Source organism: Molossus molossus, unplaced genomic scaffold, assembly GCF_014108415.1.
Source record: "Molossus molossus isolate mMolMol1 unplaced genomic scaffold, mMolMol1.p scaffold_m16_p_12, whole genome shotgun sequence".
NCBI lineage: Eukaryota > Metazoa > Chordata > Mammalia > Chiroptera > Molossidae > Molossus > Molossus molossus.
This window is the reverse complement of record NW_023425347.1, coordinates 66,599,907-66,671,995: the sequence shown is the minus strand read 5'-3', so window position 1 is coordinate 66,671,995 and position 72,089 is coordinate 66,599,907. Positions and strand designations below refer to the sequence as shown.

The 72,089-nt window shown below is 37.4% G+C and overlaps 1 protein-coding gene and 1 pseudogene across 1 annotated transcript; one reads left to right on the top strand and one right to left on the bottom strand.

Moving 5' to 3' along the window:
* The window catches only part of LOC118626776, a 12,373-nt pseudogene extending 9,596 nt beyond the window's left edge, over nt 1–2,777 (bottom strand).
* An 11,992-nt stretch (nt 2,778–14,769) lies between these two features.
* Nucleotides 14,770–54,193, top strand: CUNH1orf185 (chromosome unknown C1orf185 homolog; the record flags this gene model as incomplete). The annotated part of the gene is given in 7 exon segments (XM_036256798.1): nt 14,770–14,773; nt 15,890–15,995; nt 32,190–32,313; nt 52,350–52,386; nt 53,857–54,133; nt 54,135–54,156; nt 54,158–54,193. Coding segments are annotated over 7 exon segments (606 nt in total), but the record flags the coding sequence as incomplete, so codon positions are not given.
* Between the last annotated feature and the right edge of the window lie 17,896 nt (nt 54,194–72,089).

Genomic DNA, 72,089 nt, shown 5'->3' with positions numbered 1-72,089 from the left:
AAATAAATAAGAATTTGATCCACACCTTGTACCTTATGCAAAAATTAATTCAAAATGAATCATAAATTAAATGTAAACATAAAACTATAAATCTTTTATAAGAAAACATAGTAGAAAATCTTCATGACCTGGGCTAGGTAAAGAGTTCTCAAATGGAATCCTATAGCATACTCTATAGAAGAAAAAAGTTGATAAATTGGACATCAACACATAAAGTTTTGCTCTGTGAAAGGCACTGTTAAGAGAATTGGAAAGCCAAGCCACAGACTGGGAGGAAAAAATATATATATATATATATATTTTTATATATATATATATATATATATTTTTATCCTCACCTGAGGACATTGTCCCATTTTTATTCAGATAGAGTGGGAAGGAGAGAGAGAGAGAGAGAGAGAGAAACATCAACGTGAAAGGGACATATCAAGTGGCTGCCACCTGCATGACCCAACCAGGGCCGGAGACAAACTGCCCTTAGTGGGTACATGCCCTTAGTGGGAACCAAACCCGGATCCCTCTGGACCACAGGCCGACGCTCTAACTGCTGAACTAAACCAGCCAGGGCAGAAAATATTTCTTTTTCTTTTTTTATTTTATTATTTTTTAAAATTATATCTTTATTGTTGAATGTATTACAGATGTTCCTCATTTTTCCCCCATTGGCCCCCTCCTCTCCACTCCCGCCCCCCTCCTGCCTTTTCCCACACTGTTGTCTGTGTCCACTGGTTATGCATATATGCATATAAGTTTTTTGGTTTATTTCTTCCCATCCCCTAACCTCCCTGCCCTTTGAGGTTTGTCAGTCTAGCAACCAATTTGTACTTTTTAATCCCTTCACCTATTTCACTCATTCCCCCACCTCCCCTCCCATCTGGCAACCAACAAAATCTATGAGATTTTGAGAATGTCTCCCTCTATATCTATGAGAATGTTTCTGTTCTGCTTGTTCATTTTGTTTGTAGATTCAATTATTGATAGCTATGTATCCATTGCCATTTTGTTTGTTAATATTTTTATCTTTTTCTTCAAGAAGACCCTTCAACATTTCATATAATAATGGCTTGGTGGTGATGAACTCCTTTAGCTTTTCCTTGTCTAGGAAACTATATGGCCATCGATTCTAAATGACAGCTTTGCAGGATAGAGTAATCTTGGTTGTAGGTTCTTGCTTTTCATCACTCTAAATATTTCTTGCCACTCCCTTCTGGCTTGCAAAGTTTTTTTGTTTTCTTTTTTTGAGAAATCAGCTGACAGTCTAATGGGAACTACCTTGTAGGTAACTAACTGCTTTTCTCTTGCTGCTTTTAAGATTCTCTCTTTGTCTTGAACCTTTTGCATTTTGATGATGATGTGTCCTGGTGTGGGCCTCTTGGGGTTTGTCTTATTTGGGACGCTCTGTGATTCCTGGACATGTATGTCTGTTTCCTTCTCCAAGTTAGGGAATTTTTCTGCCATTATTGTTTCAAACAGGTTTTCAATTTTTTGCTCTCTCTCTTCTCCTTCTGGCACCCCCAAAATGTGAATGTTGGCACGCTTGAAGTTGTCACAGAGGCTCCTTACACTATCCTCATTTGGGGGGATTCTTTTTTCTTTTTGCTGTTCTGATTGGGTGTTTTTTGCTTCCTTATATTCCAAATTGATGGTTTGCTTCTTGGCTTTACCTACTCTACTATTGAATCTGTGTAAATTATTCTTTATTTCAGTTAGTGCTTCTTTCATTTCTGACTGTGCATCCTTCATTTCTGAATGGTCCTTTTTTATGCTCTTGAGGACTTTACTAAGTTCACTGAGGTTTTCACTAAGTTCATTGAGCATCCATATAAGCAGTATTTTGAACTCAGCATCTGTTAGGTTGCTTATCTCCATTTCGCTTAGTTCTTTTCCTGGAGATTTTTTCTGTTCTTTCATTTGGGACCTGTTTCTTTGTCTCCACATTTGGGCTGCCTCCCTGTTCTTGTTTCTATGTATTACTTAACAAGAGGTATGGGGCTATCTGAGACCAGATGCTGCTTGTTTGAAAGAATTTCGGAAAACCTGAAGCAGGATCCAAGACAGGCCAATCCTATGGTTAAGCAACTGGCAACAGCTTGGGTGGGCCTGAAAGTTGGGTGGGGCGGGGCCTCAGGGAGTCACCAGGGCGGGGCAACCAGTGTGAGCCAGGTTGCTGGAGTCCCAGATATGGCGACTGTCTGCCACCCCAGGGAAGGGCTCTCAAAAAGAACAAAGGCCTCTGACAGCACGTCTGTCCCGGAGAAAGCCCCCTCTCCAACCCTTGCTCCAATGCCACACAGCTCAGCTCTTCCCTGTATGTCTCTGGCACCCCTCGAGCTGCCTCCCCTCCAAGCTTAGAGGGAGTGAGTCCAATAAGTCTGTGCGCGGGCCCTTTAAGGAGCTGCCTGGGGCTCCAGCCACCTCATCTTCCGTGAGCCTTAGTTCCCGCTGGTTTTTCCAGCCAGAAGTTATGGGGACTTCTCTTCCTGGCACCGGAACTCTGAGCGGGGTGCCTGGTGTGGGACAGGGACCCCTCAGTTCTCAGAGAGGACCTTCCCTGCCAAGGTGTCCTGCTGATTTTTATCCGCTGCACGTGGGTGTGAGACCAGCCCTTCCAGCCTCTGCCCTCCCACCAGTCTCGATGTGGCTGCTTCTTTAATTCCGTAGTTGTAGGACTTTTATTCAGCTTGATTTCAGGCAGTTTTGAATTATGGTTCTGTAGTTTAGTTGTAACTTTGATGTAGTTGTTGGAGGACGCGACACGGCCTTTACCTACCGGCCATCTTGATTGGAAGTCCTGGGAGAAAATATTTCCAAATCACATGTCTGACCAAAGACTTGTACTCAGAATACATGAAGAATTCTAAAAAATTAGCAAAGATTAAAACACGTTCTTCACTGAAGAAGCTATATGGATGGCAAATCAGCACATGACAAGATGTTCAACATCATTATTCACTAAGGAAATGAAAACTAAAACCACAATGAAATGCCCCAACACGTGTTAGAATGGCTGAAATAAAATGGACACTATGAAGTGGTGACAATGATGCAGAGCAACTGGATCTATTGTGTACAGCCACTTTGGAAAAGTTTGGCAGTTTCTCATAAACTTAAATACAGACTTGCTACCTGACACTACTGAAATAAAAACTTATATTTCAACAAATACCTGTGCAAGTGTATAGCAACTCTGGAAACAATCCAATGTCTCTCAGCTGGGGAATAACCAAACTGTGGTACATCTATAGAATGCAATGTTACTTAGCAATAAAATGATACAACTATTGATACATGCCATAACATGGATGAATCTCAACTGCATCATGCTAAGTGAAAAATGCCAGACTCAGAAGGCCACATATTGTATGATATCATTTATATGAAATTCTGGAAAGGCAAAAGTGTAAAATTGGAGAATATGGATGGAAAATAATCAGTGGTTGCCAGCAGGTAGTGCTTGATCCCTTACAGGCAGTGTGAGGAAATTTTGCAGGGGTGGTGGAAGTGATCTGTAAGTTCATTGTAGAAGTGATTAAATGCTCTTTGTATTTGTCAAAACTTATAAAACTGCAAACACATGCACAAAAGTGAATTTTACTATATGTAAATTTAAATTTTTTAAAATTCAAATATTAGGTTGTATCTCTGATCATTGCTTCTCTGCTACTTTTCTTTTAGAATTCTTATTAGCTTTATGTTACATACTCTTAATATTTTCCAAGTATTGTAACTTATCATATTTTTATTTTTTTATGTAATTAGACAAAATTTCTCAGTATTATCTTTTATTCCATTAGCTGTGAAGAGTTACTCCTTACTAACATTTAAAAATTTTTATTTCCAAGATTCCTCCTTTAGTCCACTTTTGGTCTTTTATTGGTGGCTCAGGAATCCCTTCCCTAGACAATTTTAATATCATCATCATTCATTGTACCAGAGGGTGGTTTGGTCTAGGTCTTACCTCAATGATTTTCTTGGATTCTTCCAGCTAATTCTTGCTTCCACATCTCACTCAATACCAAGCATGGCTGTGGTTTTAGCCCCTACTTATTTCTCTGTTGCTTTTATTCTTTTGTCCATAGAGATCCTTATCTTCTTATATTTGAGTACAATTATATCTTTAAAATTTTTTAAACATGGGTTTTATCTATTTTGCTTTTATCATTTAATACTATCTGACATTTTATACCACTATGTCAGTGATTCTCAATTGGAGGCACTTTTGCCTACCCCTCAGAATTCATTTGTTAATGTCTGGAGACATCTTTGGTACAATGCACAGAATAGTCCCTACAACGAATTATCTGGTTCAAAAGATCAATAGTATTGAGTTGAGAAACCCTGCACTAAATAATTAAAGAACACTATATTTTTCTTTTATAATACCATCATAAGTCATTTAATTCCTAATGTGGACATTTAAAGGGGTTTTTTAAATTATGAGTATCACTTTGAGAAATAGCCTTATATAACTTTCTTGGTACCATTAATTCCCAAATGTAGATGAGAAAAGTAAGGTTTGAGAGGCTGAAAATTAAGAAAAAAACTAAGATTCTTAGAAGCCTGAAATTACGTAGGAAACAATTAAATTATGGGAACAAAATCTTTATTATGTCATATCCCTACTGAAACTTATATGTTTACACATAAACATCTTCTGTTAGTTTTATACTTAAAAATTTTTTTATTTCCAAATAATACACTCCTAGGTTAAGGCCCTTCAAGTTCCATACAGCTTTCTGTGAAAGTTTTCTACAACTCGCTTTTTGCTTAAGTAGCAGATTTTAGATTCTTTTTAAAAAAATTAATTTATTTATGTCATGTCGATGTTTCTCTCTCTCTCTTCCTCCCTCTCCCTCCTGCTCTATCTGAAAATAAATGCCAAAAAAAAAAAAAAAAAAAAATGTCCTCAGGTGACGATAAAAAAAAAAAAGAAACATTTGAAGAAATAATCACCAAGGTCTTTCCAAAATTGATAAAAGATAGCAATACAGATTCAAAAGTTTTAGGATAACTATGCCCAGATACAATATAGCAAGATAGCTAAAAATTAAAGAAAAAATACTAAAAGCCTAAAAGCACCCAGAAGAAAAGAAAGCATTCCATTTGTGTGTGTGTGTGTGTGTGTGTGTTGGCTGTTGTCATTTAAATTTTTTTTAATTAATTAATTTATTTTTGTTACAGATGTTTCTCCTTATCCCCTCACTGATTCCCCGCTCCTCCTCCCTCCCCACCCTGTCCCCAGTTTTGTTGTCCATGTCCATTGTTCATGAATACATGCATATAAGTTCTGTGGTTTATCTATTCCCCCCTCACCTCCTTTTCTGGTGATTGTCAGTCTGTACCCCACTTCCATGTCTCTGGGACTAACCCATTTCTCAGATGGTTATGTTCATTATATTCCACAAATAAGTGACATCATATGATACTTGTCTTTCTCTGTTTGGCTTGTTTCGCTTAGGATAATACTTTCCAGGTCCCTCCATGTCGTCTCAAAGGATAAGAGATCTTTCTTTCTTATAGCTGCATAGTACTCCATTGTGTATATGTACCACAGCTTTTTTATCCATTCGTCCACTGATAGACATTTGAGCTGTTTCCAGATCTTAGCTATTGTAAATAGTGCTGCTACGAACATGGGGTACATATATTCTTTCTGATTGGTGTTTCAAGCTTCTTGGGGTATATTCCTAGAAGTGGAATCACTGAGTCAAATGGAAGTTCAATTTTTAATTTTTTGAGGTAACATCATATTGTTTTCCATAGTGGCTGCACCAGTCTGCATTCCCACCAGCAGTGTACTAGAGTCCCCTTTTCTCCACACCCCTGCCAACACTTGCTGTTTGATGATTTGTTGATGGCGGCCATTCTGACAGGTATGAGGTGATACCTCATTGTTGTTTTAATTTGCATCTCTGATGATTAGTGATGTTGAGCATTTCTTCATATGTCTCTTGGCCATTTGTATGTCCTGTTTGGAGAGGTGTCTATTTAGTTCCTCTGCCCATTTTTTAATTGGGTTCTTTGTCTTCCTTTTGTTGAGTTGTATGAGTACTCTATATATTTTGGAAATTAACCCCTTATCTGATATATCATTGGCAATTATGCTCTCCCATAGAGTGGGTTGCCTTTCCATTTTGGTGGTTGTTTCTTTTGCTATGCAAAAGCTTCTTAGTTTGATGTAGTCCCATGTGTTCATTTTCTCTTTTATTTCTGTTGCCTTAGGTGATGTATCAGTGAAAATTCTGTTGTGTATGATGTCTGAAATTTTGTGGCCTACATTTTCTTCTAGGATTTTTATAGATTTATGAGTCACATTTAAGTATTTTATCCATTTTGAGTTTATTCTTGTGTATGGTGTAAGTTGATGGTCTAGTTTCATTTTTTTTTTTTTTTTGGCCTGTAGCTGTCCAATTTCCCCAACACCATATATTAAAGAGGCTGTCTTTACGCCACTGTATACCCTTGCCACCTTTGTCATATATTAATTGAGCATATTGTCTTGGTTTATTTCTGGGTTCTCTATTATGTTCCATTGATCTATTTACCTCTTCTTGTGCCAGTACCAGAATACAGTGGCTTTGAAGTATAACCTGAAATCTGGTAATGTGATCCCTCCAACTTTGTTCTTCTTTTTCAAGATTGCTGTGGCTATTCAGGGTCTTTTTTGGTTCCATATGAACTTTTGAAGTATTTGTTCTACTTCTGTGAAGTATGTCATTGGGATTTTGATGGGGATTGCATTGAATCTATAGATTGTTTTGGGCAATATGATGTTAACTTCCAATCCATGAACAAGATAAGTGCTTCCACTTATTTATGTCTTCCTCTATTTCTTTTTTCAATGACCTGTATTTTTCTGCGAATAGGTCCTTTATTTCTTTGGTTAAGTTTATTCCTAGGTATCTTAATTTTTTTGCTGCGATGGTAAATGGGATTGTTTTTTTAGTTTCTCTTTATGTGACTTCATCATTGGTGTATAAGAATGCCATTGGTGACACATCAGATAAGGGGTTAATTTCCAAAATATATAGAGTACTCATACAACTCAACAAAAGGAAGACAAAGAACCCAATTAAAAAATGGGCAGAGGAACTAAATAGACACCTCTCCAAACAGGACATACAAATGGCCAAGAGACATATGAAGAAATGCTCAACATCACTAATCATCAGAGATGCAAATTAAAACAACAATGAGGTATCACCTCATACCTGTCAGAATGGCCGCCATCAACAAATCATCAAACAGCAAGTGTTGGCAAGGGTGTGGAGAAAAGGGGACTCTAGTACACTGCTGGTGGGAATGCAGACTGGTGCAGCCACTATGGAAAACAATATGATGTTACCTCAAAAAATTAAAAATTGAACTTCCATTTGACCCAGTGGTCCTGCTTCTAGGAATATACACTAAGAAGCCTGAAACACCAATCAGAAAGAATATATGTACCTCCATGTTCGTAGCAGCACTATTTACAATAGCTAAGATCTGGAAACAGCCCAAGTGTCCATCAGTAGACGAATGGATAAAAAAGCTGTGGTACATATACACAATGTAGTACTATGCAGCTGTAAGAAAGAAAGATCTCTTATCCTTTGAGATGACATAGAGGGACCTGGAAAGTATTATCCTAAGTGAAACAAGCCAAGCAGAAAAAGACAAATACCACATGATTTCACTTATATATGGAATATAATGAATATAACAGTCTGAGGAATAGGGTAGACCCAGAAACACGGAAGTAGGGTATAGACTGACAAGCCTCAGAAGAGAGGGTAGTGCCTTGGGAAGAGATAAACCATAGAACTTATATGCATGTATGCATAACCAATGGACATGGACAACAAAGCTGGGGACGAGGCAGGGCGATGGGGAGGAGGGTGTCAATGTGATAAAAAAGGAGAAACATCTGTAACAGAAATGAAAAAATAATAATAATAATAATAAAGAATGCCATTGATTTCTTTGCGTTAATTTTGTATCCTGCTACTTTCCACATTTATTTATTATGTCTAGTAGATTTGTGATGGAGTCTTTAGGGTTTTCTACGTATAATATCATGTCATCTGTGAATAATGACAGTTTCACTTCCTCCTTTCCAATTTGGATCCCTTGTATTTATTTTCCCTGTCTGATTGCTGTGGTTATGACCTCCAGTACTATGTTAAATAAGAGAGGCAAAAGTGGGTATCCCTGTCTTGTTCCTGTTCTTAAGGGAAATGCTTTTAGTTTCTGCCCATTGAGTATGATGTTGGCTGTAGGTCTTTCATATATGGCCTTTATTATGTCGAGATATGATCCCTCTATTCCCACATTGCTCAGTATTTTTATCAGAAATGGGTGCTGGATTTTGTCGAATTCTTTTTCAGCATCTTGATATGATCACATAATTTTTATCTTTCATTTTGTTTATGTGGTGTATCACATTTATTGATTTGCGAATATTGTACCAGCCTTGCATTCCTAGGATGATTCCCACATGGTCATGGTGAATAATTTTTTTGATGTATTGTGGGATTCGATTTGCTAGTATTTTGTTCAGGATTTTGGCGTCTATGTTTCTTTGTAGTGCCTTTTTCTGGTTTTGGAATTAGAATTATTCTGGCCTCATAAAATGAGTTTGGAAGTCTTCCTTCTTCTTGAATATTTAAAATAGTTTGAGGAGAATGGTAAACATCCACTGAATGTTTGGTAAAATACCCCATGAAACTGTTAGGGCCTGGGCTTTTGTTTGCTGGGAGAATCTTGATTACCTCTTCAATTTCTTTTGTTCTTATTGGTCTGTTTAAGTTTTCTATGTCTTCCCGGTTCAGTTTTGGGAGACTATGTGTTTCTAGAAATTTGTCCATTTCGCGTAGATTGTCTAATTTGTTGCCATATAATTGTTCATAATATTTGTTAACAATCCTTTGTATTTCTGTGGTGTCAGTTATTATTTCTCCTCTTTCATTTCTGATTTTGTGCATTTGGGTTCTCTCTCTTTGTTTCTTGGTGAGTCTAGCTAAGGGTCCATCAATCTTGTTTATCTTTTCAAAGAACCAGCTCTTTGTTTTATTGATCATTTAAATTGTTTTTGTTTGTTTGTTTGTTTGTTTGTTCTCCATGTCATTTACTTCTGCTCTGATCTCACTATTTCCTTCCTTCTACTTGCTATGGAATTTTCTTTTTGTTTGCTTTCTAGCTCTTTAAGTTGTGAGGTTAGATAGTCTATTAGAAATTTTTCTAGTTTCTTGAGGTAGGCCTGTAGTGCTATGAACTTCCCTTTCAGAACTGCTTTTGCTGCATCCCATAGATTTTGTGTTGTTCTGTCTTCATTTTCATTGGTTTCCAGGAAGTTTTTAATTTCTTCCTTGATCTCCATGGTAACCCATTTGTTCAATAACATGCTATTTAGTCTCCATGTTTTCAAATGTTTTTGCATATTCTTGTTGCAATTGATTTCTAGTTTTATGCCATTGTGATCTGAGAAGGTGCTTTATATGATTTCAATCTTCTTGAACTTGTAGAGACTTAGTTTGTGCCCTAACATGTGGTCTATCTTTGAGAATGTCCCATGTGCACTTGAGAACAATGTAAATTCTGCAGTTTTGCGATGTAATTCTCTGTAGATATCTATTAAATCCATTTGATGTAACGCTTCATTTAAAGTCTGTGTTTTCTTGTTAATTTTTTGTCTAGAGGACCTATCCAGTGATGTCAGCGGGGTGAAGTTCCTGCTATGATTGCATTGCTATTGATTTCTCCTTTGAAGTCCTCTAGAAGACTTTCAATATATGTTGGTGCTCCTATATTGGGTACATATATGTTTACTAAGGTTATATCTTCCTGTTGGATAGATCCTTTTAATATTATGTAGTGGCCTTCTTTGTCTCTAGTTATGACCTTCATTTTGAAATCTACTTTATCAGATTTGAGTATTGCTACCTCAGCTTTCTTTTGCTTTCCGTTTGCTTGAAAGATTTTTTTCCATCCCTTCACTTTCAAACTATGTGAGTCATTTGTTGTGAGGTGGTTCTCTTGTAAGCAAGATATATGTGAGTCATACTTTCTTATCCAGTTCCCTACTCTGTGTCTTTTTATCAGAGCATTCAATCCATTTACATTTAAGGTGATAATTGATATGTACTTATTTATTGCCATTTTTGTTTAGTGTGGTTATATTTTTCTTCCTATTTCTTCTACTAATTACAGCAGTCCATTTAGCACATCTTGCAGTGCTAGTTTGGTGTTAATATATTCCCTTAGCCTTTTTTTTTTTTTGTCTGGGAAGCTCTTTATTTGACCTTCTGTTTTGAATGGTAGCCTTGCTATACAGAGTAGTCTTGGATTCAGAGCCTTGTTTTTCATGACCTTGATTATTTCATGCCACTCCCTTCTGGCCTATAGTGTTTCTGTTGAGAAGTCAGCTGAGAGCCTTATGGGGTTTCCTTTGTAGGTAACCTGTTGCTTATCTCTTGCTGCCTTTAGGATTCTCTCTTTGTCTTTAATTTTTGGCATTTTAATTACTATGTGTTTTGGTGTGGGCCTGTTTGAGTTCTTCTTACTTAGGCCTCTCTATGCTTCTTGAACTTGAATGCCCTCTTCCTTCCCCAAATTAAGGAAGTTTTCTGTCACTATTTCTTCAAATATATTCTTTAACACTTACTCATTTTCTTTTTCTTCGGGGACTTCTATGATTCAAATGTTATTACGTTTCCAGTTGTCCCACAGTTCTCTTAAGCTATCTTCCTGTTTTTTAATTGTTTTTTCATTTTGGTTTTCTGATTGGTTGATTTTTTTCTACCCTGTCTTCTAATTCACTGATCTGGTCCTCAGCTTCCTCTACTCTGCTGTTTAGTCCTTCCAATGTGTTCATTATTTCTGATATGTCATTCTTCATTTCTACTTGGTTTGTTTTCAATGTTTCTATATCTTTACTCATGGTGCTGATGTCCTTACTCATGCTGTTGAGCTTCCTCAAGATCATGGCTCTGAAACTCTGCCTCTGATAATTTGCTTAACTGCATTTCATTGATCTCATCTTCGATTGAGTTCTCTTGTTTTTTCATTTGGGATTTGTTTCTTTGTTTTACCGTTTTGGCTATCTCAGTGGGTTTTGGAGCCTGCCAAATTGTCCCTGTGGGTGTTGGTATTCTGCTGTTTGTGGCTTCCTCTACTGAGTTTGGATGAGCCTGGGTGGCCCATGTTAAACACCTCTGTCAATTCTTACTTTCCTGGGTAGATTTGCAAGCCCAGGAAAGGTTCAGTTACCCTCTAGTTTTTTCCTGGAGGCTAGTAGTCTCAGTTACTCGGTGCCTTGGAATGTAGCCCTGGTGTTCTGCACAAGAGGTTTTCCAGAGGGTGGGATAGATGCTGGTTGTTAATGAGCCCCAATTTGTGTTTCTTTGCCTCACCTGGGAAAGGCTCACTCTCCTGGGGTGGGAGGCTACTGCTTTTCCCCACAGCTCTGGGAATGAGCACACTGGCCACTGTCCTTTGTGTCTGCAACTCAGCAAAAACTCTGAGTGCCCTCCAAATCCTGGGTGTTTCCACAGAGTTCCAGCCCAATTTGCCTTGCCTCTGCCGCAGCCCCCAGGTGAGTAGCTGTGGCTATGTTAGTGCTCTGTCCTGGCTCTCTACGCTGTGGAGCGGGCTTGGTCTTTATTCTCCAAGGCTGCTGTTCAGAGCTAAGACTGCTGCTGTCTATGGGCTCCCAGCCCACCATCCTCTCATGCCTCTGCAGGTCCTACCAGTGTCCCTGGTTATATGGTCCTGTCCTGCTGCTTTTCTGTTGCTTTTTTCTGAGGATTTGTCTTTATTTTAGTTGTAATTCCCATTTGGTCCTGGGAGATTGTCTGTGTAGCTTCCTTTCACTCTGCCTCCATTTTCTCATCCTCTATGCCTATCTTGTGCACAGCTGGGTTTCACAGGCCTCTTTGGTGCCCCGGCACCCTGCAGGTCCTGCGGGTAACTGGATTTCACAGTCCCTTTGGGTACCTGGCTCTACGCCTATCTTATGGGCTGCTGGGTCACATAGACCTCTGTGGTGCTTCAGCACCCCGCAGGTCCCGCAGGTTACTAGATCACAAAGTCCCTCCTGGGTCACACAGGCCTCTCTTGTGCTTCAGCATTCCACAGGTCCCACGGGTAACTGGATTGCACAGTCCCTGCTGGATCCCACAGGCCTCTCTGGTGCCCCCACACCCTGAAGGTCCTGTGGGAAGGCAGCTGGATTGCACCAGTCCCTCTCAGGCTCTGGCTTCCCACCGCTCTTGTGAGCTGCTGGACCGTCCAGGCCTCTGTGAAGCCCCAAGTCCTGCCGCTGGAGGCTGGGATGGATGTCTGCTCCCCAGCCTCTGTTGCTGGATGTATAACTCGACTCTGATTAGGCTGCTATTGTGGGGGATGGTGCTGGGCTCCCAGATGTCAATGGCTTCCATGACTGGCACCTTGGGAGCTCCACTACTGTGCACTGGTCGGTGTTGACACAAAGTGTCCACTGGTCTGATGGTGACAGTTGCACTGGTGGGCTCAGGTTACTAGGCCCTAGTCACTCCCACTACCTCCTCCCAGGGAAGACCTGGGATCTTCCAAAGTGGTGGGAACTCCCTGTAGCGCTGGGAGAAGTGCCCTGAAGAGCCACTTACCATGATAGCTGGCTGTTCCCGTCCACAGCACAGGAACCTTCTGCTCTGCATCTCTGCACTGCAGGAGTTTGATCCTCCACCTTCACGTCCATTCACACTCTCTCACACACTAGCTCACTCTCTCACACACTCACCCTCGCTCCGGTCCGGCCTGCCGCCATCTTCTCTCTAGCCAGATTTTAGATTCTTAATGACTACTTGATTAATCTGACTAATTACCTTTCTTTATTCCTATTTATTTTAAATACATACCAGCATTAAGATTGTTGAACTTCCGGTCAAGATGGCGGCATAGGTAAATGCGGTATTGCATCCTCCTACAACCACATCAAAGTTACAACTAAACTACAGAACACCCATCATTCAAAACCACCTAAAATCGAGCTGCATGGAAGTCCTACAACTATGAAATTAAAGAAGCAGCCACATCGAGACTGGTAGGAGGGGCAGAGGAGGAAGGGCTAGTCTCACACCCACGTGCGACGGATAAAAATCAGCAGGACACCTTGGCAGGGAAGGTCCTCTCTGAGGACTGAGGGGTCCCTGTCCCACACCAGGCACCCTGCTCAGAGTTCTGGTGCCAGGAAGAAAAGTCCCCATAACTTCTGGCTGGAAAAACCAGCGGGAACTAAGGCTCACGGAAGATGAGATGGCTGGAGCCCCAGGCAGCTCCTTAAAGGGCCCGCGCACAGACTTATTGGACTCACTCCCTCTAAGCTTGGAGGGGAGGCAGCTCGAGGGGTGCCAGAGACATACAGGGAAGAGCTGAGCTGTGTGGCATTGGAGCAAGGGTTGGAGAGGGGGCTTTCTCCGGGACAGATGTGCTGTCAGAGGCCTTTGTTCCTTTTGTGAGCCCTTCCCTGGGGTGGCAGACAGTCGCCATATCTGGGACTCCAGCAACCTGGCTGACACTGGTTGCCCTGCCCTGGTGATTCCCTGAGGCCCCGCCCCACCCAACTTTCAGGCCCACCTAAGCTGTTGCCAGTAGCTTAACCATAGGATTGGTCTGTCTTGGATCCTGCTTCAGGTTTTCCGAAATTCTTTCAAACAAGCAGCATCTGGTCTCAGATAGCCCCATACCTCTTGTTAAGTAATACATAGAAACAAGAACAGGGAGGCAGCCCAAATGTGGAGACAAAGAAACAGGTCCCAAATGAAAGAACAGAAAAAATCTCCAGGAAAAGAACTAAGCGAAATGGAGATAAGCAACCTAACAGATGCTGAGTTCAAAATACTGCTTATATGGATGCTCAATGAACTCAGTGAGAACCTCAGTGAACTGAGGGCCTCAAGAGCATAAAAAAGGACCAAATGAAGGAGGCACTAACTGAAATAAAGAATAATTTACACAGATTCAATAGTAGAGTAGGTAAAGCCAAGAAGCAAACCATTGATTTGGAATATAAGGAAGCAAAAAACACCCAATCAGAACAGCAAAAAGAAAAAAAAATCCAAAAAGATGAGAATAGTGTAAGGAGCCTCTGGGACAACTTCAAGCATGCCAACATTCACATCTTGGGGGTGCCAGAAGGAGAAAAGAGAGAACAAGAAATAGAAAACCTATTTGGAACAATAATAGCAGAAAACTTCCCTAACTTGGTGAAGGAAACAGACATACACATCCAGGAAGCACAGAAAGTCCCAAACAAGATGAACCCCAAGAGGCCCACACCAGGACACATCATCATCAAAATGCAAAAGGTTCAAGACAAAGAGAGAATCTTAAAAGCAGCAAGAGAAAGCAGTTAGTTACCTACAAGGGAGTTCCCATAAGACTGTCAGCAGATTTCTCAAAAGAAACTTTACAGGCCAGAAGAGAGTGGCAAGAAATATTCAGAGTGATGAAAAGCAAGAACTAACAACCAAGATTACTCTATCCTGCAAAGCTGTCATTTAGAATTGATGGTCATATAAAGAGTTTCCCAGACAAGAAAAAGTTAAAGGAGTTCATCACTAACAAACCATTATTATATGAAATGATGAAGGGTCTTTTGAAGTAAAAGATAAAATATATGAACAAACAAAATGGCAATGAATACATATCTATCGACAGTGGAATCTATAATCAAAATGAACAGGCAGAACAGAAACATTCTCATAGATACAGAGAACATTTTGTGTTGCCAGATAGGACGGGTTTGGGGGAATGGGTGAAAAAGGTGAAAGGATTAAGAAGAACAAATTTGCTAGACTGACAAACCTCAAAGAGAAGGGGTGGGGGGAATAAACCAAAGAACTTACATGCATAACCAGTGGACACAGACAACAGTGTGGGAAAAGGCAGGAGGAGGGGCAGGAGTGGGGAGGAGGGGTCAATGGGGGGAAAAATGAGGAACATCTGTAATACAGTCAACAATAAAGATTTTTTTAAAAGATTGTTGATATTAAGATAATAGAAAAAAATTAGAGGACTGGCTTTAATTTCTTTTATTTAGGTTTGACTATGATCTTTTACTCTCTTTGAGATAAAGTGTATATATATATTTTTTCTTTTTTTGTGTGTGCAAATGTTGAAATGTTTGAAGTTGTCCCAGAGGCTTCTTCCTACACTATCTTCTTCTTCTTCTGTTTTGTTTTTTTTAAATCCTCACCAAAGGATATTTTTCCATTTATCTTTAGATAAAATGGGAGGGAGAAAGAGAGAGAGAAACATCAAAGTAAGCGGGGCACATCAACTGGTTGCCTCCTGCAGGGTCGGGGACAACCTGAAACTGAGGTACATGCCCTTGACCACAATCGAACTCGTGACTCATTTGTCTGCGGGTCGATGCTCTAACCGCTGAACCAAACTGGCCAGGGCTTGAGATGAAGTATAGATAAAACGTTAAAAAATTCCTAAGATCTTTATAAATTCCTTATCATTGTTCTTTATTTCCCTCATCTAATTTTTTGTAGTGGTTGGTAATCAAAATCTTGAAGTATCTTGTTTTGGAAGACTGCAAAGAATGATGCTAGAAAAATAACAATTCATAGCTGAACTGGGAAGGGAGAAAACTAGATAAGAAAACAGGCGGTGACAGCTGTACAAAAACAAACAAAATCAAGGTCTCAAATCTGGCAGGGTCAGAGACAAGCACTCTGGGCCCTGATCAGCATGATTAGGATCTTGAAATCTATGAGAATGGCAAAGGAGTAGAATTCAGGTCTCCCAACTAATTAATGTCTTAACACTATACTATATAGTATCATTTGAAATATATAATTTAATTTTATCTAAAGATTGAAGATACATGCATGAAATATTCTTTTATAATTTATTTGTATAGGTTTTTCTAATCACTTAACCTATTTTCTGGCTGCTGGTGCTGTTGCTTTTGGAATTGGTTTCTTTGCTTTTGGGTCAGCTTTGTGGTTCCTGATTTGCAAACGAAGGTAAGGTTTATCAAAATATTTTACTTCTGTTTCTTTTATAAACCCAGTGAAAGACTTTTTTAAATGTTATTAAACTTAAATAACTAAAACAGTATTGATTCTGTAATTTGAGATTTGGTTATAGACCCATTGATTGGGAGGGAAAGCTTTACATGTTTTAAGTAGCCTGAAAAGAGAATTTATAGTAGAATAATTGTCCAACTGGTAAAATAACAGTCTTTTTTTTTTTTTTTTTTAAATTACTCCTTTATTTATTTATTTATTTTTAATCCTCATCCGAGGACATTTTTCCATTTTTTGTACAGACAGAGTGGGAGGGAGAGAGAGGAAGAGAGAGAGAGGGAAACATCGATGTGAAAGGGACACATCGAGTGGCTGCCACCCGCACGACCAACCAGGGCCGGGGACAAACTGCAACCGAGGTACATGCCCTTAGCGGGAACCGAACCCGGATCTCTCCGGACCGCAGGCGGACGCTCTAACCGCTGAGCCAAACCGGCCAGGGCAAAATAACAGTCTTTATGCATTAAAATTTTAAGAAATAATGAGATCTTCTGTATTCTCTAGAAGTCACATATTTGAATTATAAGGCTAAAAATTTAAAAAAAATTTTTTTTACCACTAATAGAGGTTAAAAACATAACTGACAGGAAGACTCCCTTTCTTCAGAAGATACTTAAGAAAAGAATTGTAGTTCTTTGCTAGACACACACACACACACACACACACATAGAAACTTGACACCTAAGTTCCTTTCAACACAAAAATTAGGTGTTTTTCTTTTATTAAATTTATTGAGGTGACATTGGTTAATAAAATTATATAGGTTTCAGGTGTACAATTCTATAATACATCATCTTCATATTGTATACTGTATTCAGCACCACAAGTCAAGTCCCCTTCCATCACTATTTATGCCCCTTTACACTCTTCTACCTCCCCTCAACCCCTGTCCCTCTGATAATCACCATACTGGTGTCTGAGTTTATGAGTTGTTTTTGTTTTGTTTTGTTTGCTTAATCCCTTCATATTTTTCACCCAGCCCCTCTACTGCCCTCCCCTCTGACAGTTGTCAGTCTGTTCTCTGTATCTATGAGTCTATTTCTATTTTGTTAGTTAGTTTATTTTGTTCATGAGATTCCACATGTACATGAGATCATATGGTATTTGCCTATCTCTGACTGGCTTATTTCACTTAGCATACTACTCTCCAGGTCCACCCATGCTGTCCCAAAGGATAAGATTTCCTTCTTTTTTATGACTGAGTAGTATTCTAATGTGTGAATATACCACACCTTTTTATCCACTCATCTACTGATGAGCACTTGTGTTGTTTCCAAATCTTGGCTATTGTAAATAATGCTGCAATGAGCATAGCGATATATATATTCTTTTGAATTAATGTTTTAGGTTTCTTTGGGTATATTTCCAGTAGTGGAATTGCTGGGATATAAGACAGTTCCATGTTTAATTTTTTTGAGGTAACTATACTTCCGCAGTGGCTGCACCAATCTGCACCAACAGTGCACGAGAGTTCCCTTTTCTCCCCATCTTTGCCTCCACTTGTCATTTCTGTATTTATTGGAGATAGCCATTCTGACAGGTGTGAGGTGATACTTCATTGTAGTTTTTTTTAATTTTTAATTTTATTTATGTTTTTTTTTTTCCATTTTTTTGTTCAGATAGAGTGGGAGGGAGAGAGAGTGAGAGAGAGAGAGAAACATCGATGTAAAAGGGACACATTGAGTGGCTGCCACCCACACAACCAACCAAGGCCGGGGACACACTGCAACCGAGGTACACGCCCTTAGCGAGAACTGAACCTGGGTCTCTCTGGACCACAGGCCAACGCTCTAACCGCTGAGCAGCCAACCCAGCCAGGGCTTCATTGTAGTTTTAATTTGTATCCCTCTAATGATTAGTGATATTGAGGTTTTTTTAATATTTATGTTTCTTGGCCATCTGTATGTCTTCCTTGGAGAATTGTCTATTCAGGTCCTTTACCCGTTTTTTTCTTTTAATCCTCACCCAAGGGTACTTTTCCATTTATTTTCAGACAGAGAGGGAGGGAGAGAGAGAGAGAGAGAGAAACATCAATTGGTTGCCTACCGCATGACCCCAACCAGGGCCAGGGACCAAACCGCAACTGAAGTATATGCCCTTGACTGGAATGAAACCCATGACTCTTGGGTCCATGGGCCAATGCTCTAACTGCTAAACCAAATCGGCCAGGGCTCCCATTTTTTAATTGGATGGATTATTGTTTTGGGGATGTTGAGTTGTATAAGTTTTTTATAAATTTTGGAGATTATGCCCTTATCAGATGTATTGGCAAATATGTTCTCTCATTCAGTGGGTTATTATTTTTTATTTTGTTGGGGTTTCTTTTACTATGCAAAATCTTTTTAGTTTGCTGTAGTCCCTCTTTATTTTTTTCTTTTGTTTCCCTTGCCCTAGAGATATATCAGAAAAAAAATATTGCTATGAGAAATGTCTGAGATTTTACTGCCTGTATTTTTTTCTAGGATTTTTATGGTTTTGAGTCTAACATTTAAGTCTTTAATCAATTTTGAGTTTATTCTAGTGTATGGTGTAAGAAAGTGATCTAGTTTTATTTTTATTTTTTGCATGTATCTGACCGATTTTTTCAGCACCATTTATTGAATAGACTGTCTTTACCCAATTGTATGTTCTTGCCTCCTTTGTCAAATATTAATTGACCATATAAGCATGGGTTTATTTCTGGGCTCTCTACTGTGTTCCATTAATCTATATGTCTGTTTTTATGCCAGTAACATAATGTTTTGTTTACTATGGCCTTGTACTATAGTTTGATATCAGGTATTGTGATTTATTGTGATTCCTCCAACTTTGTTCTTCTTCTCAAGGTTCAGGGTCTTTTGTGGCTCTATATAAATTTTTAGAATATTTATTCTAGTTCTGTGAAATACACCATTGTTATATTGATAGGAATTGCATTGGGTAGTATGGACATTTTAATAATGTTAATTCTTCCAATCCATGAATACAGTATATGCTTCCACTTATTTGTATCTTCTTTCATTTACTTCTTCAGTGTCTTATAATTTTCTAAGTGCAGGTCTTTTACATCCTTGGTTAAATATATTCCTAGGTTGTTGTGCATTGTTGTTTTTTATATGAAATTGTAAATGTGATTGATTTTTTAGTGTCTTTTTCTGATTGTTCATTATTGGTGTATAGAAATGCAACTGATTTTTTGGATATTTATTTTGTATCTTATTACTTTACTGAATTAATTTATCAGTTCTAGTAGTCTTTTGATGGAATCTTTAGGGTTTTCTACATACAGAATTATGTCATCTGCAAATAATGACAGCTTTACTTCTTCCATTCCAATTTGAATGCCTTTTATTTCTTTGTCTTGTTTGATTGCTGTGGCCAGGATTTCTAATACTATGTTGAATAAGAGTGGTGAAAGTGGACATCCCTGTCTTGTTCCTAATCTTAAGGCAAACACTCTTAGTTTTTGTCCATTGAGTATGATGTTGGCGGTGGGTTTGTCATACATGGCCTTTACTACATTGAGGTATGTTTTCTCTATTCCTATTTTGCTGAGAGTTTTATCATAAATGGGTGTTGGATTTTATCAAATGCTATTTCTGCTTCTATTGATATGATTATGTGGTTTTTATCCTTCATTTTGTTTATGTGGTGTATAACATTCATTGATATGCGCATATTGTACCAACCTTTCATTGGAATAAATTCCACTTGATCAAAGTGGAAGATCCACTTGTGTATGATCTTCTAAATGTATTGCTGGATCCTATTTACTAATATTTTGTTGAAGAGTTTGGCATGTATGTTCATCAGGTATATTGGACTATAATTTTCTTTCTTTGTATTGCCTTTAACTGGTTTAGAAATTAAAATAATGCTGGCTTCATAAAATGAGCTTGAGAGTCTTCCTTCCTCTTGAATCTTTTGGAATAGTTGTATAAGAATAGATGTTAGTTCTTCTTTGAATGTTTGGTAAAATTCACCTGTGAAGCCATCTGTTCTAGGATGTTTGTTTTTTGGGAGTTTTTATTTTTATCTATTTATTTAAAAAATTTTTTTTCTTTATTGATTTTTAGAGAGAGAGGAAGGGAAAGGAAGAGAGAGGTAGAACTATCAAGGAGAGAGAACACAGAGGATTTGGCCCACAACAGGACATGTGCCCTGACCAGGCATCGAATTGGTGACTTCTTGGTACATGGGTCAACGCTCAACCACTGAGCCACACCAGCCGGGCTTAGGAGTTTCTAAAATTGCTGCTTCAATTTAATTAGTTATAATCGGTCTATTAGATTTTCTGATTTTTTCTGATTCAGTTTGAGAAGAATGTATGTCTAGGAATTTATCCATTTCATCCAGATTGGTCCAATTTGTTAGTATATATTTGTTCGTAATGTTTCCTTACAATCCTTGTATTTCTTTGGTATCAGTTGTTACTCTTTTATTTCTAATTTTATTTATTTGGGACCTCTCTCTTCTTTTCTTGATGAATCTAATTAAAGGTTGGTCAATCTTATATATCTTTTCAAAGAACCAGTTCTTGATTTTAGACTACATCTTGCTTATTTCTGCTCTGATCCTTATTATTTCCTTCCTTTTATTCACTTTGGGCTTTGTTTGTTGTTCCTTTTCCAGTTCCTTAAGTACAAAGTTAGGTTGTTTATTTGAGATATTTCTTGTTTCTTGAGAAAGGCCTGTAATGCTATAAATTTCCCTCCGAGGACTGCTTTCACTGTGTCCCATAGATTTGGGATTGTTGTGTTCTCATTTTAATTTGTTTTAAGGTATATTTTGATGTCTTTCTTGATCTCATTCCCCATTCTTTGGCTGGTAATATGTCTTTGTGTGTTTTTCAGTGTTTTTGTTGTTGTTGTTATTCATACCATTATGGTCAGAGAAGATGCTTGATATAATTTCAATCTTTTAAAATTTATAGAGACTTTTTTTGTGTCCTAACATGTGGTCTGTCCTAGAAATTGCCTCATGTGCACTGAAAGGAATATTTATTCTGCTGCATTGGGGTGAAATTCTCTGAAGATATCAATTAATGCCATCTGATCTATTGTGTTATTTAAGGCCACCATATCCTCATTTTTAAAAATTATTTTTTCTTTTTGCTGCTCTGATTGGGTGTTTCTTCCTACCTTGTGTTACAAATTTCTGATTCAATCATCTGCTTCATCCAACCTACTGTTTGTTTGTTTTTCCTAGAATATTCTTCATTTATGGCTGATTCTTTTTTATGATTTCTATGTATTTTTTCATGCTTTTGTATTTCTCACTAAGTTCTTTGTAGTTCTCACTAAGTTTCTTGAGCATCCTTATAACTATTTTTTTTTTTTACCCTATATCTGATCAACGGCTTGCCTCCATTTCATTTACCTTTTTTTGTGGACATTTCTCCTGTCCTTTTCATTTGGGGCATATTTCTTTATTTTCCCATTTTGGCTGCTTCTTTGTGTTTGTTTGTATGTATTAGATAGATCTGCTAAGACTTTCAATCTTGGTGTGTGGCCTTTTTTGTAGGTGTTTTGTGGGACCTAGTCACACAATCTCCTTCATCACCTGAGCTGAGTGCTCTAGGAATACATCTTTTGTGAGTTATGTGGGCCTTCCTATTATAATGAAGTCTTGATTACTATTGGCCCCTTCATGCATGGGGTCTACCCACAGGCTGTCTGAATGTGGGGATCAACTCCAATCATAGTGTATGGGCTGCTGTGCAGGTGCTAACCACCCAAAGCTGATTGTACTTCAGCAGGGTCTAGTGCATGCCAAGATCACCCTTTAGATATTCCATTTGAGAAGCTAATTGGATCCTACTCTGATGTTATCTGAAGCTACCCTCTGGGTATGTTGGTTCTGGGTTCTCTTGGGAGAAAATCTGGTGCTGGCTAATGTCAGCCTATGCCTGTGACTGGCCCTGGGCAACCTATTTGGAGCTACAAAGCAATCCTCTGTTTGTGGCTGCCTCTGCTGGGTCTGTGCAAGAAGGATCAAGCTGTATGCCAAGACTGGCTTTTACCAGCACCAGGTTCAGGAGCAGGTTAGCAAAAGTCCCAAGGCACCCCAAGATCCACATCCACCTGCCACCACCTGCTGGCTGCCTGATAGGCTTAATCAATGAAAGAGACTCTGGTGGTACTCAAGTTGCATGAGGTAGGTTCTCAGTGAGTCACCAGGTAGGGAATATTGGTGTTCACCAGATCAATACAGGTTTAAACTTGTGTTAATGCTGAGTCTGAGGCCACTCAGCAATTGTCCCAGGATATACCAAGTCTAGCTGCCACCTGGTGGGTGCTCACACACTTTTGTGGTGGGGCAGGGTCTCATGGAGTTGTCAGGGTGAGGCCAGAAGAATTTATTAGGCCAAACAGACCAAGATTTGGCTGTGTGCAGGGAGGGCTCTGTACCAGTCAAGCATGTGAGAGAAAAATGTCCCCAGTCATAGAGCCACACCACTCGATCTGTCCTAGACTCTGCCCAGAGCCTGATATTAGCAGAGTGGGGCTGCTGGGAGTAGGGAGAGTGGGTCTAGCGGGTCTCCTGTGAGGGGATGACACCAGTCTGGTTCACAGATTAGTGGGGGGAATAGTCCCTACCCAAATCCACACAACTCAGTCACAGATACCTCCTGAGTCTGCCCAGACCTCTGTACTCCAGCCCAGGCAGCTGATTCCTCAGCAGAGCACAAGCTCTGTAGGGTGAGGCAACAGGGAGTCCAAAGGGCAAGGCTATTGCATTCCCCAGGCTGATGTCAAATGAGGGGGTTGCTTCACCCAAGAAAGATGGCATCTGCACTATGGGGAAAAAACTCAGCTCAGTGATTCTGGCAGCTGTCCCTTCAGCTTTATCTGCAGAGCCACAAATCCCAGTTCTCCTCATGTGACTCTAGTCTGCTCTGCCCTCCCTTTCCTGGAGCCCGGGGTGAGTGAAAATGAGATTTTGTGCATTTACTGGCCCTTTAAGAGGGCACCTGTGTCTCTAGCAGACTCTCATCTCTCCCTGGCAGACAGAATCCCTGGTGATTTTTACAGCAAGATATTATGTGGGCACCTCTCCCTGGCTCTGGTGCTCTGGGCTAGGAGCTTGGCTTGGGGTTGAAACCCCATGCTTCTCAGGGAAACTTTTTCAGCTGAGATATTCCTTCACCCATGGAAGTGGGGCCAGCCCTTTTCACATTTCCCACCTTCCTACCAGTCTCAATGTGGCTTCTTTTGTAAATTCTTGGTTATAAGACTTTTCTTTGGTTAGCCTTCTGATGGTTATTCAGGTTGAATGTTCTATATTTTAGCTGCAATATCAGTTTGGTCCTGGGAGGAGGTGAGTGTAACATCCATCTACTCTGCCAACATCTTGGATCCTCTCTAAAATTTGGTGTTTTTAATTATGTAATTATTTTGGTGTTTTCTTTGTCTGATGTTTACAAAATATAAATTATAATATGATCTTCCCACACACTCTTCCAGTGTTGTCAATTTCAGCAAATAAATACTTACTATCTATCTACTTGCCAAAGTTGGGAACTATAAATTATTCACTCATTCATTCTGTCAACAAATAGTTACTGCATTCCTGCCACTGTTTTGTGAACAAGTCAGACATGGTTTCTGTCTCATAGAGGATACTGATAATGATGAACAACTAATAATGTGGTCAGAATTTCTTTTCAGATGGGCAGTATTTAATCTGAGAGCTGAGAGAAAGGGTGACAGACATGAAGACTGTATGGAAGAGATTTTGAAGCTGAAGAGAAGATATAGCAAATTCAAAGACCCCAAATGAGAATGATGTTGGTATTGTTCAGTAAAAAGAAAGGCCAATGTGAATAGATTGTACCAAGAGGAAAATGATGACACTGAAGAAGTAGATAGGGGCCAGATCACATAGGAATTTATAGGCTAGAACAGCAATTTTCAACCTTTTTCATCTCATGGCACACATAAACTAATTACTAAAATTAGATGGCAGACCAAAAAATATATTTTTCTCCAATCTGATAAAAAAATAGATATAATTTTGATTCATTCACACCAGACCACTATTGCTGTGTTGGTTGTCATCATTTTTTTTTTAAATCCTCATCCAAGGATATTTTCCCATTTATCTTCAGATAGAGTGGGAGAGAGAGAGAGACATCAATCAGTGTGAGAGAGACACATTGACTGGTTGCCTCCTGCACAACTCCAACCAGGGTCGAGAACCAAACTGCAACCAAGGTACGTGCCCTTGACCAGAATTGAACCCAGTAACTCTTTGGTATGTGGGCCAATGCTCTAACTGCTGCACCAAACCATCCAGGGCTGTTGTCATTTTTTATTTGACAATCTAACGGAAAAGAAATCAGTGCCCCTGACTAAATAGTCAGCTATTGCATTTTTTAAAAAAATTCTTGCATCATACCAGTTGAAAATCACTGGGCTTGTCAACAATAAAAAATTTAAATTAAAAAAAAAATCTCTGGGATTCCAAATTGGTGGCAGAGTAAATGGAAGCTACACAGACCATCTCCCAGGACCAAACTGGAATTACAACTAAAATAAATCATCAGGAAAAAGCAACAGAAAAGCAGCTTGCAAGGACCATATCACCAGGGACACTTACTGGATCCTGTTAGGATTGCGGAGGTGCGAGATGGGGGCTGGGACAGCAGTGGTCTTAGCTGTGAGCAATGCTGTGGAGGTTACACTCCCAAGTGACTCCACAGCACACAACTGGGACAGAGCGCTAACATAGCCACAGCCACTCACCTTGGGCTCCAGCAGAGGGAGGGTGGACTGGACTGGAACTGTGCAGGGACACTCAGGATTTGGAGGGCGCTCAGAGCTTTTGCTGAGTTGTAGCCACACAGGCGTGTGGTCATCTTACTCCTTCCCAGAGCTCTGGGGAGAGGCGGCCCCCTCCCTTGGAGATTCAACCCCACCCAGGTGGGCCATTGAGTTGCAAATTGAGGCCCATTAACAACCAGCATCTGGTCCACCCTCCAGAAATCACCTTACACTGAACACCTAAGGGAGTTTCTCATTCAACTGAGAACCCAAGGCTCAACAAGTAATCGCTACTGATAGCCTCCAGGCAAAAAGCTAGAGAATAACTGAACCTTTCCTGGGCTAGCAACTCTAACCAGGAAAGTAAGACTTGACAGTGGTGTTTAACTTGGGACTTCCCTCACTCATCCAAACCCAGTAGAGGGAGCCACAAACAGCAGAACATCAACACCCACAGGGAAAATTTGGCAGGCTCCAAAGCCCACTGAGATAGCCAAAATGGTGAAACAAAGAAACAAATGCCAAATGAAAGAACAAGAGACCTCTACTGAAGATGAGATAAATAAAACACAGTTAGGCAAGTTAACAGAGCTAGAATTCAGAGTTCTGATCTTGAGGAAGCTCAACAGCATGTGTAAGGACATGAGCACCATTACTAAAGACATAGAAACATTGAAAATCAACCAATTGGAAATTAAAAACCACCAAGAAGAAATGAAGAATGACATAGCAGAAATAAAGAACACATTGGAAGGACTAAACAGCAGAGTAGAGGAAGCTGAGGACCAGATCAGTGAATTAGAAGACAGTAGAAAAAAATCAACCAATCAGAAAACCAAAAGGAAAAAACAATTAAAAAATAAGAAGACAGCTTAAGAGAACTGTCGGACAACTGGAAACATAATAATATTCATATCATAAAAGTCCCTGAAGAAGAAGAAAATGAGCAAGGGTTAGAGAATATATTTGAAGAAATAGTGACAGAAAACTTCCCTAATTTGGTGAAGGAAGAAGGCATTCAAGTTCAAGAAGCACAGAGAGCCCCAAGTAAGAAGAACTCAAACAGGCCCACACCAAGACACATAGTAATTAAAATGCCAAAAATTAAAGACAAAGAGAATCCTAAAGGCAGCGAAAGATAAGCAAAAAGTTTCCTACAAAGGAAACCCCATAAGGCTCTCAGCTGACTTCTCAACAGAAACACTACAGGCCAGAAGGGAGTGGCATGAAGTAATCAAGGTCATGAAAAACAAGGATCTCAATCCAAGACTACTCTACCCAGCAAGGCTATCATTCAAAGTAGAAGGTCAAATAAAGAGCTTCCCAGACAAAAAAAAAAGGCTGAGGGAATACATTAGCACCAAACCAGCACTGCAAGAAATGTTCAAAGGATACAAATAAACTCAAAATGGATAAAATACTTAAATGTGACCCATGAATCCATAAAAATCCTAGAAGAAAGTGTAGGCCACAAAATTTCAGACATCATACGCAGTAGAATTTTCACTGATACATCACCTAAGGCAACAGAAACAAAGGAGAAAATGAACACATGGGACTACATCAAACTCAAAAGCTTCTGCACAGAAAAAGATACAATCATGAAAATGGAAAGGCAACCCACTGTATGGGAGAGCATCATTGCCAATGATATATCAGATAAGGGGTTAATTTCCAAAATATATAGAGTACTCATACAACTCAACAAAAGGAAGACAAAGAACCCAATTAAAAAATGGGCAGAGGAACTAAATAGACACCTCTCCAAACAGGACATACAAATGGCCAAGAAACATATGAAGAAATGCTCAACATCACTAATCATCAGAGATGCAAATTAAAACAACAATGAGGTATCACCTCATACCTGTCAGAATGGCCGCCATCAACAAATCATCAAACAGCAAGTGTTGGCAATGGTGTGGAGAAAAGGGGACTCTAGTACACTGCTGGTGGGAATGCAGACTGGTGCAGCCACTATGGAAAACAATATGATGTTACCTCAAAAAATTAAAAATTGAACTGCCATTTGACCCAGTGATCCCAGTTCTAGGAATATACACTAAGAAGCCTGAAACACCAATCAGAAAGAATATATGTACCCCCATGTTCATAGCAGCGCTATTTACAATAGCTAAGATCTGGAAACAGCCCAAATGTCCGTCAGTAGACGAATGGATAACAAAGCTGTGGTACATATACACAAAGGAATACTATGCAGCTTTAAGAAAGAAAGATCTATTAACCTTTGAGACAACATGGAGGGACCTGGAAAGTATTATCCTCAGCGAAACAAGCCAAGCAGAGAAAGACAAATATCACATGATCTCACTTATTTGTGGAATATAATGAACATAACAGTCTGAGGAATTGTGTAGACCCAGAGACGTGGAAATAGGGTACAGACTTACAATTCCCAGAAGAGGGGGTGGGAGGGAGGGAAGAGATAAACCACAGAACTTATATGCATGTACACATAACCAATGGACATGGTCAACAAAGCCGGGTATGGGGTGGGGAGGATCAGAGGAGGGTGTCTGAGGGGAAAAAGGAGAAACATCTATAACAAAAATTAATTAATTAAAAAAAATTTAAATCTCTGGGCTAGAATATGTAGTTTTGATTTTATTATTTGTGCTGTCAGGATTTAGGCAGGGGAATAAACGTTATGATCACAATAATAGCTCACATTGAGTCCTTACTACATACTAAGCATGTTCTAAGTGCTTTATATGTTATCTCATTTAAATTTCATAAGCTTATGAGATATCAATAATATCCCCATTTTAAAGATAATAATGTTACCTATAGATGAATTAATTTTTATAACACTTCTTAAAATTTAAGATATAATTCACATACAAAAAATGTGCATAGATTTTAAATGTATTATGATTATTTTCAACAAACACATTCCCATGTAACAACAATCCCAGTCAAGATAAGAATTTTTTCATCATCCTGTAAATTTTCTTCATGCTCCTTTTCAGGTATTGCTCCCTATCTCCTACGCAGAGGTAATCATTATTCTGATTTTTATCATCATAGATTAATTCTACCTATTTCTGAACTTCATATAAATGGAATCACGTGGACTTTATGTCTGCTTTCCTCATTTAACATATTTTTGAGGTTCATTTATGTTGTATTTATCTGCTGTTCATTCATTTTATTGATTACTAGTATCCCATTGTATGAATATACCCAAATTTGTTTATTCATTCTTCTGTTAAGGGACATTTGGATCATTTCAAGTTTTTAGCTGTTAGGAATAAAGCTGCTGTGAACATTCTTGTATAAATATATCTATATGTGTACTTTCACTTCTGTTGAGTAAAGATCTAAGAATAAAAGTGATGGATCATATGATTAACTTTATAAAAAACTGTCTGTTTTTCAAAGTGGGTGTACACTCTAACCAGCAATGTATGAAAGTTCTGATTTATACTTTTAAAATATTTTTCTTGTCTGTGAAGCCTGGATTTTAATGGAATAACGATGAAAGCAGAGAGACAAGTTAGGAGGCTTTACATAGTCCAGGTGAGAGGTGATAGTGTCTTGGACTAATGTGGAAGTAGAGGAGATGTAAAGAAGAAGTTGGATTTGGAATATATTTTGCAGGTAAAATTAGCAGGGCTTAATGAATTGAATGAGGTAAGGAAAGATAAGTGAAATGACCAAATTAATGCTAACACCTATGTATTTACCGTGAGTAGTTGTTCATGCTACTTACTATGATAAGGAGATGATTAGAGGAGAGAGCAAACTGGGGGATTAGTAATAAACTAGGAGTTGTATTTTGAATGTATTTTTGAAAGCCTAGTAGACATCCAAGAAGAAATTTCAAATAGACAGTTGGATATGATATATATGAACTTTAGGAAAGAAGTAAAGGCTGAAGATTTAGGTTTTCTAAAGTTATAAAACTGAATCAAACTAACCAGGGAGTGATTGGTTGTTTTTGTTTGTTAATTTACTGATTGATTTTAGAGAGAAAGGGGAAAGGAGGGAAGAAGGGGGAGGGAAAGAGGGAGAGAGAGAAAGACATTGATTTGTTGTTTCACTTATTTATGCATTCATTGGTTGATTCTTGTATGTGGGCTGACCAGGGTTCAAACCCACAACCTTGGCCTATCAGGATGATGCTCTAACCAATACAGCTACCATTCCAGGGCTTGGGAGTGACTGCTGAAAAATATCCACAGGGGAGGATTTAAAAAAAAAAAAGAATTTTGGTTGAGTGATAGGTTCAGAAGTTTACCTTTGAATAAAACACAAGAGGTGAGAAAATTGAGACAAGTATAAACATCTCTTTCAAGAAGCTGTGCGTGTGTGTGTGTGTGTGTGTGTGTGTGTAGAGGGAAGTGGATAAATGGGGCAGTAGCCAGAGGAGAATGTAGGGCAAGGAAGGGTGGTTTTTCCTCTAAAGATGGAAGATATACTTGATATCTCTCATACCCTTTACCATCCCCACTAAATATGAACCATCACCAAGTTCTTTATTTTTTTTTATCCTCACCTGAGGACATTTTTTTTCCAGATAGAGTGGGAGGGAGAGAGAGAGAGAAACATCGACGTGAAAGGGACTCATCGAGTGGCTGCCACCTGCACGACCAATCAGGGCCGGGAACAAACTGCAACCGAGGTACGCGCCCCCAGCGGGAACCAAACCCAGGTCTCTTCGGACCGCAGGCTGATGCCCCAACTGCTGAGTTAAACCAGCCAGGGTTATTTTTTTATTATATATTTTTTAATCCTCACCCAATGATATTTTTTCCTTTTTCTTCAGATAGAGTAGGAGGGAGGGGGAGAGAGAGAGAGACATCGATGTGAGAGAGACACACCGACTGGTTCCCTCCCACAGAACCCTGACCAGGGTCAGGATGAACCGCAACCAAGGTACATGCCCTTGGCCAGCATCGAACCTGCGATTCATTGGTCCATGGGCCAATGCTCTAACCACTAAGCCAAAGTGACCAGGGCAAGTTCTATTTATTTTATGTCATAAATTTCTCAAAAATATCCATTTCTCTTCACTACCACTGCTATTACCTTATCCAGGTTATCATTATCCCCCATACACAGATTACTGCAGTAGAAGTTATAAGTGAACCCCTACTTTCTTACTTAATCTCTTCTCTACACTTAAGCCAGACATTGTCCAAATACAAATCTGATAAGTGACCCCACCTTGCACCCTATCCCCACTATATTATTAAAGGAGTTCCCATTTCTTTTAGGATAAAGACAAAATGACATGACTTTTAAGTTTCTACATGATCTTCCCATGCATATTCCCCAATTTCATCTCCCACTTTCCCTCTTACTTTCTGTGTTTTTGCTATACTGCTCTAATCTGGCCACTAGGTCTTTAAACTTGATATTCTCTCTGACTAGAATATTCTCACCCCCACATCTTTCCTCCTCTATCTAATAACTACTACTTTTTCTTCATATATCCAGTTCAATTATCTCTTCCTCACAAAAGCCTTCCCTGATCTCGCTAACCAGATTAATTCCCTTTGTTATATAGTTCTCACACAGTACCAGGTAGCTTTCTTTGATACACTTTCCACAGCAGTAATTTTTCATTTTCTTGTGATTATTTTACTGTCTGTCTGCCTTACTAGTGTTTAAGTTCTACAAGAGCAATGACAGTTCTATGAGGGTAGTGACTGTGTTTATTTTCCTTTGCCACTATATATACAACACTCAGCACAATGTGTGACACATAGTAAGTCCTCAATAAATACTCTTTAAGTGAATGGAGTTCAATGAATGGATAAACCCTAATTGTTATAACCTTACTAAATTACATAATATAGACTCTTGAATTATTTTGGAAATTCTCTAGTATCTCTGAAAGAAGAAATGGCAAATAACATGATTATTTCAATCATTAAATTTAGAATGACTGTTAGAAACTATATCCCCATATACATAACTGTATTTGATTATCTGGGGTTGTACTTAAGGCATTATTATTTTAAACCCTCTCTCAAAATTGTTTGTGGTTATGTGGATAAAGATCACAAGTACTCACCCAGCCAGTGTGGCTCAGTGTTTGAGCATCAGCCCACATACCAAGAGGTCACAGGTTCGATTCCTGGTCAGGCACGTGCATAGGTTGTGGGCCAAATCCCCAGTGGGGGGCATGCAGGAGGTGGCCAGTTGATGTTCTCTCTCATCAATGTTTCTCTCTTTCTCTCCTTTCCCCTCTCTCTAAAATCAATAAGAAAAAACTATTTTTAAAAAATGATTGGAATGTTAAAAAAAAAAAAAAAGATCACAGGTACTCTTCTTTTGTAAGTCATTAGTTTCAATTCTGTTTCCTTCCACTTACTTTTGTCAGCGATGTTATTAAAGTTGACCATTGAGTTTCACTTAATTTAATTTCCATTGTTATTAAAGGCAAATTTATAAAAAGGCTAATTAACATTAAAGTCAATTAAATATCTCACAACCAGAAAGAAGGATATCAAAAACTCATGGTTACATATGATTTTACTTGTATATGGAATCTAAAGAACAAAATAAACAAACAAAATAGAAATAGATTCATAGATACAGAAAACAGACTGATGGTTGACAGAGGGGAGGGAGTTTGGAGACTGGGTGAAAAGGGTGAAGGGATTAAAAAATACAAATTGGTAGTTACAGAATAGTCACAGAGATGTAAATTACAGCAGAGGGAATATAGTCAATAATACTGTAATACTATGTATGGGGCCAGGTGGGTACTTGAAATGTTAGGGGGGGTGCACTCTGTGAAGTACATGATTTTCTTTTTTGTTGTTGTTGTTCAGATAGAGTGGGGAGGGAGGGAGAGGGAGAGAGAGAGAGAGAGTGAGAGAGAGAGAGAAACATTGACGCGAAAGGGACACATCAAGTGGCTGCCACCCGCACAGCCCAACCAGGGCCAGGGACAAACCGCAACTGAGGCACGTGCCCTTAGCGGGAAGGAACCCGGGTCTCTCTGGACCGCAGGCCGACGCTCTACCACTGAGCCAAACTGGCCAGGGCTGAAGTACATGATTTTCGAAATACTATGCATACATCTGAGACCGATACAGAACAATACTGAATGTAAACTGTAATTGAAAAATTTTTTTTAATTTAGAAAAACTCATGGTTGATCTTCAAACTGTAAATATTAACTCTTCATAAGAAGTGGCTTAATTTATATTCTGTGAATAAAATAGGTATAATGAAATCAGTAACATATGAAAAGGTAATATATAAATTGATTTGTACTTTTAAAAATGAATATGTAGTAATATATTTATTCTGAGTGTAAAGCCTTATGTATAACTATTGGAAACAAAATAATTTTAATTGGTTTGTAACATAATTCATTTTAATAACATTTCTATAAAATATTTTTCAGAGAAATATTTCAAAGTTCAGCTGATGAGGGATGCAGCCAAAAACCATCAGAAGTGGAAAGTAAATCTGATTCTCAGTGTGTTTTTATTTCTCGAAATTTTCATACTGGAATATTCCAATTACAGGTAGAGTGCAATCTTTTACAAATAATTTTTTGATACCATGTCATTAGCATTGTTGTCTTTCAATTTTGACAGACAGAGAATCTTCTGTTATTTTTCAATCTGAGGGACGATAACATGAGCTAAATTTAAATGTCCCAAATTTAGTTAGGGTTTACATTATGGGACACTGAAAAACTAAATGAAAATGTCTCCTATAGTTGCTTCACTATATCTCTAGCCTAAAAATCTACATTCCCCACATTGTGATTGTTGCAGGGTGAAGATAAATGGCTAAGAAAAACAAAGCAAAATTACCAGGCCTATCAAAGGAAAGATATATGGAGATAAGAGGATAATCAGATAACCAGTTAATCTAACAGAACCAACTAATTAAAATTAAAGATTTATGCCCTGGCCAGTTTGGCTCAGTGGTTAGAGCGTCAGCCTGCGGTCCAGAGAGACCCGGGTTCGGTTCCCACTAAGGGCACGTACCTCGGTTGCAGTTTGTCCCTTGCCCTGGTTGGTCGTGCGGGTGGCAACCACTCGATGTGTCTCTTTCACGTCGATGTTTCTCTCTTCCTCTCTCTCCCTCCCACTCTATCTGAACAAAAAATGGAAAAATGTCCCCAGGTGAGGATTAAAAAAAAAAAATTATAAAGATTTATTAAGGCTTCATTATATTTCAAGTTCTGCTCCTCCTCATTGAGGTTAGTAAGATATGACCCTACATTTGAGGTGCTAGCTAGTATAAGTGTGAAAGGCAAACACATAATTAACTTTTAAAATATAAGTGTCAAAAACTGCCAAGTAAAACAAGGGAGAGACCAGTAGAAACTTAAAACTATGATATGGCTAAACAAAACAAATACTTTAGTGGTTTTATAACATTAACAGTAAAATAGCAACAAAATTATAAGACGTCAAAGTTTCATTATACATCTTGAATATTGAACTCAGTGTTTATTCATTTGTCTATCAAACATTTTTTGAGTGCCTTAAATATGGCAACACTAGTTTTGGCACTTAGTCGATATAAACAAATAAGACGAGCCCAGACCTAGATGATCCCAAAGTTAGTAGAGAAGAAAAAACATAAACTAAAAATTACAATGTGGCAAGAGCCACAAAATCAAAGAAATGCAGACAAAGGAGCATAAATTTTAAAAGGCTTCACAGAGAAGACATTTTTAGCTGGGTTTGAGAAGTGAATAGAAGTTTGCCAGGAGGAAAGAAAACAAAGGTCAGTATGTTCAAAGGCTTGTAGCTATGAAAGGAAGAAACATGTTCAGAAAAAAATTTATAATGTTTGGAGCCTAGGGTTTATAGAAGGGAGTGGTGGAAAAAGATCCTGGTGATGACATTGTAAGGAACCTTATTTGCAGTTTGAAGATTTTGGATTTTACCCTATAGGCTCTACAGATCTACTGAAGGCATTATGGGATTATGGTCAAGAGCATAGACTGAAGAGGTAGAATCCTTGCTCTACCACTACTAGCTCTGTCATTTTAGGCAAGTTACTTAACTTCTGTGTCTCGGTTTCCTCATCTGAAAAATGAGGATGATTTCATCTCCATATAATTGTTATGGGAATTAAGTGAATTAGTATATAAAAGGCACTCAGAATAGTACCTAGCTGCATAGTGAGTACCATACAAGTATACTGTTGTTATTACTGGAGAGCTTTAAGCAGGCAGGTTTAATGATCAGATTAATTCTAAAGATTATTAAAGAAAGCTCTGACTTTCAAATGAAGGATAGTTTGAAATAGAGATAGCATTGCAGAGAAAAAATTGTTTCTATGTATGTATTACTATTAATTGAATTTACTGATACCCATCACATGCTAGGAATTTTGCTAGGTACAAATGATATAATGGTGTCTTTATATCCAATGGTGGATACATACAAAAAGACAATTACAAAAATGTCATGGGTGCTATGATAAAAAAAAAAGTACATATATAGGGGTACTAAATTTTAATTAAGTTGTTTATTATGCATTCAGCAAATATGTAATAAGTGCTTATGTGCCAGGCACTGTTCTAGGCAACTGGAAATTTGTAGTGAACAAGAGAGAGGAGTCCCTGCTCTCATGAGACTTAGAGTCCAGTGGGAAAGATAAGTAAACACAAATTCAGGACTCTTGATAGTCAGTGAAAGGAACCTAATTCAGAATAAAAGATATAATAAAACATAATACAGCTAGTGTTGACCTTAACCACAATCAGTTTTGGTATATAATGAACTCTTTTCATATTGTCACTCTTTTTCAATCTCTGTGTATTGGTCTCTGTCTCTCCTACTACAATAGATAAGCAGGAGGACTAAGATTATTTTTAAAATATGATTTAATTAATATAGAACTACAGCTTGGTTTCTAAAAGAGTTTTATTGTGAAATACAGCATACATACAAAATAATATACATACACAGTTTAAAGAATAATACATGGAATTTTTATACCCACCACCCAGAATAATAGAGTAATAGCAGTACCTTTGAGGGTGTCCTAAGTCTTTATCTCTTACATCCCACACCCTCACCCTTCACTGAAGGACCCACTATCCTGCAATGGCAATTAACTATTTCCTTACTTTTCTTTATGGTTTTACCACAAATGTTATAAATCCTTGGACAATATATTATTAAATTTTATATGTTTTGGAACTCTATGTATAATATTCTCTTACCTTTTTGTGCAATATCATGTTTCTGAGATTCATCTAGGTTGGCATATATACCCATAGTTCATTATTTTTACTGCTATATAACATACCATTGAATGGATATATCAAATTTTATGTTGTGGATGTTTAGGTTGTTTTTACTTGTTTTTTAAGGAAATTTCTATAGAGAAAATATCTAATGGTAGAATTGCAGATTTATGGAGTATGTGCATGTTCAATATTATTAGACAATTCCAAATTGTTTTCCAAAGTAGCTGCATCAATATACATTACCCCAAGGCATAAATAAGTGTTAGGATTGCTCCATATCTGCAAAAAAATTTTGATATTTTTAAGCTTCTAAATTTTTGGCAAGCTGATGACAGTGTAGTAGTATCTCACTATAGTTTTTTTTTTTTAATAGACTTTATTTTTTTAGCAGTTTTTTAGGTTCATAGCAAAACTGAGTGGAAAGTACAGAGTCCCATATACCCCTTGCCCCCACACCCTCTCACATTATCAGCATCCAGAGTTGTACATTTGCTACAATTGATGAACTTGTATTGATACATCATTATCACCCAAAGTCCATAGTTTACATTAGGATTCATTCTTAGTGTTATACATTCTATGAGTTTTGGGGGGAAATATCTATATGTATCATATAATATATATATAGTCAAAACCATAGTTGCAGGGGAGAGAGAATGGGAGAAGGGAAAGGAAGGGGAGGGAGGGGAAGGGAGGGGAGGGGAGGGGAGGGGAGGGGAGGGGAGGGGAGGGGAGGGGAGGGGAGGGAGCAATCTACTCATTAGAGTATTATACAGAACAGTTTCACTGCCCTAAAAATCTTATTATTCTTTGCCTGTTCATTCTTCCTTACCCTCTAACCCCTGGCAAGCACTGATCATTTCAATATTTCCATAGTTTTCCCTTGTTCATAATGTCATATAGTTGGAATCATATAGTATGTAGCCCTTTTAGATTGGCTTCTTTCACTTAGTAATATGCATTTAAGGGTCTCCCTGACTTTTCAAGGCTTGATAGCACATTTCTTTTTAGCACTGAATAATATTCCATTGTATGTATATATACCACAGTTTATTTATCTACTCCCTTACTGGAGGACATCTTGGTTGCTTCCAAGTTTTAGCAATTATGAATAAAGCTGCTATAAACATCCATGTGGAGGTTTTTGTTGGACATATGTTTTCTACTCATTTGAGTAAATACCATGATCATAATTGTTGGATAGAATGGTAAGAGGTGTTTAGTCGTGTAAGAAACTGCCAAACTGTCTGCCAAAGTGGTTGTACCATTTTGCATTCACACTAGTAATGAATGAAAATCCCTGTTGTTTCATCTTTACCAGCATTTGCTGGTCAGTGTTTTGGATTTTCATCATTATAATAGGTAGATAACTGTATTTTGTTGTTTTAATTTGCATTTCCCTAATGACATATGATGTTGAACATCTTTCATTTGTTTGTTTGCCATCTGTATACTTCTATGGTGAGGTTTCTGTTTAAATCTTTGCTCATTTTTAATTGGTTGGTTCATTTTCTTATTGTCAAGTTTTAAGAGTTCTTTATCTATTTTAATAACAGTCTTTTTTCAGATATATCTTTGCAAACATTTTTATCCAGTCTGTGACTTGTCTCCTCACTCTTGTGATAACTCACTATAGTTTTACTTTATTTTCCTGCTAAAAAATGAGGTGATTGTCTTTTCTAAAGTTTATTGGTCATTATGGTTTTCTCTTATGTAAAATGCCTGTTCAAATATTAGCTCTTTTTCTATTAGTTTGTCTTTTTATTATAAAACTTTAAAAGAATTATTTATGCTGGATAACTAATCCTTTGTCAGTTATGTTAATTTGTATATGTTAATTTAGTCTGTGGCTTTCCTATTCACTATTTTTATGGTATGTTTTGATAAACAAAAAATTATTTTATTTTTAATGTAACCTAATTTCTCAGCCCTTTCTTTTATGATTTATTATTTCCTTCCCTACTCCAAAGTCACAAAGATACACTTCTCTATTGTTTTTAAGAGTTTTATATTTTTGACTACATAGGTCTTCAATCAATCTGGAATTGATTTCTTTGTTTGGTGCAAATAGAAATCCAATTTCACTTTTTTTCCAGATGTTTGCCCAGCTGTCTAGCAGTATTTACTGAAATTCTTTTGGAATTTCAAGGGGAATTAGAGCACAGTTTTAGGTCAGTTTTGAGAAAAGCTGATTCTTTACAATGTTAAGTTTTTAGTCCATGAGCATGATGTTTTTCTGTTTATCTTTAATATCTTTCTATAAAGCTTTATAATTACCTTCATAAAAGTCTTGCACATCTTATATTAACTTTTATCACAGGAAAATTTATGTGTTTATACTTTCACATATGTTTTTTAAGTTATTTTTTTATTTTGGAATAATTTTAGATTTATAAAAAAGTTGCAAAAATATCTGGAAACAGCCCAAATGTCCATCAGTAGACAAATGGATAAAAAAGCTGTGGTACATATACACAATGGAGTACTATACAGCTGTAAGAAAGAAAGATTTCTTATCCTTTGAGACGACATGGAGGGACCTGGACAGTATTATCCCAAGCGAAACAAGCCAAGCAGAGAAAGACAAATATCACATGATCTCACTTATTTGTGGAATATAACAAACATTATATTCTGAGGAACGGGGTAGTCCCAGAGATGTGGAAGTGGGGTACAGACTGACAATCCCCAGAAGAGGGGTGAGGGAAGAGAGATAAACCACAGAACTTATATGCATGTATGCATGAACAATGGACAACAAAGCTGGGGACAGGGCAGGGAGGGTGGGGGAGGGGGTATCAGTGGGGGGAAAGGAGAAACATCTGTAACAAAAATAAATAAATTAAATTTTAAAAAGTTGCAAAGATAATATAGAGTGTTATTATACCTTTCACCCAGTTTACCCCATTGTTAAAATCTTAAATTACCTTGGTACATTTGTTAAAACTAAGAAACCAACATTGGCACATTGCTATTAACTAAATTCCAGACTTTAGATTTCACCAGTTTTTACACAAATGTAGTTTGCTCCTTCAAGACCTAATCCAATATACCATATTGCATTTGTCTCTTTAATTTCCTTTGCTCTGTGACTGTCTTCCTTTGTTTTACCTGACTTTACAGTTTTAAGGAGTGCTGGTTGTGTATTTTGTAAAATGTCCTTCAATTTGTGTTTATCTGATATTTTTCTCAGTATATTGGGGTTGTGAATTTGGATAAAGAATACCTCTGAAATGAAACTGATATGAGTTTTAAAATATTTTATTGATGTGAATTACCTGCAATAGAATGCAAAGACCTTAGATGTTCCACTCAGTGAACACTAACAACTGCATATACATTCCATCAACATCCAAAACAAGATACAGAATATTTTTATCATCTGAAAAAGTTCCTTCATGTCCACTCTACTTTTCTCAGTTAAGCACTTTCTGAGTTCTGACAAAAAAGTTTAGTTTTCATCCATTCCTAGATTTCATACAAATGAAATCATACAGTACATATATTTTATATCTGGCTTCTTTCACTTAACACAAATTTTGGGGATTCATCCATGTTATTGTGTGTATTAGAACTTTTTTTTCTATTGATAAGTAGTATTTCATTGTATGAATATACAATGGTTTGTTTATGTATTCCTTTGCTGGACATCTGAGGTTTTTTTTAGTTTTGACTAGTATGAATAAAACTACTCTAAATATTCATGTACTTCTAGTAAACATATATTTTCATTTTTCTTGGGAAAATACCTGAAAATGAAATTGGTGGGGCTTTATAAGAAAATGCCAAACAAGTTTCCAAAGTGATTGTAACTTATTTCATTCCCATTAACAACATCCTTGCCAACATTTAGTGTTATTAGTATTGAAACCAAGTGGTGGTGTTCAGGTTCATTGTCTCACAAAATAAAAAATAAAAAAGAGTCAGTTCACAGACCAAGGGGTAAGTGAAAGGAAAGTTTATTTAAAAGATAGACTCCCTGCAGTGGGGAGGGGACCCATGTGGGTTGCTGGTGAGGCTCCTGTGTCTAGGAGTAGATATATGTCTTGCTAGCCTTCGATTGGTCCTTTCAAGGAATTCTGCCTTAGCAACATCCATACATTTTAAAACTTGTGTTTCCCGCCTGACTGGGTTCATCCCTACGTCATCCATAGGGGCCTTAGTGGCTTCCCTTTTTTGATAATTTCAACTTCTCCCAGACTATTAGTGAGGAGGAGGGGGAAACATCCTTGGAGCAACTCTATGCTTGCTTTTGGTTTCTCCCTCAAATCCAACATTGGTTTCCTATCATCCTTTCTATGGTAACCTGGCTTTCTGCAATAGAAACACACACTATAGTTTTGCAGCAGAACTCACTCAGCAATCCCGTTGCTTAGCTTGAAATCTATGTTTCTGTGGTTTGTTTTTTTTGGGTTTTTTTGTTTGTTTGTTTGTTTGTTTGTTTTTTTGTTATGTAATTGCCCTGTGCTCCTTCCAGGATTCCAGAAGCTTCTATTTTTTATAAATGGGGCTGGGAATTTCTGGCCCCGGAGACACAAATTTCCATGTTGATTTTAGTTTCATTGTGAGATATGTAGAGTCTGAATAAACATCCAGATATACTGTTTACTGGGTTCTGCTTGTGTTCTGCGCTCTAAGTCATCTAAAACTTTGCCATGTGTCTCAGCCTTCCCTTCCCATGGCCCTGTTCCTCACTGCCTAACCTGTGTCTGTCGCAGTATTTTTTATTTTAGCCATTTCAATGGGTGTGAAATGGTATTTCAATATACTTTTAGTTTACATTTCTCTGATAACTAAAGAAGTTCATGTGTTCATTGGTCAATCATATATTTTTTTTTTGTGATCTGCCTGTTTAAATCTTTTGCACACTTTTAAGTTGGGTTGTTTGGGTTCTTCTGTTTGTCTTTTAAATTAATGATTTATAGTTTTTAATACAAGTTAGATACAAGTCTGTTATGAAATATATATGTTGTAGACATGTTTTCACAGACTGTGTCTTGTCTGTTCTTTTTTACACTGTATTATTTGATTGGCAGAAAATTTTAATGTTGATGAAGTCCAATCTATGACTTTTTTCCTTTTAAAAAAATGTGTATGCTTTCTAACAAATATTTATCTTCTAAGTTTGCATTGATATTCTCCTGTGTTTTATTTTAGTTGCTCTATAGTGTTGGGTTTTATGTTTAGGTCTATGAGGTAGAGGTCAAGGTCCATCTTTTTCCATAATGATACTCAGTTGTTTTAGAAAATTTTGTTAAAAAGACCTTTATTTCCCTATTTAACTAATTTGTCACTTTGATTGAAAATCAATCTACTGTACATATGTTGGTTTGTTGACCTCTGTATTCTTTTTAGTGCAGTATTTGTATGTTGTTAAATAATACTATACTGTCTTGCTTACAGTAGCATTATAGTGAGTCATGAAATTAAATATTGTAAATCCTCCAACTATATTCTTCTTTGTTCAAGAATCATTTTGCTATTCTAGGTACTTTGTTCTTCCATATACTTTAGAAAGAAGCTTGTTTAGTTCTTTGAAAAGGCCCATTTGACTGGCATTGAATCTATAAATCAATTTAGGGAGAATGGACATCTTAACAACATTGACTCTTTCAATCCATGAATATAGTATTCTACTTTTATTGAGGTCTAATTTTTTAAATTTATTAATTTAATTTACTGTGGTTTTAAATTTTAGTTTATAGTTTTAAGTATAGAAATCTTTTATATTATTTGTTAGATTTATTTATTTTTCTAAGATATACTTGTATTAATTTTTTTAGATAGAGAAGAATGGAGAGAAGGAGAGAAGTAGAAACATCAATGAGAGAGAAACATCGATTGGCTGCCTTTTGCACAACCCATTACTGGGGACCGAACCTGCAACCTGGGCATCTGCCCTGACTGGGAATCGAACCTCTCAGTGCATGGGCTGACGCTCAATCCACTGAGCCACACCAGCTAAGCAATTTGTTAGATTTCTTGTAGGTATTTTTATGCTATAGTAAACAGTATTGATTTTTAAATTTTATTTCCCAATTGTTTGTTGTTAGTATAAATACAATTTATTTTTTTTAATTATTTTTTTAAATATGTTTTTATTGATTTTTTGGGGGGGAGAGAGAGGAAGGGAGAGAGAGACAGAAACATCTATGTGAGAGAGAAACACTAATCAGCTGCCTCCTGCACACCCCTCATCAGGGATCAAGCCCATAACCCAAGCATGTTCCCTGACCAGAAATCGAACTGGGACCTGTCAGTCCATGGGACGACACTCAATCCACTAAACCACACCAGCCAAGCTTATCTTCTTATTCTGGACTACAGATCAAGAAGTTTTTTTAAAAAAATTATAAAGATGTCCGGTGTAACCATCACCCACTTCCCCTAATGATGACATCTTACATAAATAAACTTTACCAAATGTATACTTTCTACTTTATCATAAATGTACATTATTCAAACCAGGAAATTTATACTACAGACCTTCCTCAGATTACCAGTTGGCATGTATTTATCTTCTTGTTGTCTTTGTAGATAATTCTATATCACTTTATTATATGTATAGATATGTATAACTGCTTACCATACTCAACATACAGAATGGTTCCATCACCAGAAAGGAATTCCCTCATGCTATCCTGTATAGTCATTACCTCCTTCCTTTCCCTAATCTCTGGCAACTATTACTATGTTCTCCATCTCTATAATTACATCATTTACAGCATGTTACAAATTGAAGCATATAACATGTGGCCTTTTGATATTGGCTTGTCTTCATTTACCATAATATTGTTGAAATATCTCCAAATCGTTCATGTATTAATAGTTTTGTGTTGTTGTTTTTTTTTCCTTTTCTACTGCTGAGCAGTATAGTATTGTGTGAATGTTCCACAGTTTGTTAAACCATTTACCTGTTAAAGAATATTTAGGTTTGTTTCCAGTAGGAACTATTACAAAATAAAGATGCTATGAATATTTGTGTACAGGTTTTTCTGGAAATGTAAGTTTTAGTAACTCTACAGTAAATGCCCAGGAGTGCAGTTGCTGGGTGATATGGCATGTTTAATTTTTAAAGAAACTACCAGCTTCATTTCCAAAGTGACTGTACCATATTATATACCCACTAGTAATGAATAAGAGGTTCATATTTTTCACATCCTCACCATCATTTGGTACTATCAATATTTCATCCATTCTAAAATATGTGTACTGATATTGAACAGCTTATTATATCTTTATTTGCCATCCATATATCTTCTTTTGTGAAGTGTCTGTCCAAGTTTTTTGTGCACATAATCGGATTACTTATTTTCTTGCTGGTGAATTTAGAGAATTCATTGTATATTCTAGATACAAGTCCTTTTGTAAGATATGTGATTTACTAATTTTCTCTCATTTGGTGACTTGTGTTTTTCAAACTTTTAACAGAGAATTTTGCAAAGCATAAGTTTTTAATTTGGTAAAATCCAATTTTTTTCATTTTTCCTCTTTAGAATATGCCCCTCGCGGGAACCGAAACTGGGACTCTCTGGTCCGCAGGCCGATGCTCCAGCCACTGAGCCAAACTGGCCGGGGCTCATTTTTCCTCTTTAGATCATGCTTTTAGTGTCATGTCCGACAAGGATTTGCTTCTGTATTCTCTTCTAAAAGTTTTCTAGTTTTAGGGTTTTTATTGATTTTTTTAGAGAGAGTGCAAGGGAGAGAGAGATAGAAACATCGATGTGAGAGAGAAACATCAATCTGCAGCTTCTTGCACGCCTCCTACTGGGGATTTAGCTGGCAACCCAGGCATGTGCCCTGAGTAGGAATTGAACCAAGTCCTCTCAGTCCATGCTCAATTCACTGAGCCACACCAGCTGGGCTGTTTTGTTTTTTGTTTTTGTTTTTTATCCTCATCCGAGGACATTTTTCCATTTTTTATTCAGATAGAGTGGGAGGGAGAGAGAGAGAGAAACATTGATGTGAAAGGGACACATCGAGTGGCTGCCACCCGCACGACCCAAGCAGAGCCGGGGACAAACTGCAACCCAAGTACGTGCCCTTAGCGGGAACCAAACCCGGGCCTCCTGGGACTGCAGACCGACGCTCTAACCGCTGAGCCAAACTGGCCAGGGCTGTTCTGTTTTATATATAACAGCTTTATTGAGATATAATTCACATACCATAAAATTTGCCTTTTTAAAGTGTATAATTCAGTGGTTTTTAGATATTCACAGAGTTGCATAGCCATTTTCACAATTAATTTAGAACACTTTTATCACCTCAGAAAAAAATCCCATACCCTTAGCAATCACTGCCCCTCAATTTTCCCCCATCTGTTCCAAGCCTAGAAAATCATTAATCTACTTTCTACATCTCTAGATTTTTTTGCTTTGGACATTTCTTATAAATAGAAGCACATAATACATGGTCTTTTGTATCTGGCTCTTTCATTTAGCATCCATGTTATTGCATATATCAATACTTCATTCTTTTTTATAGCTGAATAATATTTCATTGTATGAATATAGCTGAATAATATTTCATTGTATGAATATAACACATTATGTTTATCCATTTATCAGCTGAAGGACATTTGAGTTGTTTATACTTTTTGCCTATATGAATAACTACTATGAACATTCATGTACAGTTTTGTGTGGAGAGATGTTTTCATTTCTCTTAAATATATACCTAGTAATGGAAATGCTGGATTATATGGTGACTCTATGTTTCACCTTTGAAGAAGTGGCAGACTTAATTACTGTAGCTTCCTAGTAAGTTTTAATATCAAGTTCTTTAATTTGTTTTTTTTTAATATATTTTTATTGTTGAAAGTATTACAGATGTCCCTTTTTCCCCCTTGACCCCCCTCCTCCCCACTCCTGCTCCACCCCCTCTACCTTCACCACACTATTGTTTGTGCCCACTGGTTATGAATATATGCATATAAATTCCTTGGTTTCTTTTCCCACCCCCCTCCTCCCTTCCCTCTGAGGTTTGACAATCTGTTTCCTACATCCATGTCTCTGGATTTCTTTTGTTCATCAATTTATTTTGTTCATTAAATTCCACATATAAGTGAGATCTTATGATACTTGTCTTTCTCTGACTGGCTTATTTTGCTTAGCATAATACTCTCCAGGTCCCTTCATGTCATCTCAAAGGATTAGAGATCCTTCTTTTTTACAGCAGCATAGTATTCTATTGTGTATAGGTTCCACAGCTTTTTTGCCTTAACTCATCTTGATCATTGAATGTATTGCAGATGTCCCCCCTTTTTTCCTCATTGACCCCCTCCTCCCCAATCCCACCCCCCTCCTGCCTTCCCCACACTATTGTCCATGTCCATTGATTATGCATATATACATATACATTCTTTAGTTTATCTCATCCTGCCCTCCCTCCCCCCTTCCCTTTGAGGTTCATCAGTCTAACAACCAATTTGTACTTCTTAATTCCTTCATCTTTTTCACCAATTCCCCCAACCCTCACCCATCTAGCAAGCAACAAAAAGTTCTCTGTATCTATGAGTCTGTTTCCATTCTACTTGCTCATTTTGTTTGTAGATTCAATCGTTGATAGATATGTATTAATTGCCATTTTATTGTTCATTCATATATATATATTTATATATATATATAAATATATATATATGTATATTCCTCACCCAAGGACATGTTTCCATTTTTTGTTCAGATAGAGTGGGAGAGAGAGAGAGAGAAACATCGACGTGAAAGGGACCCATCGAGTGGCTGCCACCCCCACGACCAACCAGGGCTGGGGACAAACTGCAACTGAGGTACGTTCCCTTAGCAGGAACCGAACCCGGTTCCCTCTGGACCACAGGCTGATGCTCTAACCGCTGAGCCAAACCAGCCAGGGCTATTGTTCATATTTTTGTTCTTCTCCTTCAAGATTTCATATAATACTGATTTGATGGTATCAAACGTCTTTAGCTTTTTCTTGTCTGGGGAACTCTTGATATGCCCATCAATTCTAAATGATATCTTTGCAGGACAGAGTAATCTTGGTTGGAGGTCTTGCTTTTCATCATCTTGAATATCTCTTGCCACTCCTTTCTGACCTGCAGAGTTTCTTTTGAGAAATCAGCTGACAGTCTTATGGGAGCTTCTTTGTAGGTAACAAACTGCTTTTCTCTTGCTGCTTTTAAGATTCTCTCTGTATTTAACCTTTGGCATTTTGATGATGATATGTCTTGGTGTGATCCTCTTTGGGTTCATCTCGTTTGGAGCTCTCTGTGCTTCCTGGACTTATATGTCTGTTTCCTTCACCAAGTTAGGGAAGTTTTTGTTATTATTGTTGCAAATAAGTTTTCAATTTCTTGTTCTCTCTCATCTTCTGGCACCCCTATGATGCAAATGTTGAAACACTTGAGATTGTCCCAGAGGCCCCTTACACAATCCTCATTTTTGGAGATTCTTTTCTCTTTTTGCTGTTCTGATTGGGTATTTTTTGCTTCCTTATATTCCAAATCAATGGTTTGCTTTTTGGCTTTACCTACTCTACTATTGATTCCCTGTAATTTATTCTTTATTTCAATTAGTGAATCCTTCATTTCTCACTGATCCTTTTTTGTGTTGTTGATGTTCTCACTAAGTTCCTTGGAGGTCTCCTTACATTCACTGAAGGTCTCACCAAGTTCCTTGAATATCTCACCAAGTTCCTTGAGCATCCTTATAACCAGTGTTTTGAACTCTGCATCTGATTGATTGCTTATCTCCGTTTTGTTTAATTCTTTTCCTGGAGTTTTGTTCTTTTCTTTCATTTGGGACATGTTTTGTTGTCTTCTCATTTTGGCTGCTTCCCTGTGATTGTTTCTATGCATTAGGTAGAGTTTCCATGTCTCCTAGGCTTTGTATGGTGGCCTATTGTTGTAGGTGTCCTGTAGTAGGATCCAGTGGTACAGCCTCCCTAATCACTCCAGCTGGGCCCTCAAGGTGCACCCCTCATGTGGACTGTACACCCTTCTATTTTAATTGAGTCTTGATTGCTGTTGGCATGTCAATGGGAGGGATTTACTCAGGTTGATCAGCTGCAAAAACTGGCTGTGCCCACTGACCACTGGCCTCTTACTACCTTGGAGGATCAGCTGTGTTGGGGTCCACCACACAGAACAAGGCTTACTTCATTAGGGCTCTGGTACCCACTGAGTCCACTTATTGAGTGTGTCACTTGTGGAAGTAATTGGGTGGTGGTGGTTCAATGTGGTCTGAAGCTGTCCACTGGGTGTGCTGGCTCTGGGGCAAGGTCAGCCACCGCCTGTGTTCTATCTAGGGCCTCTGGCATAAGCTACAGAGTGATCTACAGATGGCTGCTTCTTGTGCTGGGCTTGGAGGTGCCCAGGAAAAGCCAAGTTGTGAACCAAGGCTGGCTGCTTCTAGTGCCAGGCCTGGGGCTACTTAACGAGAGGTATGGGGCTTACTGAGACCAGATGCTGCTTGTTTGAGAGATTTTAGGAAACTCTGAAGCAGGATCCAAGACAGGCCAATCCTATGGTAAAGCAACTGGCAACAGTTTAGGTGGGCCTGAAAGTTGGGTGGGGAGGGGCCTCAGGGAATCACCAGGGTGGGGCAAACACTGTGAGCTAGGTTGCTGGAGTCCAGATGTGGCAGCTGTCTGCCGCCCCAGGGAAGGGCTCACCAAAGGAACATCAGCCTCTGCCATCATGTCTGTCTAGGAGAAAGCTACCTCTCCAGCCCTCTTTCTGAAGCCAAATAGCTCAGTTCTTCCCTGTTTGTCTCTGGCGCCCCTCAAGCTGCCTCCCTTCAGAGTTCAGAGGGAGCTGATCTGAGTAAGTTCATGCTGGGGCCCTTTAAGAGGAGCTGCCTGAGGCTCTGGCAGCTGCACCCTCCCTCAGCCTCAGTTCCCGCTGGTTTTTCCAGCCAGAAATTATAGGGACTTCTCTTCCTGGCACTGAAACCCTGAACTGGGGTCCTGGTGTGGGATGGGGACCCCTCACTCCCTCCAGATTTTTATCCACCACGCGTGGGTGTGGGACCAGTCTGTCTGCACTTCTGCCCCTCCTACCAGTTTCGGTGTGGCTGTTACTTTAATTTCATAATTGTAGGACTTCACATCAGCTCAATTTCAGGTGGTTCTGAATGATGATTGTGTTGTAGTTTAGTTGTAATTTTGATGTCGGTACCACAGCTTTTTTTCCACTTATCTGTTGATGGACACTTGGCCTGTTTCCGGATCTTAGCAACTGTAAATAGTGCTGCTATGAGCATAGGGGTGCATATATTCTTTCTGATTGGTGTTTCAGGATTCTTAGGATATATCCCTAGAAGTGGGATCACTGAGTCAAAAGGTAATTTTATTTTTAATTTTTACTTTGTTCTTTTTAGAGATTTTTTTTTTTTTTCGTTTTTTTTTTTTTTTTTATCCTCACCCGAGGACATTTTTCGATATTTTGTTCAGATAGAGTGAGAGGGAGAGAGAGAGAGAGAGAAACATCGACGTGAAAGCGACACATCGAGTGGTTGCCACCCACACGACCCAACCAGGGCCGGGAACAAACTGCAACCAAGGTACGTGCCCTTAGCGGGAACCGAACCCGGGTCTCTCCGGACTGCAGGCCAACGCTCTAACCGCTGAGCCAAACCGGCCAGGGCGAGATTATTTTGGCTATAATAGTTTAACCTTTTATATTTCTATCTTTGATCCATTTTGAATTAATTATTATTATTTTTTAATCCTCACCTGAGGACATTTTTCCATTTTTTGTTCAGATAGAGTGAGAGGGAGAGAGAGAGAGAGAGAAACATCGACGTGAAAGCGACACATCGAGTGGTTGCCACCCACACGACCCAACCAGGGCCGGGAACAAACTGCAACCAAGGTACGTGCCCTTAGCGGGAACCGAACCCGGGTCTCTCCGGACTGCAGGCCAACGCTCTAACCGCTGAGCCAAACCGGCCAGGGCGAGATTATTTTGGCTATAATAGTTTAACCTTTTATATTTCTATCTTTGATCCATTTTGAATTAATTATTATTATTTTTTAATCCTCACCTGAGGACATTTTTCCATTTTTTGTTCAGATAGAGTGGGAGGGAGAGAGAGAGGGAAACATCGATGTGAAAGGGACACATCGAGTGGCTGCCACCCGCACAACCCAACCAGGGCCGGGGACAAACTGCAACCGAGGTACGTGCCCTTAGCAGGAACTGAACCCGGGTCTCTCTGGACCACAGGCCAGTGCTCTAACTGCTGAGCCAAACCAGCCAGGGCCATTTTTAATTAATTTTTATATGAAGCATGAGGTTTAGATCAAAGTTCATTTTGGGGGCTATTGGTGTCTAAGTGTTTCAGTACTGTTATTGAAAAAGCTGTCTTTCCATTTAATTGCTTTCACAACGATTGTCAAAAATCTGTTGGGCATATATGTGTGGGTCTATTTCTGGATTTTCTATCTGCAACATTGATTTGTATGTCTTTGTCCGCCAATACCACACTCTAGCTGTATAGTAGGTCATGAAATTGAGCAGCATGTTTCCTCTAACTTAATTCTTCTTCAGCATTGTTGTAGCTATTCTTGTTCTTTTGCCTGTCATATAAAATCATAAAATAAACTTATATCTACCTACAAAACCTCTTGTCGAGATCATAATGGGAATTCATTCAGTTTATAGATGAGTGTTTAGTGAATTGCCGATTTTACCACAACTGACCTGTGTTTATATTGACCTGTGTTCTGTGACCTTTATAAATCAAGTTATTTATTACTTCTAGTAGTTTATTTTGGGGACTCTATAAGAGTTTCTTCATACACAATCATGTCATCTGCAAAACACATCAGTTTTACTTTTTTATTCCAATCTTTTATTTTCTCTTTTTTTTTTTTTTTTTATCCTCACCCGAGGACACTTCCATTTTTTGTTCAGATAGAGTGGGGAGGGAGAGAGAGAGAGAAACATCGACATGAAAGGGACACATCGAGTGGTTGCCACCTGCACGACCAAACCAGGGCCAGGGACAAACTGCAACCGAGGTACATGCCCTTAGCGGGAACCAAACCTGGTCTCTCTGGACCACAGGCCAAAGCTCTAACCACTGAGCCAAACTGGACAGGGCTTATTTTCTCATCTTATTCCATTGGGTAGGACTTCTAGTATAAATATGAATAGAAGTGTTGAGAGCAGATATCTTTTTTATATTCCTAATCTTAGAGAAAGTACATTTAGCTCCTCACCATTAAGTAGAAAGTTAGTTAGCTATGGGATTCTTATAGATTTGTATTGTTAAATTGAGGAATTTCCCTTCTATTTTTAGTTTACTAAAAGCCTTTTTAAAAAATCAGTAAGGAATGCTGATTTTTGCATCTTTTGAAGTTGTTCACATGGGTTTTTTATTTTTATTTTGTTAATGTGGATTACACTGAATTTCGAATGTTAAACCGACCCATATTCCTAGAATAAACCTTATTGAATTTGGTTTGCTAATATATTTTAAAGAATATTTGCATCTATGTTCACAAGGGATATTATTCTGTAATTTTCTTATCTTGTAATATCTTTGTTAGATATTAATATCAGTTATTCACAAAATGAATGGAAGGTGTTTCCATTTTTTTTTTGTTCAGTTTATTGACATAAAGTTTTTAATAGCATCTTCTTATTATCCTTCTAATATCTGTAGAATCTTTAGTGATGGCACTCTTTATTTCTGATTATATTTCTCTTTTCTTTAATGCGATTGCTAGTTTTCAATTTGATTATTCTTAGACTTTTTCTTTTCTAACATACACATTTAAGATTCAGATTCCCTCTATGCACTACTTTTGCTACATCCCACAAATTTTTATTTATTTTTTATCATTATTCAGTTCAAAACATTTTAAATGTTCCCTTATTAATTTTTCATGATGTTGACATTTTTTAAAAAGAATATAGGCAGTTATTATATAGATCATGGACCGTTCAGTTTGGCTTTTACTTGTGATTACATTATTTATCACATCTGGAGGAATACAGTGTTCATCTGCTCTTCACTAGTGATTTCAGTTAATCACAAAGATGATGTCTGTTCTTCCCCATAATGTATTATTCCTATTTTTACCCTAGCAATTAATAAACAACCTGTGGTGAAAATTTGAATGTAAATATCCTTCTTTTCATCAAACTCTATTAATTACCTATAGAAATTATTCTTGCCTGAGCCAGCCAGTCTTTACAAAACTATAGCAAAATGATTTTTCCAATTCTACCATTCCCATTTACATTTATCATTTGGCTTCTACTGTGAGGAAGATGCTCTTATCTCTTTCTTATTTTATTTATTTATTATCAATATAAACTCATGGATTTCTATTTTATTTAGCAGATCATAATCCATTACTATAATTTTTTTTAATCTTCACCCAAGGATATTTTTCCATTGCTTTCTACATAGAGTGGAAGGGAGGAAGGGACAGACAGAAAAACATCGATTTGAGAGAGACATCAATTGGTTGCCTCCCATACAACCTCCACCGGGGCTGGTGATCAAACCTGCAACACAGGTATGTGCGCTTGACTAGGAATCGAACTCGAGACCTCGGTCCACAGGCCAGTGCTGTAACCTCTGAGCCAAACCAGCCAGGCCACTTCTTTTTTTTTTTAATCCTTACCTGACGATATTTTTCTATTGATTTTCAGATAGAGTAGGAGGGAAGGAGAGAGAGAGAGAGACATTGATGTGAGAGAGACACATGGATTGGTTGCCTCCCACATGACCCAAACCAGGGCCAGGGATTGAACCACAACTGAGATAGGTACCCTTAACTGGAATAGAACTCTCAACTCTTTGGTCTGCTAATCACTGAGCCAAACTGGCCAGGGCTCATTATTTTGATGTTCAAATTTTCCTAAATTTAACCCTTTTAGAATTGTTCCTTTTTTATATATGTCCCCATATGTTTGGAGTCCTTATTTCGGATACTATAGCAACATTTTTTAATAGTTGGAAAAATATACGTTATATTAGTATCTATGTATCAAAATACCTTTAACTATTTCCTTACTCTTAGAATTTTAAATTGCAGGTTTTAAAAATGTTAAACAATGCTATGATTAGCATACTACTAACTAAATATTTACACACAAATATTAATTATTTGGTATAATTAATTTCTAGAAGTAGATTTATTAGGTTGCCCTCTGGAAAAATTCTACCTGGTTATATGTAGCAATATATAAGAATACCCATTTTGTCATTCCCTTAGTTTGGGTGGAATTTTAATCAGTCTATGGTTTTACTCTGCAGTTGCCAGACCAGCCATATCAGTATTACCTGGGAGCCTGTTAGAAATGCAGAATCTAATGGGTTAGAATATGCATATTAACAAGCTCCCAAGATAATACATAGGCACACTGATGTCTGAGAAGCAGTGTTCTAATATAATTTATATAGGAGTCACAAATTGAATTGGTCCTAAATTCAGACAAGGTAAGAGCAGCAGCTTATACTGGCATTTATATTAACAAAAGGTGAATATGACAAAGAAGTAAAGTTGGCTGTAAAAAAGTGCTTATCACACACACACATATATACTGTGTATGTATATTCTAAGCAAGCCTATTGGGGGGGGGGGGGGGTGAACAGGACAATGCAGATCAGCCCTAACACTGTTTCCCCAGAACATGAGAGGCAATGTTCTCTCTCCAGCCTCAGCTTCACCTTTCTTAACGCCCTGTGCACTAGCTCATTGTTTTCTGGTGGTCGAAGGATAACCTGAATCAGACCAGTTGTGGTGTGTTATAATGCATATTTCCAGAGAATATGTTTCAGTAGGGTTTGATATTATACCCAAGAATCATCATTTTAACAAGCACACCAAATGATTCTGATGCCCTAAAGTTTGAGAACAACTACACCACCATACTTCCTACAACACACCTGGAATGTATTGTTTCATCAAATGTTTTATTTGCTTCAAAAGAATGGTTGCATTTTTTATAAAAGCCTTCACCAGAATTCACTTTGTTGTAGTTATTGTTATTGGTTAATGGAATGAGTAAGTCTAGGAATTCTAATTACTTTGTTAGCCCTCTCTAGTTTTACCCAAGTGACTATGAGGATGGAGAGAAGTAATCCTATTGAACTCTATTTCACCTTTTCATTCCCTATCCTGATGACTGCCTTTTTGAACCAGTTCACATTGTTTTCAGATGATACCACAACACTTTTTTTCTATCAATATATTTTGGTGAAATAAATACTTATTATGAAAAAAAATTATTCTGTAAAAAATTTGTGTTAAAATATATTATTCTTAAGTATATAAGTCAAATATAGTAAAGAAATTATATTAAAGCTATTCTATTTTTTAAATACAAATAACTTTTTTATATAGGAGGAGCAAAGAAAAAAGGAAACAGCACATATAAAAGGTACTTGTTCTCAACAATTTATTAAAATAAATTGTAATCAACTTAGAGTAATTCACATCTTTAAAAAAAATCCAGAGCCTACCCTAAATGTTATCTAAGTATTTTTAAAAACCATAAAAATTCAAGGGAATCATTAATTTATTAGTATGTGAATGGGCATATATTTTTTAGAAAACAAAACTTGCAATGTTATATCTTAAATTAAAATGTGAAATTTTAATTTTTGTCCCTTATTTATAACCAAAGGTGTCATAATCATTGCCATATATTAATGTCAGAGGGTCAAAAGAGTTGAGTGTTTTATAACCCTTTACTGTAGATAGTACATATTATGTCTTAGTATCTCAAAACATCCATCCTCCTACATAATTTTAGAAATACTGAATATAAAGTTACAAGGTATTTAAAACAGCTTTAAAAATTAATGTTACAGATTAGTATCAAAAGTTAATATGTAAAATGTAGTAAAAGATGTTTTATGATATTGTATAAATGTGATCTCTTCTAAAACAACATTTTTTTTTCACATTAACTGTCAGCATGAATAATATAATAAGAGAAGCATGAGACTTGGAGTAACAAAAATCTAGATTGAAGTCCACCTTGTATTTCATCTAAACAACTGAGTTGTTTCTCTAATTATCAGTCTTCTCTTTTGTAAATTGGTGCAGATAATAACTAACTTAAAGAATTACTGAAAAGATAAATGAGATGTGTCTATCAAACTGCTTTGTAAATTGTAAGACACTATAGGAATGTTAGTTGTTGCTTTTATTGGTATAAAGCCAACTCACAGGCCCTTTCCACTATGGACCAAACATTTTTTAATCTGCCTATTCAAGGAGTCATGTATTTTTTAACATTTACTTTTAAAATAAGGCAATATTTAGTTATAAATAGTTAAGAAACTATCTGTCTTTTCTAATTTTCAGGGATATTCCAGAACCAAGATGTCTAGCCTGTTTAGAATCTTCTTCTGTTTATAGGTTGATTTTATTTAGAATAGACTTTTCTACTCTTGATTATCATAAAAATATTGCTAATTCCCATTTATATATTTAACATTGTACATATGATGATAGCAACTCAGAATTTTTACTATATCATCATCCTATTTTAATCCTAAAAACATTCTAAATTTTTTATTTTAATACTCACCCAAGGATACCTTTATTGATTTTAAAGAGTGTGGAAGGGAGAGAAAGAGAAAGAGAGAGAGGAATATCAATGTGAGAGAGGAACATCAATTGGTTGTCTCCCGAATGCACCCAGACTGGGGATCAAACCCGCAACCTAGGTATGTGCCCTGACTAGGAATCAAACCTTTCAGTATATGGGATGATGCTCCAACCCACTGAGCCACACCGGCCAGGGCAAGATTCTAAATTTTTAACACAAACATTGTCCTTATAATTAAGATTTGGCTCACGAATATACAATATTCATAGTAAATCTAATTTTCTTTTACAGCAAGTAAAGATCACTCTAAAGATGAATTCTGCTTTGCAACAAAAAAGGTCATTTGTGACCCCTCAGAGACTAGCTCAGCAACAAATAGCAGCAATGTAGCCTTAAGCTTATCAACAGAACCATCTGAGTCTTATTACAGCGAAACTATAGAAGCAGCTGATGACTGGTTTTCTGATGATTCTCTAGTGAAAAAGAGCTCTCCAGTGCCTTTTCTCAGGGAACCTCTAATGGAAAAAGTAGTTTCTTACTTGTCAACCATTCCATTAGAAGAATGTACTGAATATGACACTTTATGATGATCAAAAAAGATGACAGCATTAAAGAAATATTTTCAGAAAGAGGTTGAAATATAAAACTTTCAACAAATATTGAATGACTTTCCTTTCGAAACTTTGTATACACTAAAATCAGTAAAGTTAAAACTGAATCACCAGCTGCTGAGTCTCTTAACATGTCCATGCTAATATTACTTTTCTTTTTCTTTACTGTAGAGTGGTCCTACTTCCCTTGTTGATTCTTATTTCTAAAAACAAAATTATAGGAACTAGAGTGATAACAATAACATTAAACTTAACTCCTTGTGTTTCATCAAAGGACATAACACAAAATAATGCAAATGTATTTCAACATACAGGAGGAATACTTTAAAAATCTTCAGGACAGGTTTTTGTTGTTGCTGTTATTGTTTTCTAAATTGATTTTTAAAGGGAGAGGGAGAAAAGACAGAAACATCGATGTGAGAGCAAAACATCAATCTTCTGCCTCCTGCAAGTCCCCCACTGGGGATAGAGCCTGCAACCCGGGCATGTGCCATGACCAGAAATCCAACTGGCAATTCTTCAGTGCATGGATGATGCCCAACCAACTGAGCCAACACTGGCTAGGGTGATATATTTTTTTAATAAAACATTCACAGCATTTTCTTATACATTAGATATTTTCAGTTTAATTTCAATGTGGATAGGCCTAGGTAGAATACCTCCCTCAGCTTTTTCAAATTTTAAATACATAAACCACCTACCATTCAAATATTACTATATTCCAATGTTGGCAAGCAATATAATTTTTCTTCTCTAAAGGAACCTGGAACAATCTGAAGACTCTAAAAAACGTAATTTTCTTTCTCCTGTCCTGTGTCTGTTTTTCAGAGTAACCCCTCCCCCCTCCCCCACTATGATGAAAACGGGAGCAGCTATATTCATAGGCACCTGACTCAAGCTAGATGAATCAGACCGAGTTCCCCTCTAATCTGAGAGACCCTTGGCTAAATTTCTACTTATGTTTCTCAGGGATTTCTTACACCCACCATATAATTAATCTTTTTCCTTTCTTTCATCTAAATACTCTCTATTTAATTAGTCTTTTTTTCCTTTCTCTTGGGAAAAACAATTAATTAACAAAATATAATATTATCTATCGTCTGTGTTTAAATTACTCATATCTTCCCAAGAGATAAATCATACCTATTGCAATAAATGAAGAGAAACTCGTCTCAAATAAGACAGCAACATTTTCCAGGCCTATCATTTTTGTCCCAGCAGAAATGTTAAGGATTAGAACACCTCGCTCTTTTGAAGCACTTGGTCATTTCTACTTAGTATATTTATGGTTTGTGAGAACATCTCCCTATATCCACCCCTAAATCTAAGTAAGGCTATTTCAGCTCAAGGTCTTTAAGGAGCACTAAACAAAAAAACAACAAACAAACAAGAAAGGAACTAATCTTTGTCTCCTAGTGTTCTACAACTTCTGTTTTACTGGCTATCTCAGAGAAGGAAGTCATCTCTTATTTTAGTAAGATCCTAAAACTATTCTAGGAATTTCAGTTAGAGATTAGAGATTCTATCTTTGGTCTGACTAGTCATTGGGGAGCTATGGGCTGCCTTGTCCCACTTTGTGATTTGGGTAGGAAAAAAACAAAAATTCTGCAGTGAAAGACCAGTGAACATTTGCAAAGTGAAAAGCAGAGATGAGAGATGAGGAGAAAATGATTCCTGGCTTTTGAAAAGTGTTCCATTCCCTTCTTTTAGCCCTTCACAGGGCTTGCCTAGGCTTGGTAAAGCACCCTTGTATCCTAATTATGAACTCCCCTTTTTGCTTAAGCTAGTAAGATTTGATTTCTATTACCAGTTACCATACCTGAAGCCTGTTTTTAACAGTTGTTCTTGGCTTTGGTAAGGTACCCTTATACTTTTATAATAAATTCTCCTTTTTTTTTTTTTTTTTTTTTTTTACCTAAACTAGAAGTATTGTTTTTATTACTATAACCAAAGCAACCTAACCAAATTCTTGTCATTACAAATGAGAAATAAAGAGATCTATGCATATAACTTAATTGCTATACTATAATGATATAGTAAATTGCATTTAGTCAAAACAACACATTTACTTGTTTATTAAAATCTTACTCTATGTCATAGGTGTATACTTTGTTCACTTTGAAAAGCCCAGTGACCAGTACATATGAAATTACACTAGTCTAAAATTACTTTTAAGGTCTGAGAAGGAGCTGAGGTTTCGCTATCCATGCAAGCTGACAAGTTGTATACTGTTGGTGGAAATGTAAATCGGCTCAGCCACTGTTAAAAGACAGTAGGGCATTTCTTCAAAAATTTTTAAAAAGATCTAACGTTATGACCCAGCAAGTCCACTTATGGATATCTATCTGAAGGAAACAAAATCACTATCTTGAAGAGATATTTGCACCCCATGGTCACTGCAGCATTAGTTTCACTAGCCAATACTTGGACCCAATCTAAATGTCCATCGACAGATGACTGAATAAATAAAATGCAGCGTACACATGTGTGTGCACGTAGACACACACACACACACACACCCCACAATGGAATATTATTCAGAAGGAAATGCTGCCATTTGTGACAACATGAATAGACCTTGAGGGCATTATACTAAGTGAAATGAGACAGAAAAATACTGTATGATTTTTAAAATTCCACATATAAGGGAATTGATGAGGGAAGGTCATCAAAAGGTAAAAACTTGCAGTTATAAGATGAATAAGTTCTGGGTGTAATGTATATAGCATGGTTACTTTAGTTAACAATACTGTACTGTATATTTGAATGTTGCTAAAAACTTATATCTTAAAAGTTTTCATAACAAGAAAACATTGTAACTGTGAGGTGATGAATATTAAATAAACTCATTGTGGCAATCATTTCACTATGTATACATACATCAAATCATTACATTGTATACCTTAAACTAATACAATGTTGTATGTCAATTATATCAACAAAACTGGAAAAATTTTTAATAAAAATAAAATTTTAAAAAGAGGGAGTTGTGAATTTGAAGGTCATTTTATTTGGGGTTTCACCTGCTATAGCTCCCTCTTTTCTGGAATTTCCTCCTATCCTAGATTTTCAACCACTCTGGTAGTCCCAAATTCCCTTTTTGACTGCTCATGTCAATAAGTCTTAGCTTTTCCCTTTCAGTTCTAGACTTCAGGTACTGTGGTACTACAAAGATTCAGGAATACTCTCAGCAACAAAGCCTATTAAACATAAATATATCTTACCTCATGTAGCTTCCTTCTTTCAAATGCTAAATCTACAGTTTCTGCTGCCTTTTGGCTGCCCTTCAGTATATAATTGTTATCTGCAGGAGAGTTCATTCCATATAAATAATTGTGCCGTTACTGGGATGCTCCTCTTTAAAAAAAAAAAAAAAAATGCAGTCATTTCTAAGATGTATTGTTGACAGTGACATGTCAATTGTCTTGAAACTAAAGTTTCAATTTTATATTTTTTCTGACTTAATTGACTTTTATTTCACAGTCATAAACTTTTTGGTCTTTGATTTGATATTTTCTAAAGGTTACACAAGCATTGGTCAAACCAATATCAGAAAACTTTACCCTTGTAAAAACTAGCAAGCAAGGAGTGCTAAATTTATCTAATGACGAGATTTCAGACAAAAGAGGAAGTCTTCGATGCCTGTTTTCATTTCAAAATTGACTGATCTCACAGCAGGTGTGGAAACTAAGAAACGGAATTGAAAAGAATGACCCATCACTATTATTTTAAAATATGTCTTTATCATCGTTTACCTTCAAATGCTATAACAGTATATTTATATACATTGTTTATATGTAGTGTGTGTGTGTGTGTGTGTGTGTGTGTGTAGTACATAGTGTAAGAATCTTGTAGCAGATTTCATTTTTCTCCTCCTACTACTTTATTTTCCCCTTACTATTTTTGTGCTTTTGTTCTCATGCATTTTACTTCTTCTTTTGTTTTAAATGCCATAGTACATCATATTTACTTTTGCTTTAAATAGTAAATTATACCTTAAAGAGAATAAAGGTGAGTCTTTTCACCCATATATTTATAATTTTCAGTGAACTAAACTTATTTGTGTAGATCCTTATTTCCATCTTGTATCATTTTTCTTCTGCTTAAAGAAGATTTTTTAACATAGTGCAAATCTGCTGGCAATTAATTCTCTCAGCTTTCTTTGAAACTAATTTTTATCTAGCCTTCAATTTTGAAAGATAGTTTCGCTGGATAAAGAATTTTAGGTTGACAGTATATTTTCTATCAGCACTTAACAATATTGTTCCATTGACTTCTGGTTTGCATGATTCCTGACGTGAAGTAAGGACTCATTCTTATCTTTGTTCCTCTGTACATAATATTATGGCTTTTGTTCTGATGCTGCTCTAAAATTATTTTCTTTTCTACTAGTTTCCAGCACTTTGTTTATAGTGTTCCTTTAAGTCATTTATTAAGGTTGATTCTGCTTGCATCTGTGGATATACAAATTTTCATCAAATTTAGAACATTTTGACCAGTATTTCTTGATAATTTTTTCTCCCTTCTCCATCCCGTTGGATTCCAATTACACATATGTTAGACCATTTAATTTTGTTCCACAAGTTTCTAATGGTCTTTTCTCATCCTTCCCCATTCACCACCACCCCCCACCTCACCCCCCCCAACCCCGCCTACTTCCTCTTGGATAGTTTCTATTGCTCTGTCTTCAAGTTTACTTTTTTTTCCATCCTCACCCGAGGACATTTTTCCTTTTTTTGTTCAGGTAGAGTGGGAGGGAGAGAGAGAGAAACATTGATGTGAAAAGTACACATCGAGTGGCTGCCACCTGCACGACCAACCGGGGCTGGGGACAAACTGCAAACGAGGTACGTGCCCTTAGCGGGAACCGAACCCGGGTCTCTCTGGACCGCAGGCCAACACTCTAACCGCTGAGCAAACCAGCCAGGACCAAGTTTACTTTTTATTCTTCAATGTCTTATCTGCTGTTAATCTCATCCCATATATTTATATATATATATTTATATCTAAAAGTTCCACTTGGGTCTTCTTTTTTTTTAATCCTCACTGGAGGATATTTTTCCGTAGATTTTCAGATAGAGTGGGAGGGAGTGAACGAGAGAGAGAGAGAGAGAGAGAGAGAGAGAGAGAGAGAGAGAGAAACATCAATGTGAGAGAGACACATCGACTGGTTGCCTCTCGTACGACCCCAGCCAGGGCCGGGGGCTGAACCACCACTGAGGTATGTGTCCTGGAATCGAACCCACAACTCTTTGGTCCATGGGCCAATGCTCCAACCACTGAGCCAAACTGGCCAGGGCCAGTTGGGCCTTCTTTATATTTCTTTTCTCTCCTTTGTGTTTCTCTACTTCTTTGAACATATGAAGCATATTTGTAATAACCATTTCTAATATTCTGCTCTGTTGATACCGTCATGTCTATAATTTCTGTGGCTGTTTCTATTGATTAATTTTTAAAAATTGATTATAGGTCCCATTTTCCTTGCTTGGTAATTTCTTATTTGATACTAGACATAATTTTTGCATTATTAGCTGGTGGATTTTTTTGTTTTCATTTTTAAAATAGTGTTGGACTTTGCTCTGTCACACATCTAACTAACTTAAAATCACTTAAATCCTTTTTTGAGGCTTGCTTTTAAGATTTGTGAATACTAGGAGTGACATCAAAAAGATGGCAGAATAGGAGTTTTTTAACATCATCCTCCACAGAACATCAATTTTGGCAGTCTCTCAGAGATGAGGGTTTTTTTGTGGAGTCTAGGAGTTCAACAGAGAAGTTCTCACAAGTTGAGAAAAAAACAAACAAGGGTAGATGCATTGAAGAGGATAAGAGGAATGGTTTCACTTTTCCCGTGTCACCTCTCCCCCAAGGAGGCAGGGCTTGGTGCCAGGAAGACCCATAAGCTCATGATTTCACCCAAAGGGCAAAGTGAGAGCATGTGAGTGAGTGCACCAACCTCCCCCAGCTGTGCAAGATGTTGCTCAAGATGTTCACTTCTTTCTCACCTCACCCATGTTACTGAGGTGATCTGCAAGGCTGAGGGGTTAAGAGAGGCTGAGAGCACAGTAGCCAGGGCTAAGCATACATCTAAAGGGACACTACTAACCAATTCAAGGTTCTTTTTGCCAACCAATCCATGGATTCCATCAGGAAGCCTGCCCACCAGACACTGGGGGGTACCTCGCTCTAAACGGCCTATGCATCTCACCCATATCCCTGACACATACACATACCCCTTCCCCATGGCTGGCTCCCCATGGACAGTTGAGAGCTAGCCTTTGCAGATAGCTAACAAGTAAGTGCAGAAAGCCAGCCAACTCTGCAGAATAAGGACAGGCTCATAAACAAGAATTTCAGGTCACTGCCCTGGGAGGAGGGGGCTATGTTGGGGGTGGGGGGATGGAGGCTCTCATCACACAGCACACAGACACTGTTTTTGTAGGATTGAGAAGTTATATAATCTTAAGAATTCCTCCCCAAAAGGGAGTAAGAAGTGTAGAGCGGACACATCCATTGAAGGGGTCTTAAAAAGCCACAGAATACCTACCTGGTTTGACAGGTGGAAGTATCTCTCTGCTAAAGCCAATCAGTAAAGACTGGAGGAGGACTCTTCCTCAGATGACATCAATGCAAGACTTCAAAGAACACTAAAAATCAAGGAAATATGATACCACCAAAAGAACACAATAATTTTCCAATGAACCCCAAAGAAGTGGAGATCAACAAATTGCCTGATAAAGAATTCAAAATAACTGTTTTAAGGAAACTGAGTGAGCTACAAGGAAACACAGACAACACAATGAAATTATGAATCATGTGGAATTTTTTTGTGTGTAAGTCAAATTCATAGTAACAGATAGTAAAATGGTGGTTGCAAGGGAACAAGGGTTAGGGGAAATGAGATGTTGGTCAAAGTGTACAAACTTTTAGTTATAAGATGAATAAGTTCTGAGGATCTACTGTACATTATGGTAGCTTTAGTTAATAATACTGTATTGAATCCTTGAAATGTGCTAAGCATAGATCTTAAGCATTCTCACCACATACACTCAAAAGGTAACTATGCAAAGTGATAGATTTGTTAATTTGATTATGGTAAATATTACACAATGTATACATATATCAAATTATCACATTGTACACTTTAAATATATACAATTTTGTCAATTACACCTCAATAAAACTAGAAAGAAAACTAAATTTTCCCAAAGCCATTGCATTAAATTCTACAAAAACTGTCAAGTGCTCTTGAAGATCATGACAGTATCTTCGTTGACTGCCCAGAAATTAAAACAACAACAACTAGAGAACAATAAGACTTTTGATCATCAAAAAGACAAAGAAAAAAAAAAAGACTTTTGATCTCTGGTGAGACTCTCTGTTTTTTGTTTGTTTGGTTGGTTGATTTTTTTTCTGTATTTTAAAATACAGATAAGTACTATGAAAAAATAATAAAAATCTGTATGTGAATTCTCAGAATAAATATTGATATTCTTCCCCCACCCCACCCCCCAAAAATAAAAAAGATTTGTTAGGTTGCATCCAGATCAGCCTTTAGTCTAGGCCAAATTGAGCTCCACTTACTAGGCATTCCTCTTCTGCGAACTCTATCTGATGCCTTGTGTATCCTTCCACTCTGACTTTGCACACAAAATATTCCCAGCACTGGATGAGCTGTGGTAATTATTTGGCCTAGTGCTTTCTAACATTTTTTTCCGCCAGCCTCAGGTAGCTTCCTCATTTGCATGCACAGATCAATACGGAGCCAAAGATTTGGGGAACCCTCTGCAGATCTCTAATGCTGTTTCTTTGTGCTGTCCCCTTCTCTCTGGCACTCTGCCTCACAAATTATAGATGCCTTCACTTCCCCAAACTCCAATAGCTCTCTCCTAACCAAGGTCACCAGATAAATTTCCCTTCCCTCCTCTTCCAGGGAGCAAACTGAGAAAGTCAAAGGGTTTGTTTCATTTGCACTGCCTATTGCTCAAAGTCTGAAAACAATGTTTCATATATGTATTTTGTCTGGTTTTCTAGTGAAATGGAAAGGTAATAGAGTCCCTCTTACTACCTCAAGGCTGGAAGTGGAAGTTCCACCTACCTCTGGTTTTGCATTCTTCAAATCTGTCTTCTTCCTTATACGTCCAGAGTGATATTTTATTCATATAAATCTAGTACTGTCACTTCTCACTTAAAACCCCTCAATTGCTTCCACCTGACACTAATCCACTTTTTAATTTTTAAATTTGTATTTATTTAATTTTTTACTAATCCCTTTCTTAAATTCTGAGTTCCAGTCATCCTAAACGTTCTTAGGATTCTCTAGGCTGTTTCATGTACCTATGTCTGTTTTACTTTTTGCTCCTTTATCCTATGAAAAACAGCACTGTGTGGTCAAAGGATACAAACTTCTAGTTGTAAGAAGAAGAAGTTCTGGAGCTCCAATGTACACCATGGTGATTATAGTTCATAAGTTATATACTTGAAAGTTGCTAAAAGCATTGATCTTAAATGTTTCTACCACAAAAAAGAAATGGTAATTATATGATGTGATAGAGATGTAGCTAATGCTATGGTGGTAATCATTTTGCGGTATATCAGAGTATCAACTTAACACTTTATACACCTTCAACTTATACAATGTTATTATATATCAATTATATTTCAGTTAAAGTGGGGGGGGGGGAGACAACTCTCTCTGTCCTTTATGAAAACTTCTATAACCACTCATTGCATTCAGACACAGCCAATTCCTCCTTTGTACCTGCATTCTACCTAGCACTGAAATTCAATTGTTGTTATTGTTAACTCTATTATTATGTGTTCACACAGTATTAAAATTATTTGCATATCTATCCCCCCCCCCCACATCGCTTCTCGACTTTTGGCTAAGATCAAGTGCATATCTATCCCCTTGCTAGATTATGAGCTCCTTAAAAGTAGGACCTGTCTCTTTTTAATGTTTCTATCCCCAGGACTTAGCACAATTCATAACACATAATAGATGCATAATAACCATTTGAGAATTCAGAATTAGTTCAATTAGCTCTACCTCCAAAATGTATCTCAAATTTATTCTCTTCATCTATAGCAACTCTAAGTCATTATTTTTTCTTGCCTACATTACTTCAAGTCTCACAAACATCTTCTTACCTTTTTTTCTTGCTTTGCAACATTTATTCACTAAACAATGTCCAGGGTAATATTTTGAAATATAAATCAGATTACCACAGTCCCCCTCTCAAAAACTTCCAATGTCTTTTTTTTTCTTTGATTTTAGAAAGAGGAAAGGAGACAGAGAGTGAGAAACATTGATGAGAGAGAACAACAATTGGCTGCCTCCTGCATACCCCCCTCCCCCCGCCCCCTGGGGATTGGGCCTACAACCTGGGCATGTGCCCTGATCGGGAATTGAACCAGTGACCTCTTGGTGCATAAGGTTGATGTTCAAACCAGTGAACCACACCGGCCAGGCCCAATGTCCTTCTATTGGACTAAAGTCAAGTCCAAACTCCTTACCATCTCCTATACAGCTTTATACGAGGCAACTCCTTTCTGCCTGATAGATTTCATTTCAAACCACCTCCCTGTAGCTCAGTACATTCCAGCCACCTGACTGTTCTGTTTTTTTAATATACCGCACTTAATTCTGCCTTAGGCTTTTGTACTTATTGTTCCTTCTGCTTGGAATGGTCTGCTTTCTAGAGTTTTGCATGGCTGACTCCTACATATTATTCTTATATTATTCTAATTTTATTTCAAATATTATTTCCTTAGAGGGTCCTTAGCTGAACTTCATGCAGAGTAAGACCTTTTTTTTCACCCTACTTCAAACTTAGAATATTTCATCCAGTCCTATATTGCCCTCTATATAATAAGTTCTATAGTATTTTCTTCTTTCTACTTTCTTTACTGTTACTCTTTTTTGTAACTTTTAAAATTTCACGCTTTGTTCATTAATTTCTAATCTTTGTTTTATAATGTATTCATTTAAGACCATAAATCATACAAACAATCTTTGACAAGAGTGCCAAGACCACTCAATGGAGAAAGGACTGTCTGTCTCTTTAACTAATGTTGCTGGAGGAACTGGATACCCACATGCAAAAGAATGAAGTTGGACCTCCCCTACACAATATATAAGAATACACTCAAAATAGATGACGACCTACATGTAAGACCTAAAACTATAAAACTCCTAGAAGAAAACATAGGGGGAAAGCTCCATGACATTGGATTTGGCAATGATATTTTGGATATGACACCAAATGCACAGGCAACAAAAGAAAAACTTGATAAATAGAACCATAGCAAACTTAAAATGTTTTGTACATTACAGGCACAATCAACAGAATGAAAATGCAACATATAGAATGAGAAAATATTTGCAAATCATATATTTGATAAGAGAGTAATATCCAGAGTATAAAAAGAACTTTTTTTTTTTATCCTTACCTGAGGACATTTTCTCATTTATCTTCAGATAGAGTGGGAGGGAAAATGGGAGGAAGAGAGAGAGAGAAACATCAGTGTGAGAGAGACACATTGACTGGTTGCCACCCATATGACCTCAACCAGGACCAGGGACAAACTGCAACCAAGGTATGTGCCCCTAGTGGGAACTGAACCCAGGTCTCTCTGGACTGCAGGCCGACACTCTAACCACTGAGCCAAATCAGCCAGGGCACAAAGAACTTCTATAACTCAACAATAAAAGTACAAATAATTGAATTTAAAAATGGGCAAAGAAATTTGAGTAGACATTTCTCCAAAGATGATATATAAATGGCCAAAGAAACACTAAAAGATGTTCAACATCACTAATCATTAGAGAAATGCTAATAAAAACTACAGTGAGATATCACCTCACACCCATTAGGATGGGTACTATGGAAAAAACAACAGAAAATAATGTTTTGGTGAGGTTGTGGAGAAATTGGACCACTTACGTATTGTTGGTAGAATATAAAATGGTGCCCCCACAATGGAAAACAACATGGAAGTTCTTCAAAACTTAAAAGTAGAATTACCATATAATACAGCAAACCCAAAAGAATTGAAAACAGAATCTCAGAGAGATATTTGTGCATCTATTTTCCTAGAAGCATTAGTCACAATTGCCAAAAGGTAGAAGCAGCCTAAATATCCAGTTACAAAAAGGCAAATACAGTATGATTTCACTTATATAAAGTACCTAAAGTAGTCAAATTCACAGAGACAGAAAGTAAAATGCTGGTTCCCAGGGGCTGTGGGAAGGGGGCTGCTTAATGGCTATAGATTTTTGGTTTTACAAGATGAAAAATTTCTGGAGATCTGTTGCACAACAATGTATATATACTTAATACTACTGAACTGTACACTTAATAATAGGTAAGATAGTAAGTTTTATGCTATGTGTTTTTTTACCACAATTAAAAATAAAAATAAAAGTGAGAGAAAAAAGTAATGGTGCAAACAATACTGGTGCTTTTAACCTATGAAAATTGTAATAATAAAATATCAACAAAAATAAAATAAAATAAACACTAACTTCTTGTTACTGTGTTAAACACTACACATATACTAATCCATTTAATATTTCAAACAACCCTATAACATGGGATCTATTATTATCTCATTTTACTGGTGACAAAACAGGCACAGAGAGGTTAGCTAGCTCACCCAAAGAATGAATGGTTTTAAGATTTTTCAAATAACTGACAAAGAAGTTAAATGGATACTTTAAAAAAATTTTTTTTTTTCTTTATTGATTTTAAGGAGAGAGGAAGAGAGAGGGAGAGATAGAAACATTGATGAGAAAGAACATTGATCGTCCATCCCCTGCATGCCCCCCACTGTGGGGGATCGGGCCCACAACCTGGGCATGTGCCCTGATCAGGGATCAAACCAGTGACCTCTTGGTGCATGGGTTGACACTCACCCACTGAGCCACACCGGCCAGATTTAAATGGATATTTTAGTTGGCCAGTCACATGAGTGGTGATGCCAGGCATAAAAAGAAGTTGGAGGAACTGATAAACTCAGTTATAGAAAGAACCTGGAATCTTCACTAATTTTCAGTATGCAAAGCAGTGAAATACTTAAATGATTTAATTTTTGAGTACTCTTGGAATTATAGTCTTCATATTTGATGTATATCTTATACATTGATACTCTATAAGATTGTATACAAAACAAAAGCCATGTAGATAAAACTTTAATTAGCATTTTAAAGGGTAATTTTGAGTAAGTGCAGTTTTTGGTTTAGGGCTGACTTTAAATACAAGTATTCCCTCTCCCCATCTACCATTAACATAAGATTCAATTGTATCTTTATCTCTTTCTCCCTAAAAGAGTTTTCATTTATTTTGTTATTTTTTTAGTATGTGCGTGAAACAATTATTTCCTGGAGCATTTATTTTCTAAAGAGAAATGCCAGTGTTTATTTATTAAAGTAATAGTAATACTGTTTAAAGTACTTACCAACTGGGTCCTGACCGGTTTGGATCAGCGGTTAGAGTGTCGGCCCATGAACTGGGGAGTCCCTGGGAGTCCAGGGGAGTCCTGGGGAGACCTGGGTTCAGTTCCCGCTAAGGGCACGTACCTCTGTTTCAATTTGTCTCTGGCCCTGATTGGGGATGTGCAGGTGGCAGCCAGTTGATGTGTCTCTCTCACATTGATGTTTTGCTCCCTCTCTCTTTTTCTCTCCCTCCCGCTCTATCTGAAGATAAATGCAAAAATATCCCCAGGTGAGCCCTGGCCAGTTGCTCAGTGGTTAGAGTGCCAGCCCACAGTCCAGAGAGACCTGGGTTCGGTTTCCTCTAAGGACACGTACCTCGGCTGCTTGTCCCTGGCCCCGGCTGGGGTTGTGCAGGAAGTGGCCACTAGATGAGTCCCTTTCACATTGATGTTTCTCTCTCCCTCTCCCTCCCTATCTGAACAAAAATGGAAAAATGTCCTTGGGTGAGGATAAAAAAAAAAAAATATATATATATATATATATATATATATATATATATCTCCCCAGGTGAGGATAAAAAATAAATAAATAAAGTACTTACCAATTGTAACTAGAACTATATATTATTTTTCAGATTCTCATTGGGTTGACTTTGGCATGACTTTGCTGGAATGTAGATAATATCTTCACTCAGGTTAATGTGAATAATAATAAACAAATGAATGTTTGTTTAAATAATACACATTGTAAATAATACATATTAAAATGCTAAGATGAAAGAGTAGGAGACATGACAGTCATACCTAAGAGATTTGGAAGTGATATTTATAATGATTGTACACAAGCAAATAAACTTCTGCAAAAGAAAGCATTATGTTGTCATTGTTCGTCATCAAGGGGAAAAAGGACAGTATAACATTATTATCATTATACAAAAACATAGCATATAAAGTCTTGAAGGGAATGGGAAGAAAAAGAAAATACTTGCTGAGCTAGGGTTTAGGGATTGTTTTTATTTTAATAAAATCGTAAGAGTTTAATTAGAAATAAATAGTAAAATTATTCTACTTTTAAGGTAATCTTTATTTTGCCATGTTAAAGAGGGAAATATTAAAAATTTTTAAAGAATATTAAAAATAACAGAAAACAAAATCTTTAAAGCATTCTTTTTTTTTCAACTGAATTTATTGGGATGACATTGGTTCACAAAACCACACAGGTTCTAAGTGCACAACTCAGTAAAACATCATCTGTACACTATATTGTGCACCCATCACTCCAAAGTCTCTTTCTATCCCCATGTTGCCCCCTTTGCCTATCTCCACCTACCCCCCAACACCCTTTCCCTCTGGCTATCACCACTCTGTTGTCTGTGTCTAAATATATACATATTTTTGGCTTAATCCTTTCCCCTTATTTCATCCAGTCCCCCAGTCTCCCTCTCCTCTGATACCTCTCAGTCTGTTCCCTGTGTCTATGCCTCTGTTTCTTCTTTGTTTGCCAGCTGATTTTGTTCACTAGATTCCACATATAAGTGAGAGTATATGGTATTTGTTTTTCTCTGACTGGCTTATTTCAGTTAGCATAATAATCTCCAGGTCTGTCCATGCTGTCACAAAAAGTAAAATTTCCTTGTTTTTATTATGGCTGAGTTGTATTCCATTGTGTAAGAATGCCCTAAAGATTTAACCAAAACACTAATACATCTAATAAATGAATTCAGCAAAGTAGCAGGATACAAAATTAATATTCAGAAATCAGTAGCATTCTTATACATCAATAATGAACTCTCAGAGAAATTAACAATCCCACTTACTGTTGCAATGACAGTAACAAAATAAGATACCTAGAAATAAATTTAACCAAGGAGACAAAAGACCTATACTTGGAAAATTATAGCATACTGAAGAAAGAAATTGAGGAAGGTACAAATTGTGGAAGCATATACCATGTTCATGGATTGGAAGAATTAATATAAGTAAAATGTTCATACTACCCAAAGCAATCTATAGATTCAATGCAATTCCTATTAAAATACCATTGGCATATTTCATAGATCTAGAACAAATATTTCAAAAACATATATGGAACCAAAAAAGTCCCTGAATACCCACAGCAAAATTAAGAAAGAAGACCAAAGTTGGAGGTATCACAATATCTCATATCAAACTATACTGCAAGGCCATAGTAATCAAAACAGCCTGGTATTAGCATAAGAACAGGCATATAGATCAATGGGACAGAACAGAGAGCACAGAAATAAACCCACACCTTTATGGTCAATTAAAAACATTCTTAAAAAAACACTTCAATCAAACAGTTTTCTGTTTATTTTTTATTATTTTTTTATCCTCACCCGAGGACATTTTTCCATTTTTTGTACAGATAGAGTGGGAGGGAGAGAGAGGAAGAGAGAGAGAGGGAAACATCGATGTGAAAGAGACACATCGAGTGGCTGCCACCCACACGACCGGGGACAAACCAGGGCCGGGGACAAACTGCAACCGAGGTACATGCCCTTAGCGGGAACCGAACCCGGGTCTCTCCGGACCACAGGCAGACGCTCCAACCGCTGAGCCAAACTGGCCAGGGCTGTTTATTTTTTTAATACATAATTTTTATTGTATCTTTAAAATATCACAAATAAGTCTGAGGAATCATCTGGCACCTTGCTCTTTCTGTAGCTGAATAACTTAGAATTTATTCAACAGTTCATGTGGAACTAACTACCTGTTTCTTTTTCAGAAATATAAATACCATCCCCCAAATTTTCTAATATCCTTGTTTTTTTTTCTTTTTTTAATTCAATTTATTGGGGTGACATTGGCTAATAAAATTATATAGGTTTCAGGTGTACAATTCTGTAATACATCATTTGTATATTGTATTGTGTGTTCATCACCCCAATCAAACAGCTTATTTTTTATTAAATTTATTGGTTAATCAAAGCAATTGTTGCTCTTCCTCAGGGATAGGAAGAAAACATAGGATTTAGATGAAACCACTCTGATTTGTCCAGAAAGGATTTAAGCATTTAGAAATGCCATATGATTTTATAACCTTTTGAATTATTTAGTCTTATGTTCCTTGGCATAGTTGAAACTTCCATAGCTGGACTTCATAAGAGGTGTGTGTCTACTTTAATAGAAGAAAGGAACAAGAACTGCCACGTTCATTTTCTATTTTGAATACTTTTTAAAGGGCTTATAATGCTTTTTTTTCTTTATTCAGCAACTTTCGAGAGAAATTTTGCAATTTTTCATTTTTAAAAGGTTAAAAATAGAGTCTTGGATGGAAGGTTTGAATTATGTAATAAACAATGTCAACTTCTCAGAGCCTTAGGCAAAAAAAAGAAAAAGAAAAGAAAACTGCTGCCAGGACCCAGGGAAGAAGGGGACAACGGTAATAACCTCAAACTCATGCAAAGCTCAGCTACTGTCGTCTCTCCGAAGATCCTCACTGACCCAGAAAGTTGATCACTGTCCCCAGTCACAAAGACTGAAGAACATGCCTTTTTCATTTTGGCATTCTTCTTTGCCTCAGTTGAGAACTTCCAGAGCTATCCCTGTTCTATATTTGGGGAGGTGAGGAGGACAGGAGTTTGGCAGGGGGTTGGGAGATAGAGGAGACTTGGATTACACTGTTCCAGTTTTCCTGGTAAAATGCTGCAGTGAGGACGTACCTGGAGAGGGAGACAGAAAATCCCCCTTCTCAAATGGTGAGAAAGGCAGGTGTGGCGAATGTGTTTCTATGTGACTGCAGAGCCCTTTTCCCCTTCTCTAAAATTACCCACTCCCACCAGGTTCAGCCCTTGCTTTAGGGGTTAGGTGGCCATGACTATACAAGGTGACCTCCTCCTTAACATCTTTTTCACTACAACAAAATGGATCAGAGTTCACACCTGGTCTAAGTTGAATCAAATTCTTTTTCTCTTAGAAATTTCCAATTGGATTCAACTGGGGAAACCAAAGGTAGTCTGAATGTATTCCAGAACTGGAGGTTGCTGGGTTTTTTCAGGATGTCTGTGTTAGGGTGAGGGCAGGTCAGGGCCATTTAAGGCCTGGCATTCTAAATTTGAATTCTACCTCTGCCACTTATGTGACGTGAGACACTGGGCACATTTATCTTCCCCAAACTTAAATTTCCAAGTAAGGAAAGTGCACTTAAAGGGTTCTTACCTCATAGTACTGATGTGAGAATTAAATGAGGTAAATGATGTGAAATCATTGTGGTTAATCATGGGCAGTGTCTTTGTAATAAAATAGAAAATATCAGACTGTATGACACAGAGTAAGGGTTAGTATTGTTTCTGGAAAGTTGTGTTTCAGATATATATATGTATATAAATATGTATGAACTAGATCATACTGTAAAATGTATTTCTTAATATAGGTTGTAGTATTTGTTTATGTTTAAAAACTAAACCAGTGTTGTTCAACATATGGGCCAGAGACACCTACATTAGAATCATCTGGATACCTGCTTAAAATACAGATTCTTGAACTCCACTGCCCAGAATCAGACTTTTTTTTTAATCCTCACCCAAGGACATTTTTCCATTTTTTGTTCAGATAGAGTGGGAAGGAGAGAGAGAGAGAGAGAGAGGGACAGAGAGAGAGAGAGAGAGAGAGAGAGAGAGAGAGAAGCATCAATGTGAAAGGGACACATCGAGAGGCTGCCACCCACACGACCCAACCAGGGCCAGGGACAAACTGCAACAGAGGCACGTGCCCTTAGCGGGAACTGAACCTGGGTCTCTCTGGACCGCAGGCTAACGCTCTAACCACTGAGCAAAACAAGCCAGGGCCAGAATCAGAATTTCTGTGGTTAGAGATTAGGAATCTACATTTCAGCTGTATCCCCAGATAAGTCTCTCACACACACTGAAACCTGAGAACTAGTGTTTTAAGCCTACAGAAATTATCCAAACATTAACTATTATTATATAATTAAACTAATTTCTTCATTCAAACACTATTTATGGAACACAACTCTACTAGGAGCTCTGTGGGAGGCAAAGAGGAGGGGGTAGTTCACCTGTTTTGAGTAATGTAGCATCGGTAGTGTTCTGGTATTTTGGTTGGTCTGATATGTTTTGTTACATTTGACTTTTATATATAAAAGACAACTAACTCTATCTAAGGCAGGAATTCCCAACCACTATACCTCAAAGAGTTTACAAAGCTTCCTAAAGTATTGATCTCCTCAACTCTCAGGAAGTTGAATTATGAATTACTTCTAAGTGTGTCATTTTTAGCAGCACTAGCAAAGTCATAGGATAGTTAAAGTTTTTGTAATTAATAGTCAAATGTAGATTAGAAATCGTATACACTAATGCTTACTGCTCAAAATGTGGTGCACAGACCAGAAGCACTGACATCATCTGGAAGACTGTTAGAAATGCAGAATCACAGGTCCACCCCAGACCTACGTTAATGTTAGAGAAGCACTGTACTAAAGGAAACATGAAATCAGTT